Below are 72089 nucleotides of genomic sequence, written 5' to 3' on the forward strand. Positions count from 1 at the left end.
TCTTGTGTAGATGAAAATAAGGACATGCTTGCTAACTAGTAGTACTACTCTCCTTAATATCAATAATTATTGTGTAATCTTCCCCTTCTCTCACACACATTTCCATGAAATGCTTCTTTAGATGCAAAGCACTGAATTTATTTAGAACCCCTTAAATACAGCTACGTCCAACAGGTGCCAAACTCACATTTTACCCCTGTTTATTCTATCTTAACATTTGCACCAGTGATAGAGTAACTGCAGCTCTAACACATTCAGCAACATTTATTATATGTCTGGATTTGTATGTAGCCATTTCATTCATACTTCCATTTTAGGCATCCAAAGTACATTTCCAAAGAATTCAAAAAAGATCAAAACCTAAAAGGAATGTGCATTCATGTGCATGTATTTCCCAGTTGTGCAAGGGAGACATAATGCCTCTCTACACCAGCTGCCTCAAACTAGAGGAATTTATACCCCAATGCTCTGTTAGAGTGAGGATCCTGTCTGAACAGAGTCATGCTGCTGGTTTCCTGCCATCTTGCGTAGGACCGAGGGGGAGGAGAGAGGGAAAGAGAGGGAATGTTTTCCAGTCTTTGGCCCCCATCTGGCTGGCGCAAAGGGAAAAAGAGTCAGTGCTTGCGACCGAAAGAGGCTGGCCTTGTGACCAAAATAGTGCATATCTTTCATTACCACCATCCCATAATGACCCCAACAACTCAAGGCAATGATGGCAATGATTCAAACCTCCCTTGGGTCTCCATGGCAACCAGCCCCACAGGAGGTCTTTACTCCTTTTCCTCTTTTGTCAATGGAGGTTGTTTGTGTCACGAAAACTTCCTTTCTCAAGGACCAGGAGGGTGTCTGTCCTCAGCCTCTGCTACAGATTCCCCTCGCCATCTGTCACTGCCATTGATCCCAGCCTGACCTTCCTCGTCACCCAGGCCACCAACAGCAGCCCCTATGCTTGTCCTTCTGGATACTGAATGTACGGCAAACACCCCCCTCCCATATTTGGAATGGCTCTTGTCCGTAAGTGGGGCTAAGCAAGAGGCAGCTTCCCATTTTCTTATCCACTGTCTTTGTCCAAGTATTCCTTGCCCATCCACATAGCTATCTTACAAACACAGTGCTTCTCTTCCCTGGTGCAGTGCCTCTGAAACAAAGCTTCCCCAAGCTGCAAGAGATTGTGGTAATTGTTAAAGCCCTTCGATGCCTATTGGGAGGGAAAGGCTGAAATTTCATGCAGTCGGGCTACAAAGTGCCTTGAAGATGCCCAAAATCATTAGTGGCAAGCTTGTAAAATGCCACGTAACGGACATTTACACTTAACAGCACTTAAAGTAACAGGAAGTGGGGAAAACATTTCAGCAAGCAAGCTTCAACATCTACTACTCTTAATGAAAATCAGTATGGAGAAAGAGTAAAGAGGCAAGAAAGCACTTCGAGTCACGGATTGCAAGTTCAAATTGTACTTCTCTAGATTTAATATTTGGTATTTGAAGAAAGCTTTTTATTTATTTAATTTATTTATTTATTTTGTCAAACAATTATTAGATAACAGGTATAAGTATAAACATGAAAATTATAAATACATGAAATGGATACGAATGACAAAAAAAAAAAGAAACAATAGGACAGGGACGGTAGGCACGTTTTGGTGCACTTTTCTACAGTGGGAACTCAGCAATCTATTCTAAAACTACAAATTGATTGTCATTTTGCCCAGAACTCTTTCAAATGTTGCATTTTTCATAGTTCATTCATGCATAAAGGTAAAGGCAAAGGTTCATCTGCGCATGCATGCTAGTTGTTTCCGGCTCTAGGGGGCAGTGTTCATCTCCATTTCTAAGCCTAGGAGCCAGTGCTATTTGAAGATGTCTCTGTGGTCATATGGCCAGCATGACTAAACAGAGAAGGCGCATGGAGCACTGTTACCTTCCCACCAAAGTGGTCCCTATTTTTCTACTTGCATCTTTTACGTGCTTTCGAACTGCTAAGTTGGCAGAAGCTGGGACAAGTAATGGGAGCTCACTCCGTTATGCGGCACTAGGGATTCGAACCCCTGATCTTCTGACCTTCTGATCGACAAGCTCAGTGTTTTAGCCTCTGAGCCACCACATCATTCATGCATAGTGGAATATAAATCATTTATTGTAATTATTGACTACGATGGGAGAATGCACAAAGGGAGGCCTGTTGTCTTAGACTCTCCAGTCTGGAAATTTTAGATTAGTGCCAGGCACCTACTTCTACGTCTAACTTGCAGCTCAGTGAAATAAAGTGATATGTCGAAGCTGTGAAAAGTCTAATCAACCTGATGACAAGTTTAGTTAAGACCTGGGCTCCACTGCACGCGTGTCTTCTTTTTATGTTTATATATTATCACTGAATTTCACACCAGATCAAAGATTTATGGTATCATTAAAAAATATGCTGTCACCACTGTGAACCAAGAGCAAAAGCAAATCATTTCCTACAGTGCGTGTGTAGTAAAAATAGGGGGGAATCATTGGCACCCATTGGACCTATTTAAAAATCTGTCTGCATAAGTGTGTGTGTGTGTGAGAGAGGGGGGAGAGAGAGAGAGAGAGACAGATGGACAGACAGACAGACAGACACACACACACACAGACAAACCTTTCAGAATTGTCTCATGTAAGATTTCAACATCTGGGCTGCAGAAATCTAGATGATCACTGGTGGCAGCACAGAAACCTATAAAGTAACATTTCTGCCATCTGGTGTTCATTTTGATTTCTGCACCCAGACAGATAAGCTGTCTGAAAAAGCTTTAACTTGGCAATTTAAAATAAAACATAATTTTGCCCAGATATTTATTAAGCATGACCAAAGGAGTTTTAATTAAATGTCACTGAATTTTAATTTATCTCTCGGCATTGCCTTGTTACAGCTTGACCTGCCTAGTCTCCACAGTCACTCAAGTCACTTAAACTGCATGATTTAAATTTTGTTTACAGCACTGTGTCTTACTTGATCACATTTCTATTTGAGCTAATAAAATCCAAAGCTTAATTCCCACAATTGCCCCTGGCAATTAAAATAAAATGGGTCCTTTTTTCTAAGAAGTGAGTAGTGAAAACAAGCACTTCGGAAGACAATTCATTCCTTGAAAATTAATTACCAGGACGTGTACATAACCCAAAAAAGACAACTTACAAATTTCTAGAAAGTGTAAGTCTTCCTAATACATTTATTTAATTATTTAAATAATTAAAATGTACATGACCATCCATCTTATACAATATAATTTTGGGCAGCTAATTGGAAAATTTACATAACGGATCTCCAACAGTAATCTCTGAATATGAATATTATATATCACATACCCATATATGAAGACAGATGTAGATATACCCATATCCATATATGGGTGTATATGGGTATACATGGATATGTGGTATATAATATACACGCACATAATTCTTTTAACAGTTTGACAATATATAGATTATAAAAGTCTCCCCTTTTTTATTTCAGGATTAATAATGAATTTAAACAAAATGAATATTTCTTCAAATAATCTGCAACTACTTTAGAAGAGAAACGGTCATTGAATGTCATTGCTCTTGTGATTGAGTATAAAAAAAAATAGTGAAAGACCCAATCACCAAATGGATCTTTTGGGTTTGCATGTGATACATCTCCAAATACCATTCTGGGAAAGAACAATCTCTCCAACATCTGTCTGGCTGCCATGGGAGGCAAAATATCCAGCCAGGCACTTCTTTGGGGAGCTGTGCATAAAGAAAGAAAATGCAAGCTAAGAAAAAGTAAATGCAAAGAGGTATTGGTTATGTAATTTATGCTTTTTAAAGATTAACACTGGTGTTTTAATATGCAAAGATATCCAGCTTTGGTAGGGGATAGCACCACTGGCTGCATTCTGTAATGAACTTATTTACTATATTTATTTCCGAACTTTGAAGTTGCACACTCTGCTAAACTAAAGTTAAGCTTAGTGCACACACCACATAGCCTAAAATGTGGCTTGTCAGTATGTAGCTGAATGTGTTGCACAAGCTAGACAATTGGGTCAATTTGGTGAACCATAGTTCGCTAAATCAACAGGAATTAGTATGTTCTGCAGTGATGGTGTAAACTTTGGTTAGTACATTGTGTGAACCCAGACACTTGCAGTTTGCATACTATAATTAAGGCTTAACATATTGTGTAAATCTGACCAATTGTGTGCTATTCAACAAACCATGGTTAAGCATATTCATATAATATGTGAACCCAACCATAGCTTTCTTTAATTTAGTAGATATTGCTTTAGATTACTTATAAGAGTCTTACTTGACATATGTTTAATGCATCGGAGCTAATTAAAATATTGCTATTTTTATCACATATCATTCTAAGACTCTGCTGTGGTCCATGGGAATTTATTAGACAATAAGACAGTCCTTCCAATACACTCCATCCATTCATCACAACTGGTCAGTCTATATACAACGTGGATCACTTATAGTCTTTTGGGCAATTTAGACTGGCAAACCTGGAAGTAAGTTATTAGTTTCCACAACCTGGAGATACTAACAAGAACAGCTGAATTTTGAGCCCATTTTTGCTCTCTAATTCTTAGAAATTGTTAAAAGAGGATGGGTGTTTGTCCACATAGCTGCCAGCTTTGAAATGGTTGGAACAACAACTGAACTGATCCAGATGACCAACTAGGGAACCCCAAACAAGTTGACCAAGTATTATTCCATTACTACAAGTAGTTTTGTGTTTGTCATTTAGTGTGTTAAAAAAAAAAAAACTCCATAAAGAGGATTGCCATAGGGCTCCTCTTCTGCTAAGCACTGGGACACTTCCCATTGGGATAACAACATTATGAAACTATCTTGGCAGAGAGTGGAAAAGAATCAAGAGTTTACAGATAACAGATAATCAGAGTTGGAAGGGACCTTGTAGGTCATCTAGTCCAACCCCCTGCCCAAGCAGGAGATCCTACACCATTTTTTTACAAATGCAGTCCAATCTCTTCTTGAAAGTCTCAAGTGTTGATGCTCCCACAACTTCTGAAGGCAAACTGTTCCATTGGTGATAGTTCTCACTATCAAAAAGTTGAGGCCAGAATTCCTGGGAATGGAAAAATGCCCAGCGCCACAAACTCCATAGAAACTTCAACTTTGCTAATTAAAAAATGGCATCAAATTGGATTATCTTGAACCAGAATCAAGTTGGTTTGGTTGCCATAGAGACAACGGTAGAGTTCACCCCCATTGGGCCACAGATCCAATCCAAGAATGACGCACTTGCTGAGTGGGAAAGTGCTCTTTTTTTAAATAATGGTAGCTAGACACAAACACCGTTCTCCCTTCCTCAGAACTGGTTCTACCTGGCACTGCCTGTTCCCATCCCTGCAATGCACCAATGGCAGTTTCCGCTGCTTCACAGGTTCAAAGCACCACAGGATTACAAAAGGCACAAGATCCGTCTGGGATGCCTTTCTTCCTTCAGGCTAAATTGGGACTTCCTGGGACCATGAGAGAGTTGGGAGAAGATAACCAGGTAAGCCAGCCAACCCATGACAGCAACTGGTATGGTTGTCACCAACCGGATGCTAGTGCAGAGGTTCAGAAGGGACTAGAAGCAAAGTGGTTCTTCTCCCTTAGCACTTTCAATTCCCCTTGCACTCAAGGCAGGGCTTTCTGAGCAAGCATTTCAACCTGGTTTACAGAGGTAGCATGAGGTGCTCCTAGACTTTTGGTATTTTTTGCACTTGGGGATTTTAGCTTTTTGATGTCAGAGAATTGGTTGCTTTGCTACTTTAAAAGATCCTAGCACAAGCACCAGTTTTTGGTCTTTGCTTCTTTCAAATGAGGGAGACCCAGGCCACATAAATGCCCACAGACAAGCAACAGAAAAGCTCAGGAAGTATATGTGGGTTTCAAGTATGCTTTAACATTTAGTTTAGGAGAATATTCCCATGCCCATTTTTTGTATAGTCTTTATATAGGTTCTGCTATCCTTTTTTGCTATTGCTTCGGAGAGGCATCATAGTTACTGTTTAATCACGTAGGTTTAGCTTTTCCATTTTCTAGGAGTATTCAATTTTCTGTATGGACTACATATTTGTAACAGAAAGAACGAGTGTATAATAGGAATGCTTTCTTGATCTGTAATGATGAGATGAGAAGAATGAAAGGAAAGAAAGAAAGGAAAAAGAGAGAGAGAGAGGGCGAGGGAGGAAAAGAGAAGGAGAGAGAAGGAATCTGCTAATAATCTGGAATGGAAAATATAATTGATTACTGTAATTGTAATTGCATCAGCCAAACACAATACAGTGTTATTTATTTAGTAGAATTCGAAGCAGTTTTCTATTATTTTTCTATTATTTGAGGTAATGGTGCCACCTAGTGGAAAGTTAAAATATTTCTTGGTTAAATCAGACAAAATCGTATTATTTTAGAAAAGCTAATGCCCTTGACAAACTGAAAGAAAAATGATACAGAATATAAAAAAAACAGCTATATTATTTTTACACAATTTCATAAGGGAATAAATTTCAAAGTTTTGTTGAATGTTAATTACAAGGTAGGTTTAAAGTTTATAGCAAGGCATTTTTTTTTGCTTTAAATGAAAATGAATTCAGTTGGGCATCTTGAGTTTTCTCAAATGCTACCATATTGATATCTTAATACATATCATATGTATTGGGGAAAGGTCAACATTTAATTATCAATTGCCCTTAAGAAAGAATCTTTCAGGAAGTAAGACTCCTGCCCCACAGACAATCTCATTTCTCTGATTGATGAGGAAAGCAACCCCCCCCCACCCACTTCACCCCCCCCCTTTTTTTTTTGTGATACCAGTAACAGTCCTTTGGGAATTCCTTGCTAAATACTGGCACCTCACTGTAAAGAAATTAGAACATAATGTTATCTTCATTTTATCAGCCAGGTTCTTGGCTGTTAAGCAATCAAACAGCCTGTCTTCTGACCACCGCAGTATTGCTGTCTCTATTCTAGAAGATATTTTGAAGCCCAATGTAACTGCCAAGTATATGTAAGTTCATGATTCCTAAATCATAACATATCAGAATGGATTTGTGTTGTGTTGGGAACATTGTGGTTCAAGATAGGAACTAAATTTTTTCCTCCTGAACTCAACTCAAAGATTAAATTTGTCAATATTGATGAAAGGCTGCTTCAGGAAAACAACACATTTTCTTTTTGAGAACACACAGACGTTTAATAGATAAAGTTGCTTTTGTGCATTCTGACCCAGATCTGAGGTAGCAAATGTTACTGACAGTTGGGTCTTCAGCCTCTGCTTAAACACAATTAGTAAAATACAGGTACCCACTTCCTTGGATAAATTGCTCTTCTTAGTGCAATTTCCATCATCTGTTCTTCTTTGCAATTTCTCCCCATTAGTTCTAATTCTCCAGTCTGATGCAAGAGAGAACTAGTAGCTGCATCATGTGGTATCTGAGCAGCTATTTCAAAAGTCCCTGTGAGAGGTAATCTTTCAATTTTTTTTTAGACTCTGTTCCTGAGATCCTTCAGTTGTTTCTCATAAGCAACTTGCTTGTCTTTCTCCGCTCAGGGGAGTATAGGTAAGTCTCAAAAGACGAACAGCAGTCTAATCCAATTGCTGGGGAATATTCCAAAGCCAGAGATTGACAATCCAAGATTTAGGTAGAGACTAATTACCTAAAAAAAATTGTTATGCTCCACAGGTTCCATAGACTCCTCTGTATTCCTAACCAATTTACATGTTTGCCATTCATGTAAAAAATGAACATGCAGTTTCTTACTATAAATCTAGTTAAGTTGGGCGAATAGGCGGCAATATAAATCAAATAAATAAATAAATAAATAAAATAAAATAAAACATCTGCTAGAAAACAACTAAACTTAGAGAGCCCCCCCCCCACTGAACTCCACAATACAGAAATTGTTTTGGATGCACAGTACTAAATATTTGTGTATATTCTGTTTTATGATAGCAATAGCACAGAAACTTATATGTCACTTCATAGTGCTTCACAGCAGTCTCTGAACAGATTACAGAATCGGCTTATTGAGCCCAGCCATCTGGGTCCTCATTTTACCAACCTTGGAAGTAGGGAAGGATGAGTCGACCTTGAACTGTGAGAATCGAACAGCTGGCGGTTGAAAGAATTAGCCTACAATATTTCATTTTAATCTCTGCGTCACTATATCTCCTGATATAAAAGTTAGAGCTTTCTTTGTTTAAAGCAATAAATAAAATTAGCATCTATATATTACCTATATTATCTTCCCCCCTCTCCCTATCTCTTATCTTTTATCTATCTAATTTTGTTAACCATTTCTTGAAGACCAACAGAAGGTTGGACCACCATGGTTTGTGGAGATGAATACCAAAGTCTGCTTTTAAATAAGGAATAAGTGGAATAAGCTGCTGACATAAATTGACATATACTTTTCTATCTTCATGGAATGCTAGGTTTCATCAAATGCAAATGCAGGTATATGTTATAGGTATACAGTATTCTGTATTGGTTCAAGGGTGCACTTAATATATTACATCCAATTCTGGATACATTTTAGGAAGGATACTGAAAAACTGGAGCATTAGCAGTTGGGAGAACCAAGATAGTAAGATGCTTGGTGGTGACTTTAGGGAGACATGATATCTGTCCAAGTATCTGAAAGCTTGTCCTATGCAAAATGGGGCCAAATTGTTCCATACATCAGGACAAGAAAAAAGGGGATTTAAAGCACAAGGAAGAAAATGTCAACTGGACACCAAGGAAATTGCCCATATGTTAACAACCGTTCAGCAATGGAACAGATGGTTTTGGAAAGTGGTGAACTTTCTATTGGGGATATTTCAAAAGAGAACTGATGATGAAGAAATTTGCACATTGAATTACTTCAAAGTATTTTCCGATCTTTGCATTCTCTCTCTTTCTCAGAAATGCTAAACAGCATATGTATCAAAAGCAACTACTATGTATCCAATACATGTTTTATTTCTTCTGCAATCAGTGTTCAAATTCTTGTGTCTCTTTCTCCCACTCGCCCTATGTAGAGGGCTAAAAGTAATTCTTTTTAAGTGGGAGAGACATTTTCCATCTGTCTCTTGTTATAGAAACAGCTAGATATGATATCGGGCAGTTTTCTTTGGACCCTGTGAGAACAAATTCTCATGGCTGTGTCTTTTTAGATGCTAAATCTGAAAGAAAAAGTTTGTTTGAATTCATTATCTGTAAGCACAATAGATGTAACATCAGCTTAATGGCCAGGGAGAGGTATTTTAAGGAAAAAAAATATTCAGGGGTGAAACTATTTGTTATATCTTGCCAAGGAAATCTTCCTCTATTTTGTCACTTAAGATAAAATTCTATTAGGTCTAATACAAATCAACTTTTCTAAACTTCGTTGCTGTGTACATATACAAAACCTGTCCACAGTTAACACCTGTGTTTTTTAATCCAAGTTGAAAATTATGGTAGAAATATTTCATTTTTTCCCCCTTGCTTAATTAACATGGGAAAGAGGAGATTCCAGTAGAAGTGCATTTGACAGCTAAAGATTAATTCTCTGGACTGTAATTTACCAAGACACACTTTGCTGCAATTAAAACTGCTTTTATAGGAAGCATGAATCTTTTGGAGGACAACAAAATATTGGGAATGGATGAAGACTTCCCTAGATCAAACCTTGCCCCAGTCATGGTTCATCCAATCATGGCTTCTCAAAAGTATCACAGCTGGATTGGGTAACCCTGCACATTAATTTTTTTAAAAAAAACCAAACAAACTGCACAATAAGAGAAGTTGTGGTGTCTGGTTGTTTTTCGCTTAGTGCAAGGTATGCACTAGATCTGTATATTGTTCTCTGTGTAAACCTCCTCTCATGATTGATAAGAAGTACAGTATAATTAGACATTGCGTGTGCGTGCATGTGTATGCACGCACGCGCACACATACAGGTGTGCACGGCAGACAGGTGCATTTTACGCATACTCAGAAAAATACTGCCTGGAAAGCCAGTGGTTTTGGGAACAAAAATGACAAGCTTATTCTTCCAGTTGCAAGCAATGGAAAGTGTGGGTGTGTGTACATACAATGCACTTACTGCCCATCAATGTTAGCAAAGCAGAAATGGGAAAAGGGGTCAGGAAGTGCTGAACAATGTTAAAAATCTGCTCCAAAATGAAAGGTGCAAAAGTTGGGTGTTGAAGATCAGAAAAGGCCTGAGCATCTCACCTTATAAGTCCCTTTGAACATTTATGTGAAATATACATGCTTGACATAAATAAAGCACTTAGTCCTGCTAGGGAGAAACTTCTGAAAACATTAAGGCCATGTTGCCTGCAAGCGGTCTTCTGATTGTAAAGTTTTCCTATGTCTGATCCATTTACAGGCCAATAAAAAGCACTGGTTTCTCTTCCAAACTTTTGGAAATAGATCCCAAAAGTGCCCCAGGCTGGAATAAACTCAGTGTGGATTCATTTAATTCAAAATTAGATTCCTATAAGGAAGAGGAAAGAAGCAGAAAAAAGGTTGCTCCCAAAGGTGAAGGAATGGATAAATACTGATCATCAGGTTACATATTGATTTACCATAGCATCGAAACTTGAAGGAGGATGGTTTGGGATTTATGCAAAACAAGATCTGTAGCATGATAAAATTTAGGTTTATAGACTGGTTTCATGTTGTCATTTCCACTTGAATGACACATGAAGGAATGGGCTACTAAATTTAAACTGCAGATATTCAGACACCCACTATATGGCAACAAAGAGAAAGACAAAGCCATAACTGCTACCAAGTGGTTTCCTGGAATTTTGCAGCCCAGATCTGATAGCCATGAGAATAGATAGATAGATAGGTAGATAGGTAGGTAGGTAGGTAGGTAGATAGATAGATAGATAGATAGAACATTCCTGATCCAAACAGTGATATGTCTATCTATGAGACATGTAGACACGAGTTTCTATATATTTTTCTTTCAGAAAAAAATAAATAAACTGGGGGTTTATTTCAAGTATTGCTTAATTTTGAATATCTTAGTGACCACCACCATTGTTTCTAACATAGGACCATTTTGTTCTTTAATCACATATGTTTTGACAGTCTAAGCATTTCTTTCACATGAGGCAAGTTGAACTACATTAATTTTAACAAACAAAGATCAGGATAGTATTGGCAAGGATGACATTGATGCTATTATTAATCTCTACAGAAATATTAGATTTTAGACTGAGCGTAAAAGCAAAATAAACGATACCTTATCTTTCTACCATTATCATTTATCTTTACTCTTCTTTGTTTTGTTTTTTTTTAATAAATAAGAATATTCAAAAAAATCTTGACCTATCTCTTTCTTAAGGATTTGTTTAAAAGTACTGCTATTTCTTTTTATTAAGCTACTATTTCAGCTCTAATAGTCTGCCAGCTGCAATTTCATTAGCATTTATGTGAAGTTCTGCAACATGCCTCATATTGAACATTTTCAAAAGAAAGAATTCAAAGAGACGGCTAAAAATGCAAGCAAGGAAAAAAGTAAATTAAAAAAACCAGAAAAGAAAGAAAAAAGATACAAAGAGGTAGCTTCCAATCTTTATAGCAATTTTAAATACAATTATGAATACACTTCTTCTTTGTTACTTCCAAAATGCTTCATTTCTTTTTTTATCAAATATATATTTTAAGGTAAATACCTCGCTTCTCACACCAAATGTTCTTTCATTGTTGACCCATAAACCTATTTTAGCCCACATGACCTGGGAGTAGAGATAGGACTTTTACCAATCTTAAATTTCTTAACACTTCCCTGGCCTCCAAATGAACAATTTCTGGTGAAGTGTATGTTGTAAAGTACAGATATCCAACTTCATTGGTATTGCCACTACTCTGAAAGCGCTAGAGATGATTCTGACAACTTCTGTGTGCAGACAACATCTGTGCCCAGAAATTCACTGTTAGAGAAAGGAGAATGCATTATACAATATACATATACATATATACATTATGGCCATTATAGTCACACAACACACTAAGAAAAACCAAAACAAAGATGTCATGTTTTACTATGATACATGAATCTAATCACAATGAGGGTTTTTTTTTGTAATGTTGGCATATTATGTGAACTCAGGTGCTATGGTATGTAAATCATATGTTATGCTCGGGGTGGGATTCTACCAGTTTGCACCTATTTGCTAGAACTGGTTGTTAACATTCTAAGCAATTTGGAGAACCGGTTGTTAGAAGAAATTACTGGTCTAATCCTGTAAGGAAGGCAGGAAGGAAACATTCTGGTGTTGCTTACAGAAACTGCCTCTCGGTTAACTCTTATTACATTCTTGGCAGGACTAGACTTCCTGTCTCAGGAACCTCTCTGGAGTTTTTCCCCCTACTTTGCTTGTGTGGAGTGACCATTCAAAGTTACAATGGCATTGAAAAAAGTGACTTATGACCATTTTTCGCACTTATGACTGTTGCAGCATCCCCACAGTCATGAGAGGCCAGGCGAGGAGATGCGTGCCTCGATGTGAGTGATATTGAGTTGGCCATGCCCAGTCAATGACCACCAAGCCAAGCCCACTAATTTAGCCACACTCACAGAACTGGTTGTTAAAAAATTTGAATCCCACCCCTGGTTATGCTTAGTGTAACATGTAATCCTAGCCAATTATGACATTCAATAAAATCCAGAAAACATAACTTAGTCCATCCTTGAATCCATATATCTTATACATTTGTAAATGTGACAGCAGTAATGAAGATACACATATTAAAATAAAAATGTAAAATATATTACATTATAATTTGTTATTTCGGGGTTTTTTCCACCCTTTATTCCTGAATATGCATCAGTTTTGAATAGTTCAAAAGAGTTTGCTTTTGAATGGACTCATCTTGCAAAAACACACAGAACTTTAACTAATGACATTCAGCCAACTAAATCCTAGCCTTTAGATTTTAATTAGGGATGCAAATGATCATGTAAATGAATACTATCAATTAAACTTCTGGCATGAAATAATATTATTTAAATATTTCCTTGTTCTCTGGATTAATTAGGCACAACTCCTGTAGAACTTGAAAGCCTTGTTATAACTGCTCAGGCTTCCAAAAAATTAAAAAAGAAAGAAAGAAAAGAAAAATAAAGAAAAAACATGCCCAACCAGGAGGACCTAAATAAGAAATAATAGCACCTTCGTAACTAGCTTCCTAACTGCCTAATCAATGTATATATTTTTTTCAAGTTGACCAGTTTCATACGTATGGAATTTATGAATCTTGTTTAATATTTCTTTATTGTTCTCCAGGTGGCCTCAGATGTTCATATTTATGAGAAAAGGAGGAAATATTTTCCTTAACCTTGAAATCTCCAAAAACTTGATATCTTAATAACTTTGTTTAGAAAAGTTTTATTGTCAGGTAGCTTAGAAACAATTTAAGCCATACATTCTTATTATACTATTTTTTATTTTTCTAAGAAATGAGTGCCTTAAATTCACAAAGCCAGATTGCCCTAATGTGGGTTACCCAAATGGACTCTCTGCGTCCCACCAACAAATGTTCTGAATTTCCATGCTCAATGATGCTTTGGACAATGCTCTTATTCGGTCCCAATGCTTCCACATACTATGTATTTTTACACTTTTTCTAATAGTGCTTGTGTGAACAAACCTAGATTATAATACTTGCTTAAGTTGCGATCATATCAAAGGTGGTATTCAGCAGGTTCTGACCAGTTCTGGAGAACCGGTAGTGGAAATTTTGAGTAGTTTGGAGAACTGGCAAATGCCACCTCTGACTGGAGATTTTACAGGATCCTTCCCCTGCCACGCCCACCAAGCCACACCCACAGAACCATTAGTATCTTAACTTGGAGCTTTCAGATTTATTGTGTTTCAAGCAGTGGTGGTATTCGACTGGTTCTGCCCGGTTCTGGAGAGCTGGTAGCAGCGATGAGCAGTGGGGACTGAACCGCTTCTCTTTGCTGCTCTGTGTTTGGCCCACCCGCCGGCCTGGGCTCCCGTACTCATTTTTATGGTCAGAATTCATGCTTTGCGTGGTGCAGAATAGTGCTGTGCAGCAGCTGCTGCAGTGACCAGCATCGTGCAGGCTTGCAGGAGGCAAGTTAGAACGCCTCTGCGCCTGCGCAAAGTGCGTGTTCGGCACGCACGTGCATGCAAAGTGTGCATATGCGCAAAGCGCGGCCGCCAAGCCACGCCCACCAAACCAGTGGCAACTTTATTTGAATACCACCACTGATCTCAAGCCTTATAATTCCCAAATAGAATAACCCATGACCATTGGAAATGAAGTTATATTCCCTGCAGAGTTTCAACTTGGGGAATGCTACTTACAAAATTAGGAAATGGGGAGTAAAATTATTCATACTTCCTGCAATTGAATCCCACCACTGGATCATATCTGCCACAGCTCTCCTACATTTGCTGCTTCTCAAGCGGATTTTGTCTACAAGATCCCGAATGCCCAACAGCCAGACTATGCTGGTGTACCTATTTATTAGGGCATAAGCTGTACTGAAAATAGATCTTTTCAAATAGGTAGGAACAGGATTATAAATCAAACATCTTCAAAATTGCCACGGTGTTTGTAGCCATGACAGTCACTTAACTGCCAAATTCATCAATTTTAGTCAAGGTGTTTAATTAGATCACTAGTGTCTAAAAATGCTTACTGGTGGAAATTGGGTTTTTTTTATGAGCAACTGTTTCAAAAGTCCCTATGAGAGAATAAATACACAGCTAATCCTTGAGTTATGACCATTCATAAAGCGATCATTCAAAGTTATGACAATGCTGAATGAATATATGACCTGTGCTCGATCTTATGACTGTTGCACTTCCTCCACAATTATGTAATCAAAATTTGGGTACTCCTATGGTCACGGGGGGCACTACCATCAGCTGATCACCTCCCACCCATCTATGCCCTTTTGACCCCCTGCCACTCCGTACTCCGCCATCCCAGTGACCTTTTGGCATTTTTTGTTTCCAGTTCTTTTCCACCCTTGATCCTTCACACCGAGAAGCCCCTTGGCAGCATGCTTGCTTGCTTCCCCAGTCTGGAATTGGGCTTCCTGGGGCACTGCAGATCTGGGACTGCTGCTTGCTGGTCACTGCTTCTTGCAACATTCTAGGAAGCCCAACCTAGCCTGGGTCGCCACATAAGAGACAAGCAAACAACAGCCCCAGGTCCATAGCATTCAAATGCCTCTTCATGCCATGGGGGAAAAAAGTGAACCCCCTCCCGCCACACAAAATGGCCTTTGGCTGCTTTTGACTTTTTCTCCCCCAAAGCGCAAGGGGGATTTTTGATGCCATGCCTTTTTTAGCCTTTTTCCCACAACAGCCAACACCCAGCCCAAACACACTTTATCAACAGTGGAAGTAAGAATCCGTTGATGTGGTGGAGCCCAGGGTGGTAGGAGTTTCAGAGTTGAGAGTGGCAAGGATAAAATAGGACTGGGCTGGGGTGCCGCAGCTTCCTGGGGGAATGGCTAGCAATCCTAGAGCTGTGTGGTTCCGGGGTTATTCCTTGCCTTGTGGGGTACCAAATAGCCCCAGAACCATGCAGTTCTGGGATTGCTTGCCATACACTAGGAGGCCACTCAAAAGGGAAGATATGGGGCAAGGGAGATAGATAAGTGGGTGGATGGAGTTGAAAACAGCAGCCAGAAGGTTGGCTCCCCATTTTACTGAGGGCTGGGAAGTCATATGATATCTTACTTTATGATTGCTTGGCCATGGAAATTCTACTCCCATTTGTGGGAGTTTTAAAAATGAAGGACAGTTTTTCTCCACTGTTCCATTGAAGATTATTTTGATATTCGATATCTCTGGTAAGACGGCACAATGGCAAGGATAAGACAATACGTAAGTAAACAGGCAGATGCTATACTGGGAGCCATACATTCTAGTACTGAAGGTGGACAAAGTCTCATTTGCTCAACAACCCAACTGCGATTGGCATAAAACAAAAATACAGTAGGATGTACTGGTAGGATTAGAGTACAAATGGCATGCTGCAACACAGTATCTATACACATAACCCATGTGCCACAAATCTTTCCAAGCAAGATCCATGGTTCTTTTTCCCCTGCTTTTTCAACAACGTTGCAGTGCTGTATTGTACACTCCACCTTCATAAATGAATCAGAAGACCAACTTCTGCACCGATAAAAAAGTGTCTTTGCTCAGGTCTACCAGCTAGTGAGAAAAATCTAGTTTCGTCTTCTCTGTGAGGTGGAGGTGTGTTAAACAACGCTGGGAAAATATGGAAGGTTAAAATGGAAAAGTAAGAGGAGGGTGTAGTGTAAAGTTCTGTCTGGTGCATCTTGTTCAGTGGATAGGTCAAGTGAGCAAATAGGGGCTTGGAGGGGCTTATGCCCTCCTAATGAACTAGGATCCTGGGTGGCCCAGTCACCCTAATGTCCTGGATTCTCACAACAAACTGAACGAGAATCTGGCCTTCCTGACTGGGTTTGAACAAGAAGTTAAAACGAGGCTGGCTAATTGGCACAAATACCCCCGATGACCGAGGGTGCATCTCCTTTCTTGTCTCCTCCTGGACTGTAGCTTAACAGCCACCCTCTTGAGCCCAACTGCGGCCACGGGCCAGGACGATTTTCGGGACCGGCCTGAGGTTCCACGAGGGATCCGCGCACCTCTCAGCCCCTGAGGCGAGCCGCACCTTCAGCGGCCCTTTGCTCTCGCCCTCCAGCTCGGAGGCGGGACCGAGAGAGGGCGTCCCTCGCCCGCCCAGGTGCCTTTTTAAAGTGATCCGGGAGCGCCGGGCGCCGAGAGCGCAGCGCCATGCCGAGCCAGGGAAGCGGCGGATCGCGACGCAGCAGCAGAAGCTGGCACCATGCGCCTGCCACCGGGGGAGACCGCGCTGCTGCCTCTGCGCGCTTCTCTGATCGTCACAGCCGCCACTTACTGCCTGCTGCTCTTGCAAGTGGACGCCTATTTCGGGTCAGCGGCGTTTTCTCCTTTTGACGCGGCTTCGGACATGGGACCTTCTGCTCTAAGTTTAGATTACATCTTTTCTATTCAGGTGTTCTCTTCCTCTCCCCCCCCCACCCCATTTTTTTTTAAAAATCCGTTTTTATACGAATTTGGTTTTGAATAGCTTTTCTATTTTCTTTCCTGTTCTCTAAACCTAACTCTTTGCTTTCAGATGGCGAAGCTAAGCCGGCTTAACAGGTGTCCGTCCGACTGACTTCCGACGCGACAGTGGACACGCCTAAAGTTGTCCTGTCCCCTTCTGTCCTGTTGATTTTAAATGACACACATCCCTTTCTCCGTTATCTCTTTCTCTTTCGCTTTCTTCCGTCAAACAATCCATTCTGAATGGTTGGATACATAGTTGCAATCCTAAACGTTGCCTGGGATTATACGGTTCTTTCTTTTCAGCGATTTACGCTTTGAAGAAAGTTGCTGTATCTCCGTTGCTAGCCAGGCGCGATACCGGTTTTACAGTTATCCTGCGAATACATCACAAACTCAACTCAACCTTCGGGCGAACCTGACAAGAGACGACGGCATCAGTTAGACCTGCTGGAGGTGATCCTTCAGGTCCTCTCCCCGCCTCTCCTCTGCTGGCTCTAGATGTTCTTTGCAGCAGATCCATCGCCAGCTCAAAGATTACATTTGCTAGGCTGAAGCGCTTAGTCGATAGAAAACGGACGGGGCTTTATGAAAGACACGGGGCCAGATCTGAACCATCTAAACATTGCAATATTTTGTGTGATGGTGGTGGGCGGGATAAGTAAAGTATTCCATATTAATTTCTCGATATAGTTATGCTTACCTCTTTCAAGATTCTGACACGTTCTGGGTTTCATTCTATGATTGGAAGGTGGCTTTTAAATTGCCCTCTCCCTCAAGAAGTTCAGAAAACTCTTCCATGCCCTCCAGGCTTTGGAATTTTTGCTGAACTCGCTCACTGCAATATGGGCGAATTTGGTCCCTTGTGAAGTCTTATCATTTGGGTTGATCTGCATGTATATTTGCTAGGAGTTCCAAGCCCTGGAAGGGAGGACCAGAAGCCTCGTGATTTATTATACAATTAGTATCTTTTACAAGGTGATACGGTCTCAGCCCTGTTTAGTTCTATTGAAATGATTGAAATGAACTCCTTATAATTTCAGAGGATCCCTAAACATGTTAAAATCGGATCTACTCCTACATTTTTACATCTTTTTATTCTTCATTACAAGCTGGAGGCCATGACATAATACAATCTCAAGAGTTTGGGATTGTACATAAATTGCACAGTACTGTAGGTAGTCTGAGGATGCATATATGTGTGCCTTGTGATGCAGGTATTTGAAATTCTCTTAAGATTTGAATTTCAAGATATTGTATTTGCATAAAAACTTGCATTCTGGCTCAAGCCTGCAATCATACAAATGCTTACCTAAAGATAAACACTGTTTTAATTATTGAGACCTATTTATGAAGGATTAAGATTGTATTATATTATTTCAAAACTTCTCAAGAGATACATCAGTAAAATACTGTATGCATCAAATTTGTCTTGATAAGCAAGGGAAAGATATTAATCTGTAAGATTCTTGTATAATACCTGGGATTGCGTATCCAGGTACAGTTTTAGTTTTCAAACCTCAACCCTTATTTTTCCAAAACATAGGCATGTTTTCCCCATTGGTTTTAATGTCTAATTCTGCTTCACTACTTAGTTTCAACAATGGAAGTCTTTTTATATCTTTAGTAAACTAGGAAGCAGAATTCAGTTTGCTAATCATAAATTTGAGAGCAGCTCATGATGTAATCTGTGTTTTTGTCTGCTTACAAAATTTCCCCCCCAAATTCAGTATTTTTACAAATACTGAAAAGTGACTTTGCCTACAGAAGCAATAGTGTCAAGGTAGTTTTCTGACCTTATTGCAGCATGCTAAACTATGATTTGTTTAATTACAGTTTCCTAAATAAACCACAGTTTGTTGAGTTCTAGTTATACATTAAGGCATAAACGGTTATATACAAACCATGTTGGATGTGTTAGCATAATGCCAAAAATTAAGCCTCATTGTGGTTTCCTACATTGTATAAATACATAGGTCAGTGGTTTCATATAAATATAGTTTGAGTTCTAGAAGTCTTTATTTTGTACTTACTTTCTTCCATAAGGTTTAAATTATTCAAATGTAGATATTTTCCACATATCTTTTCCCAGTATTTCTTCCATCCCTCCCACAAAAAAGTCTGTTAAAGAGGGGAAAATGGAAAGTACAATGCTGCCTGATTAGATTAGGACTTTAGATATGACAAACTGGTGCTTTTAAATGTTACAAAATACAGGCCCCATCCTCCCTGACAATTGACCATTTTAATGGCAATTGTAGTCTAAAAGATATGCAGAATACAGATTGCCTACTTCTAGACTAAAGCACTTCAGGGCTCTTTCTTAGTAGTTATTCTTATTCTTCATTATTAAGGATTACAGAAACCAATACATATACTCTTATAAGGCTTTGATTTTTTTAAAAAAGTACTGAGTCTTGAATTCTAAAAGTTCAGAATAGGGCTTTGAGATTTGAATTGTTTTCAGCACCTGTTTTGGAGAAAGATGGGAATAATAAAATGTTTTTGAACTTGTGCATATATTTTTCCTTACAGCAAAGATCTACTAAGCCTCTTAATGTGAATTTGTGGCAGGTTTGAAATGCTGTGTTCAATTTTGTACACTGCATCCAACAATATACAAAAAATACTGTTGGAATCCAAGACCAGGAAGCAGATTAAATGTATTTGAAATCACTAGCAATGTATCTACATTCTACGGATATTGATGGGTGAACTAGGATCAAACCTGGATCTGATCTAAGGATACAAGCATTAATTATCTTACAGAGTTTTATAGAGGTAGCTGCTTAGCTTCTCCCAAGAGATGATAATTACAATCTTAGTCAAAACGTATAGCAACCTAGATACTCTCTATATCAGTGGTTTCAAATCTTGGCATCTTAAAGATTTGTGAACTAATTCTGAGAATTCCTCAGCCAGCAGGCCGGCCATCTTTTTAGGATTTTGGTATGTTGGGACTGCACACTTTGAAATACTGGCTGGGAATGCCAAGAATTATAACAGTATCTCTCATCTGGGATGCTGTGTCTATTTCTGCCTGCATTTCAGAATGAGATCTCTGTCAGCCTTTTCTCCTTTCAGGAAGTGCATGCTGATATCCCAAGCAAGAGGTAATATTCTTTTTTCCCCAGCTATCACTTCCTTAATGCAAAACAAATATTGATTATTGCTTTAAGTGGATTTGGTTGTTTAAGCAACTTAAGGGAACCGCAATCTTGAAACAGCTGTGTTCCTTTAGTTGATAAAACATTTTATTCCAATTCTTTATGGGAACTGTTGCATATTTTGAGTGAGTTTCCTGTTTGTTATTACCAGCCTTCCAATGTAGGGACCAGCCACAGATAAATGCTGGAATTTCTAGATTCTACTTTCTGTTTCTGAAAGCTAATGAGTGAGCTTGTTGATGCTCTTTGTCAACAACACTAGCCAGGTTGGATAGTTTTAAGAGCAAACCTGTAGATTCAAGGAAGGTTAGGCTGTTTGTGAGTAATAATACTACCTGTAAAATCATAGGCACTTTGCTTTAAATAATAGTTGCCAGGAAATGACAGAAGTAAGCTTCAGAAACACATCCAGTTGGGCACCATGTAACAGAGGATAGATGTTGTTAAGCCAGGGGAGATATCTAACATGGGGCCTGCAGGTACTTAGCATCCCAAGTCCTTCCTTGCCCTTCAAGAAACTTGGTTGTGCTGAGCTCCAATAGGAACTGCTGTGGACAGCAGGGGTAATGGAGAAAGGAGTCATTTTCTCCTCCTCTGATGCTCCAAAGCTGCCATTGCTTGGTCATTAGCATTAGCACCAGTTTCCCCTTTCTTCTCTAATCTTTATCAGTTGGATGGTCTGGAAGGGCAAGGAGGCTGACCACACAATGGAATTGAAACCCCCAGGGTCTCTGCCAACTTTCCCAGGAGCAATTGATTGCTGTTTTGTTCCCCAGGTCTGCTTGGGGTGGTGGGGGAGGAAATGCAATTTTATGACCCTTCTCATCCTCTGGTAGACAGACAACCTCTCTTTAGCCCTGTTGTAATCATTGCTGGGTGAAGGGAGCTGCAATTGAAAGAGCTTGCTTTCAGCCCAGGGATCTCTCCTGATGTTCTGATCTCAGTGCATGGCTGAATTACAGGGCTTAGATGATCTGGAGGAGTTGGCAGCAGAGGAGGAGGGGGGGGGGCAGCATTTTATTCTATAACCTTGACTTTTCTGGACATAAAGCGGGGCAGGAACCAAGGCTGAGATGGGAGGTGATGTAGACAGATATGCAAGATCTATTACTAGAGTGATGATGAATGAAAACTATTTTAAGTCTACAAGTAACAACCTACATAAGTGCTTCAGTGAACTGGGGAGTGATCCCTTATTCACTTTATTCGTTATAAGAAGGGAAGTGGTTGTATAAGCACACTTGCAAGATTCTGTTATAACCAATCTCAATAAAAATTTAAGTCATCCTGTGGACTTGATCTAGTCTATCTAGAGGCCTGGTCTGGTCTACCTACATGTGTTGACCTACAATTCCTTTCATCCATTCCTTTAGTTTCCCATAGGATGCTAAACTAGAATGAATCTGATATGTTATGTGGAACACTGTTGCTTGAGGATGAAGGGAGTTGTTGTTCAACACATCTGGAAGTATTAGAATTGATCCCAGAAAAATCAGCTAAGGCCTCTGAGCCATGTATGAATGGGTCTCCCAACAGAGAAGTGGAGAATAGATAGCAAATTGACAGTGATTGATGCAAAGACTCTGCAGATAGCTAGAAAGCAGTTTTAGAGTAAGGAATTTGGGGCAAGGTGTTGGATGCTAGATTTAAATAACAGGACCCAATGGACAGAATTCTATGTATTGCAGGGGGCTATAAATTTATATGTCAGTCCCATTTCATCAAATACAACTGAGACAGACCAACTAGGACCAACATTCTATTAACAATGATTTCTACTATTTCCAAAAAGCACTTCCATGGTAACTATTTTCAATGTATTTTATGCTGAAAACATTCAATTTCATTTTAATATTATCCCAATTTGTTCAATTATGTCTTTACAATTATGTTTCCATCTTTGTCTTGGCTTGCTCACTAGTCATTATTCATCCTGCTTTGGTTCCAATCTTTGCATGCTGTTGCTTTGTTACACTCTAGAGTGACATAGCTGCTATCCTAGTCACTTGTGCAATGGGTCCCTATTTTGTTTGCATAGCAAATCTACATAGCTGCCCGTATCAAAAAGTGACTCTTGCCAGCTTACAAGAAGAAATAATGATTAAATCATATCACAATATAAAGAAGATCAAACAGAAATAACAATAAATGTAAAATATAAAAACATAGAAGAACCTTAGGAGAGCAGAAGGATAATCATCATTCAGACATCTTGCAGGCTCACCATTTGATCCCCAAGGTAGATGGAAGAACCATAGCTCCAAAACTTTCCAAAAGGCTAACATAGATGGGGCTAACCTTATCTCAGAGGGAAGGTGGAAGCTACAGCAGAAAAAAACGTTGCGTCTTGGGACCCACCATGAGGATTTCCTTAGCAGTCTGAGCCTGGATCATATCTCTTTTGCAGGACCTGATGGGATGGATAGATGCAACAACAGCAACTGGAATTGTACCTGGAAGCAAATCAGCAACTAATGTAGTTTATGGAGCAAAGATATAAGGTGTGTCATCCAAGAGGCACACATAACTGCCCATGTAACCACATTCGGCTGCTAAAGCTTCCAGATGCTCTTCAAGGGCAGCTCCAGGTAGACTGCATAATAGTAATCCATTCTTGAAGTAACCAGGGCATGAATGAAAATGTATAGATTCTCATAGTGCAAGAAGAGGTGCAGGTCATGCACAACGCAAATCAGTACAAATATTTAATGCAGAAACCAGTGATTAATATCCAAATCAGTTGTCCCTACTTCCTACAGCTATGTTGAACTATATTTCTCATAATTTACAACAAGCATTAAGAACATAACTTCTTGGAAATTCAGCCAATACCAATAACTTGTGATTTTGGACTGTTTTTGTCTAGTCCAAGAACTACTATTATCCAAATAATTCTATAAATTGATAGTTATAGAAAATTTATATTGTATAGTAGCATTATTAATCCTCAAGCGATTTGGAAATTGCTGTCTTCTGTTGGGTACAACAGCAATTTCCAAATCGTTTGAGGATCCATCTAGTTCACTTCCAAACTGATTGGAGCTCCAAGTGCTCAGAGGAAATTAGAACAGGGTAAGTGTTCAGCTGGTATGTGGGTGCTGCATAGACACAGCTTGTATCTTGATGAACCTGCGGCCATTTTGTTCTCAGTTGGTTATTTGGAAATTTTACTTACTTAATCATTAACCGACATCATGCATTGGCTGGAAGAAGACCTCTGGGTGGGTGAGAGGGTTTGAGCATTCCACCCTTGGTAGGTGATAAGCATCTCTTCCTTTGCGTGCTCTCTCAAGACTGAAGGTTTTTTGGCTGCCTGGCGCTAGGCGTATGCATGCTTGATAGATCACAGGTTCCGATGTACAACCTGTCCTGTAAATGAACTCAGGTCAGGTCCAGGAAATGCCCAATCTCAGCACTGGGTTATATACAGGCAGCAGAGGCAAAATCTTGAGGGCAATAGCCAGCAGAGGTATGAGTAATATTGGGAGAGATTGGTTTGGAATGATGATGGTCAGGATGGTAGATGAATTATAAAATAAAAATTAAAAACCAAGAGACTTATGTTCAACTTCCTGGCAGTTTTCCTCTTTTTTTTTTCTTCTACTTAGGGAATGGGGTTGAATGAGAAGATGCTTGACTCTTTCCTCACATTTTTAGAGTCAGAATCAATCCACCTGCTCTTAAAGTGTTTTCTACCCATTAAAACAAAACTGTTGGAAGAAAAATGTATAACGATAAAATCATTAGACCTAAGGATGCATTTCAGGGTTATTTTTGGTGAGGGGCAATTAAAGGGCAGAGGATAGGAGGAGGAAATGGCTCAGAAGTATGTAACATAATTTAGAGTTTGGCTCCAACTTATAAGTTGTATTCTCAATTGCATTCTCCTGGCTGTGATTTTTCAACTAAACTCTGATATAATTTCTTAGAGATATAGAAAGAGTAGCATGTTCCAAAGACATTTTAATACTATCCAAGTTTGTTGTTTCTAAGAACAAAATGGCCATTTTTATTTCATTGGGCAATTTATTACAATAACTTTCCTTCTGAACGTAGGCTATGAACACTTGGTCTTGTATGAAACACTGAGTGATTCTTAACTTGACAATCTTTCCTTCTACAATATATTAATTTGTGTGCGGTAACAGGTGGAAAAATAATAGAGTCATAATGAAATATGATATCAAGAATGCTAGAAAAATGCATTGTAAATAAATGAGCCTAGATATTCAAAGATCTATCTTCCCAAACTTGGTAAGACTACAAAATCCCAGTCAGTTTAAGATTTAATTCATAATTTGCTTTCAACCCTAAAATCTGGCCGATAAAATGAAACTATGGTATAATCTCAATATAACATTCCACTTTGTAAATAGCATCTAACTATTTTTATGCTACTTTTATATTATTGTTCTTAGATAGTATGCATATGATGTAGCTAATGTGTCAGCAAGTTAGCTGATTTGGAAACAAAGTTAAGAGTAAATCCCTGACTAGTAGGAAAGATTTAAATGCCATGTTAAAAAAAAAACCTCATCAAAAGAAAAAAAAATATAGCAAGTTATCTTTAATAGTTCTTTCTGGTGATACCTAAATTCTGAAGACAAATTCTGAGAATACTAATTTCATATGAAGTGTGTATTTACATATAAAATTGCCGTAGTTACTGTATAGCAAAGGGGCAGCCTTTGAAACGATTAACTTATTCTAATTTAGGCTAAATGTGTCGATTTTGGAACAATCACATGAAATCTTCCAGTGCAATGAAATCCAGTTAAAGAATGTGGTTTCGGCTACTTCTGACTAAGCTTAGTTTAATGGAAGTAAATCAAAGTGTAGTTTTGGTAATTCATCCAAATCAGTGTTTTTCTACCTTAGCAGCTTTAAATTATGTACACTAACTCCCAGAATTATGCCTCTGTGAAAGAGACACCTCTACAATATATAGTTTAGTTTTAGTTTTAGGTTTCCTTTTTTCTTTTTTACAAGTAGTGCAAATACTAGGCATAATTCCTATCACCTTCCATCATTGTTCTAATGGAGAATAATTTGAGACTTTGTCTAATAGCTGTAGAGGGCACTAGCTAAATGAAAACAGTTCTAAAATCCTTCCCAACATTTGTTCACTGTTCAAAGTTTTCTTTTACTGAAACCTGTTCCTAAGGCAAACCTTCCTTAAAGATATTTGAATTTTGACCACAAAGGGAAATCATATTCTCTGCATCAAAATGTAGGTAGTAGATTATTTGCATTTCAGCAAGTAAAAAATTAAAAACTAAGTAAAGTAAATAATTTTTTTTTAAAGGCATATCTACTGGATGTTGATTATCTGTCCTCCTCTTTTAATGTGCTTTGCATCCCTAGGGACCCAAGATGCTATATTGTGATTCATGTCTTCCTACAGCTTAGTGTGGCATTAGGAAATACCTTTAACTGTAGACTTGACTTAAGTTTCTAATAGAGTTTAGAATCTCCATTAGAATGTAGCCATCTGGTTCCTTTTTATATTCCTTATATTGCGGCAAATTGTTTTAATGGAAAAATAGATTGAGTGAAACATTCAGCCTCCAAATTGTCTGTTCACCTCACTTAAAAACTTGCCAAGCTGTTTTTTTTTTCTTATTGGTGAGTGCCCCAAAGTGCATCTCTATCAATCCATATCTTTTCTGCTTCTTTTGCTTTGTCTGAGATGTGGGATTTTTAGTAGAAGTGCTTCGCACTTTCTCTCACCACTTTCAATTCTGTAACCTCTTCATTTCTCTACATCTAAGTCAGCCCAAAGCTTACATGGGGATGGGTAACTGAGATGGCCATCATACTGCTTATCTGTTAATGCCTAGTGGCAATAATGCTTTCTCTGGTTTATCAAGCCAAGCTAAACTTACTTCTGTTTCTCTTAGCCTGACCGGAAAAGAAACCTTGATTCAGTTTCCACTGCTGGGATCTTCAACAAATCCTGCACATTGGAAGGCTCACTTGAAGCAATGTGATCTGCTAAGGCTTTCCCAGAAGCAAAAGAGGCTCTGTCGTCGGGAGCCAGGGCTGGCTGAGACTTTACGGGAAGCCGTTCAGCTTGGAGTCCTTGAGTGCCAGTACCAGTTTCGCAATGAGCGTTGGAACTGCAGCCTCGATGGGAGGGCGAACTTGTTGAAGAGAGGTAAATAGGAACATCTGTTTTGTTAGGTTTATGAAAAAAGTGCCCAAAATCAAAAGCTTTTCCTCCTTGCTTTGGGATTCTGTCCAATTCCTTCAATCATAATTAGAAGCTAGGCGAAAAGGGCATCACAGGAGAGATAATTTAATCTTGTCAACAAATCACAACATTTATAGGCTGCCATTTTTAATTAACTTGGTTACCTCTTTTTCAATGTTGAATGCAGATAAGAAGACGCCTTCTTCTCTAGACCACAAAATATAAGCACTAGGCTATTAGAGTTTTAGTAGGCTGGATAGCAGTGATCTTTTATTCTCCTCTAGTTTGTGATATTCTCTAGCTTTTACAAAAGTGTTCTTCTTCCTGTGTGCAATTATTATAGGAATTAGTTCCCTGATGGGGAAGGAATAGAACAAACTATTCTCTTCTCTTCTACTAGCCTGTTGTCTGCATGGAATTCTCGCTCACTTCTTTTTCATGTCATTTGTTAAATATAAAGATGTGATATTCCAATGTTTGCCACTCAGGCTTTGATCCTAAAAGTGTGCTGGAACCCAAGCTCGTTATATTTGTATTAAACCTTTTATAGCAGTTTCCATTGTTCAAGATTGTTTGCAAAACAATAGGATGTGATTTTAAAAACTCTTTCACAATAGCTGGTAGTCTAAGACTCCAATACTGTACCATGGGTCCCCAAACTTAGCAACTTTAAGACTTCAACTCCCAGAATTCTCCAGCCAGCATGATTTAAAAAAAAAGATGATAACAAAGCAATACTTCAAACAAACTACTAATAAAAGAATGTGCCTTATCAAAAAAATTAAGGAAAAACATTTCCAATATTCACTTTAGTTTCAAGATATTAATCAAAAGTAAGATTCTTCTTAGAATGTCAGTCTGGTGTACTGTATAAAGCGTTAGACTAGAAGTGAGGAAATCAGAATTGTACACTTGCCTTAGACCATGGGCAACTTTAAGACTTGTGGGCTTCAACTCTCATAAATATTAATGTTGCCAAGGCTGGGCACCTGCCTTAGACACAGACACTATGACTTTAGGCCAGGCACTTTAGTATACCATTAGGATAGGACAGGGGTGGGATTCAAATTTTTTAACAACCAGTTCTGTGGATGTGGCTTAGGTGGTGGGTGTGGCTTGGTGGTCATGTGACTGGGTGGACATGGCTTGGTGGTCATGTTATTGACTGGATGTGGCCAACTCAATATCACTCACATCGAGATATATGTCTCCTTGCCTGGCCTCTCATGACTGTGGGGATGCTGCAACAGTCGTAAGTGTGAAAAATGGTCATAAGTCACTTTTTTCAGTGCCACTGTAACTTTGAATGGTCACTCCACACAAGCAAAGTACCAGCAAAGGAGAGGAAAAAAACTCCAGAGAGGTTCCTGAGACAGGAAGTCTAGTCCTGCCAAGAATGTAATAAAGGGTTAATGGAGAGGCAGTTTATATAAGCAACACCAGAATGTTTCCTTCCTGCCTTCCTTACAGGATTAGGCCAGTAATTTCTTCTAACAACCAGTTCTCCAAACTGCTCAGAATGTTAACAACTGGTCCTAGCGAATAGGTGCGAACTGGTAGAATCCCACCCCTGGGATAGGGGTGTCAAACTCGCAGCATCATGTTGCCATCACATCATGTATCACAATTTTTCCCCTTTTGCTAAACTGGGGTGGGTGTGGCCAGTGCATGATGCATCTGTCCTGTGGGCCACAAGTTTGACACCCTTGCTTTAGGAGGAAGGGAATGAGAAGCACTTCTGAAAAATGTTGCCAAGAGTATTGTAGAGACTTACTTATGTAGTGTCAGGAGTCAAGACTAACTCAAAGGCATGAAGAAAGGCTTCAGTTTATCTTGTTGGCAGGCATTTAATTAAGCAACTTTCTAGTGGAGAAAACAACAAATTAGTTTCAAGAGCTAAGGACCACAGCAGGATTTACTTTTCTTATAGGAGGGATCCCAATCAAAGGTTAAAGCCACAGAGAAGCAAAACTTCAGAACTTCCACCAGTTGCCTGTTGAGGGATGCAAACAGGCTTCTTGTCTGCATCCCCACTTTCAGCTTAGATTTATTCAGTTCTTTCTTATGATGTGTTCTCCTCACTCGTGCTTGGCTTTGTTTTCCTAGGTTTCAAAGAAACAGCATTTCTCTATGCAGTGTCTTCAGCAGCATTAACTCATTCCCTTGCTCGAGCATGCAGCGCTGGGCGAATGGAGCGCTGTACCTGTGACGATTCACCTGGCCTAGAGAACCGCAAAGCCTGGCAGTGGGGTGTGTGTGGTGACAACCTCAAGTATAGCATCAGGTTCCTGAAGAACTTCTTGGGTCAGAAGAAGGTTGGGAAAGATTTGAGGGCCAAGGTGGACATCCATAACACCAACGTAGGCATCAAGGTAAGGGTGAATTTGCTGCAGGACCAGTTCAGGAGAGAGAGAAAGAGGTGGAAAATAAAAATCTGGTATTTCAGAGTTCAGTTAATTCCCCAGTGGGAGTGGAATGGTGATAGAGATTACTATCACCATTCCACTCCCACTGGGGAATTAACTGAACTCTGAAATACCAGATCTGTATCTTTCCTGGAAGCATATGGTCAAAACAGTGGTTCCCACAGTGACATTATAAAAAATGTTTATGTAACAGGGGAGAATAAAGCAAGCATTTTTAATGAGATGGGTCATTTCTGTTGATTCAGAGGCTACCGTCTGACCACATCTTTACAAAATCTTAAATTGACAACCCTAATGCAAAGGTTGGGTCAGAAATGCACAAACAATATTTGGAAATGCTTAAAAGCTTGCATGGATTGCGCTTAAGAAGTAGAGAGAATAAATGCTCTTGTGTACAGGTTACAGCAGATTTTTGTCAGCGGGCATCCTTCAGATAAATTATGGAACACCTCACTGTATCTTGATGTTTAAATTTGACTTAAACTGGACGGGCATTCAGAGACAATGTAAAACATTTCTAAAAAGCTGTAGCTCTGCAATATGCAAGATTTTCCTTGGGTTTTTTTTCCCTAAGGGATGCTGTTTTCTACATCTATACATGCCACCTAAAAGCAGGAAACACACTACATTGTTCAGAAATATTGTCTTCAGATACAAAGTTGATTCTCTGATAAATTACTTGCTTAAATACCACAATCAGTACAGCCTCTGTGTGTCAACTCAGAAATCAGAGGCACTGATTCAGTGGGCTATCATATCATCTCTGTGTGGTAGTGTAACCTAAAACAATGAGGAAGCAATTAGTCCCAACTATGTGGATATAAGTAGTTCTCACCTATGACCACAACTGAGTTCCAAATTTTGGTTGTTAAGAGAAACAGTTAACTGAATTTTGCCCCAAATTTTGCTTTTCTACAAAACTACCAAGGAGGATAAAATGACCCTTCATGTTGCCCACATTTGCAACATAAATTTGAAGTAGATTAATGCATTCTAGATAATCTTTCTGGAGTCAAGCACCAAAGGTACATCATTTTATAAAAAGTCCCTTTTAGATGATTACAAAATTTGAATTTTCCGTCCTTTCAATCACATGCTTTCTCACTGTTTCACCAATATATTATGTCTAAAATTCTTAGCCCATTTTTGTCATACATTTTTTATTTGTTCATTTCCATGAATTTCAGCAAGAGTTTGTATATTTTAGGCAATTACATATTTATCATTTGTACATAATTCAATTTCAAATATGGTCTTCTGTTACTCAATTCTAAATGTCCTGTTATCTACCTTAATCCATTTCTCTTAACGGTGCATACAAAAAAACTATTGAAAACTAAATCCTTCAACAGCCAGTTCCCTGATTTCATCTTATATTTTATAACAATTATTGATAAATGTAATCATTTCACTTTCCCTGCTCCTTCTTTCTCTAAAATGGTTCTTGTGCTGAGACCCATAAAAATATTTTTCAGGCACAGTCTGGGTTTATGTCTGTTTGACATTCTAGATTTCAATAATGTCCAAAAGAAGATTCCAACATGAAATTGCTGAACTGTTTTGGGGTTAATTAGGATTATATAATTCTTATGCTTGCCGAAGTTAAATTTGAGCAATAGAGTCGGTACAATTGCATATATGAACAGCAGACATTAATCTACAAAAGCTTAGTTGGTAATAACTGCTTGGTCTTTGTGTACTGTAATTTGATTTCCTTTGCCTTTATGAATTAAAGTTTGGTTATTAAAGTGTTAGATTTCCTTTATATTGTTTCCTCTAGGGCTCAAGATATCTTATGGGGAGGGATGGGGTCCTCTCTTCAGTTTATACACTTAGTAACAGACAGTTCTGTGAGGCAAGTAGGATTGAGAAAGCATCAGCCAAAGTTGCCAAGTGAATAAGGTAACTGACTGAAATGCACTTAAACAAAGATTGTTCCTGGATTCATTGGTGAGTTATCTGGAGAGATCATTACTTGAATGGTCAAATCTATTTGAATGGATGATCCTACTTTACACATTTTCTGATTTCCTTCCTTCTTTCTTCTAATTACTCACTGATAACTCTGTAACATGGCTAATAATTTTTTCTTTTCTCTTCCACAGGCTGTGAAAAATGGCCTGAAGACCACTTGCAAGTGCCATGGTGTGTCTGGCTCATGTGCTGTGAGAACTTGCTGGAAACAGTTGTCTCCTTTCCACGAGACAGGAAAGCTCCTGAAGCTACGCTATGATGGTGCTGTCAAAGTCTTCAGTGTCACCAATGATGCTATGGGACAATCAGAGCTGGTGAGCCCCCAACATCATGGCCACTTAGCTAAAGGTCCTACTACTCCACGCCCCACTGATCTGGTTTATATGGAAGATTCTCCTAGCTTCTGCCGATCTAGCAGGTATTCAGTCGGCACGGCTGGAAGGACGTGTTCCCGTGAGGCCAACTGTGACAGTATGTGCTGTGGCCGGGGTTACAATATCCAGACACACATTGTTACCTTCTCTTGCCATTGCCAAGTGCAATGGTGCTGCTATGTGGAATGTCAGCAGTGCATGCAGGAAGAAGTGGTTTACAGCTGCAAGCAATAAGACATTGAACCAGGGAGTCGGAGAACAATGGCTAGTTCCCCTTAAGATTGCATCTAGATCTAAATATCACGATGACTTGGACTTCTTTGATATAGCAATTTCCACGTTGATATTGGATCTAAAACCTAAAATAGGGGTAATTTGTGCCAGGTCCTAGTGCTGAAATTATTGATTTGGGGTCCAGCAGGCAAGGAAAAAGCATAAAATAAGAACAAACCGACCCTCAGGACTGACTGGACAGAGTTGGAGAACTCTGCCTAGAAGATGACTATCTTATATTGCCAGGACCTTTGGTTCACCTGTCTTAGGGCTGTTTATTCTGATCGAAGTAAGATGTCTTTCTTTACCTGAAACCTCTTCCAAGTGGAGGAGTCCGGAACTGAAAATTGAAACCTTAATTGCGAGAAGTATGAATAATTTTACTCTCCATTTCCTAATTTTGTAAGTAGCATTCCCCAAGTTGAAACTCTGCAGGTAATATAACCATTTCCAATGGTCATGGGTTATTCTATTTGGGAATTATAAGGCTTGAAATACAATAAATCTGAAAGCTCCAAGTTAGAATATTGTCAAGCGCAGGAAATCAGGAGTCCAGGCAATTCAAATGAATTTTGTATCCAAGGGCCAAGGCTCTCTAAAATAATCTGAACTTCTAGTGGTCAAAGCAAATTGGCAATAAAGGCCAACAGAATTCAAGGCGGACTGGACTTTGATCTCTTGTAGGTGTGAAAGGACTTGAGACTGAGGATGCATTTGACTCCTCCCTTGGGCTCAGCCTGGTCATCTCCTACAGACATGCTGTGATACACTAAGCAAAATACTTTGTTTAAATCAAAGATCTGAGTAGCAACTAATAATAAATAACAAAATGGTAAGAACAGTTCTGAATAGAAGACAAACAAATCAAACCTTCCCAATTGTTCTTAGGTCCAATATTATTCTAATGCATCTTTAGTCGGTAGCAATTATTCTAAAAAGGCTACATTTACTGAATCCTCCCCTGGGTCTTCTGAAAAAAAATAGCTGGATGACTCTGGGCAGCTGGTATCTATCTATAGGTAGTCCTCGATTTATGGTCATAATTGAGCCCATAATTTTGGTTGCTAAGCAAAACATTTATTAGGTGAGTTTTGCACCATTTTATGACCTTTCTTGCCACACTTGTTAAGTCAATCACTACAATTATTAAGTAGTAACTCAGCTGTGAATCTGGCTTCCCCATTGACTTCACTTGTCAGAAGGTCACAAAAGGTGATCATTTGGGACACTGCAACTGTTATAAATATGGACCAGTTTGCCAAGCATCTGAATTTTGATCACATGACCACAGGGATGCTGCAATGGTCCGAAGTATGAAAAACGGTCATAAGTCACTTTCAATGCTGTTGTAACTTCAGGCAGTCACCAAATGAAAGGCTATACGTTGAGGACTACCTTTACTTGTTGTTTAATCACTGCTGACCATTGCTACCATTTTTACTGAAATAGAAATAATGCTACTGGGGAAATTTGGGTGAAAGTTCTCCCAAAACTGGTCAACCAAAACTTGCATGCCGATCATGTTTGTCTTTGATTAGAGAGCTCCAGGGGATGTACTTAGTGGTAGGATCTGTGCTGAAGGCTACATTCTTCAAAGCTGAGAAAGAATAAAGTGTGAGCAATACGGCAAGCTTGAGAAAGGCTACCAATATTTGTTAAGCCTTTGGGGAATTGAGAGTTGGAGGTAAACTGTATAATTTTAGTTCATAATGAAATATCCTAGTTAATAGTTATTGAGAGTAGGCGTGGAAGATTTAAAGGGGCAAGTTTGGAAACATAAGCACACTCAGAATAGTAATTTTGGTACTTGAGAGGGTGGGAAAAGATAACTAATTTGCAATAGTTTGAATAAAATATGAACACCTGGAACACCAAATTTGTAAAAGCCAAACAAACATCTAGGACTAGAATGGGGAATGCCAATCAATGGATCCAACTCTACTTGCTAAGTGGTCTGCCTGCTCTGCAGTACCGCAAGCAGTGAAGCTTCTCCAAAATGCTATTCCTTCCTTTGTTATTGTCACTCTCTGTTTCACTTGTGTCTCTTTTTTTTCCCCCATTAAAAAATGGAAGATGTAAATAAAGCTGGCAGATACAGATTTTATTAGGCCTACTGCCAAGAGGGTCCCTGTTTGTCCCTGTTAAGAGACATGGATATTGTCAATATTTTTTCAGTTAAATCCTCTCTGTAATATCACCTGATCTATTAGACAAGGTATTAGATTAGGAATTGATTAAGGCCTAGAAAAGATCCATTCTCTAGTTGAGAGGAACAAAAGGATGGCAGGCAGCTTCAATATGAAATGAATGTTTGGTATAGTGCACAGTGGTTTAGGTACTTCTTTGCTTTATTTCATTATGTCTGATTATTTTTAGCAAGTATTAAAATTAGATAATAGCTTAGTTCTAGTTTATGTATTCTCCTGAATTGAAGGACTTATTAGCATTCTTTCTATTTAAGAACCTTTATGGCATACTTTGTGATTAGTTTTCTTTGTGGAATATAGATTTTTGTGTGTGGAAATCATCAATATTAATGTTAATCTAGTATATGACCTGGATATAAAGAGAGCTAAAATAGAATATAAAATATTTGGACTTAGAGCTGACGAAATAGTAATTGAAAGCATATATTTCATAATCCATGAGAATTTATTTTTCAGAGGATATTTCTCTATTTCAGTCTCCCAGTTTAAATGTGTCTTTAAAAAAAAAATGGAGATTATTATAGCCTTTGGAGTTGCCATCCACAATTAACATCTGGGCAACTGACTGAGCAGATCCACAACTTAACTATTGCTGAGTTTAAATTAGCACATGTACAACTAGAAACTAATACAAACAGAACTAGATACAAGTTTATACATACACATATAGAAATAGAAAGAAAATAAACTGCATTTTCTTTTTGGCAACACATTACATAACTACTTTGGTTAGATACTTGAGAACAAATGGTGGCTGAACTGACCTATTTAAGCCTTTGTAAGCCATTAAAGGGGCTTTGATAGATGGTGATTTTGGTAGATTACAAGCTGGGTGAGCCTGTACAAATCATTGTTCAATATAAACCTTAAAAAAATGCAAAAAAATGATGTGATATTATTATCCCATTAATGATAATGTGCGAAAGTTGTAATAATACAAGATGACCAATTAATAGACCAAGAGAATACTGATAAAGATTAATGTGTTGCAGTGAAAGAAATGGATAAAGACCTTATGTAGAATACTATAGATAATTTTTGGTTTACCTCCCAAGTTTTCTATGAGTAAAAAATAAAGATATTCCCTTGGAGTAAAAAAAACAAAACAAAATGAAGAAACTGATCTTCACCATAAATTTTAAATGCATAGAATTAATGCAGGATTAGATTTCCATCTCAAAGGGTAGCCATCGCATGCTTTTTTCTGATTGCTGTAGGTACTTGACTGCCAACTTCAGAATGGTAGCCAAATACCACATCCTGTCACATGAGGTGTCCTAAGCCTAGAAACATTGCAGGATATTTCAGTTTTGTTCTGTGGTACTGCAGATACAATGGGAAAGCAGATTGCCTTCTACTGCGGTTTGTCTGCCTCTCTTTCTGTCTGCTTCAGAAACCCCATACATACAACAGGCTCTATGCTTTACAACAGCGGTAGACCCTGATTTTTCACTCCAGGATGTCTTGCTCTGAAGCAAGGTGTTAATTTGCAAGATAATCTATCTTGATGCAACAAAAGGAAAAAAAAGATCATTCTTGCTGCAGTCAGTACAATATCTTGCATCAGTCCTGTACTTGTATATTTGTGAAGTAATTTTTCATCTAAAATATGGATGTCTAAACTTTTGGCTTGCCTGGGCTGCACTGAGTGAAGAGGAATTATCTTGGGCTGCATATAACATATACGATATCATTTTATAATGTAAAATTCACATGAAATATTAAAAAGTTTATGATCTTGTGGGGCCATGGGTTGGACACATCTGATCTGTATTTTTAATGCATGCAATGATGAATGGAATTTGGCACAGAGAACACAAGAATATTCATCTGATCTTGTATTAACCACGTATGAAGTTAATGATATAACAGGCTAGATAATTTACTCTTGTTTCTAGTACTAGGAAGCTGCTATTGGTGCTATGATACTTAGTGTAAAAGAATTCCAAGTTTTCATGCTACATTACATATTTGAACTATTATTCAAACGTCTGCCATGTTCACAACAAGCATATCTTGAATACTTCTCTTGCAAACACAATATGACTTTGCCTTATCAGAGTCCTGGTTCATGGGCAAGCCGTTCCTTCCGCAGATAGTCATATTGAATGTGCAAATATTTCCAGGAGACTGATGTCCCACAAAAGATATTGGAAAGGAGGGGACCAGACCTCTTTGAAGTGCAGACATGGTGAGCACTGAATTTTAGAATATCTGAATGTGGCAGATTGAAACCTGCCATCCTCTACATGTATTTAAACCATAGCTTGCTAAATGCTACTAGAATTGTCATTTTTTGTTTTTTTGTTTTTAAAAACTGGAGGGTACTATGTTGGGTAAGACTGATGTAGCATTGTGAATATTAGCACCTGAGTTTGTTTTATTTTTGCTACTCTTTTCTTCTGACCATATATGCTTGGCAATTCTTTAAATCTTTTATCCACTTGTAAATAAATATTGCAGCTTAATTTTCATTCATGTAGTTCTAATCTGCACAGGATTACCAGTTAGACTCTAATTGATCTTGATTCCCAAACAATCTTCATGCTTATTAAGCATGACTTGAGCCAAGATTTATGTACTAACATTAATCTGTAAGGAAAATATTTCTTGGATGATTCCCGTGGGATTTGATGAAATTTAGCTGGTTTATTAAAGCAAAACTGGGAGAGAAAAGCATCTATTTGTTTTCCTCCTCACTGACTTCACAAACAGCACAGCTATATGTAGGAGATGGAATAAAATGGATTTATCACAATGTGAGGCTTTCAGTTCTGAATAATATGACTCTGCAAGTTAGTTATGCTAAATCCTTAAGCAGGCCTATACAAGTTTGGGACTAACAACATGCAAATAATGTTGAGTGTGGTCTATTTTATCAAGTCTTCATCCAATACTTTTGCCTTTTGAATATAATAGCAAAAATGAGAAATTTGTATATGTGATAAGGATCATCCATATAAGTGTCAAAATAGCATGTTGACAGTTCTATCAATACTCCATAATAATGGATATGAAGAATAGAATCCACAATCATGGGTAGAAACTAATGACAGAAAAGAATCAGTGGTGAGGAAAACAATCCATACAGTAGTATTTCACAAATAGTTTTTAAAGAATACATTTTGGGTTTCCAGCCAGCTTGCAGTTTAGTACTAGCCATCTTGTCATAAGGAAATGCTTCCTGGAGTTTATTGTTCGCACTTTGCTGCTACATGTGGGAATTGGGGATGAGGAGAAATACTATTTGATAGATGTCCCAAGCAGGGTGGGACTCAATTTTTTTAACAACTGTTTCTGTGGGCATGGCTTAGTTGGTGGGCGTGGCTTGGTGGTCATGTGTCTGGGTGGACACGGCTTGGTGGTCATGTTATTGGTCAACTCAATATCACTCATATTGAGGTACCATCTCCTTGCCTGGCCTCTCATGACTGTGGGGATGCTGCAACAGCTGTAAGTGTGAAAAACGGTCATAAGTCACTTTTTTCAGTGCCATTGTAACTTTGAATGGTCACTCCACACAAGCAAAGTGTGGAGGAAAAAAAACTTAAGAGAAATTCCAGAGACAGGAAGTCTAGTCCTGCCAAGAATATAATAAGGGTTAACGGAGAGACAGTTTCTGTAAGAAACACCAGAATGTTTCCTTCCTGCCTTCCTTACAGGATTAGGCCAGTCATTTCTTCTATTAACCGAAACTGCTTAGAATATTAACAACCAGTTCTAGCGAATAGGTGCAAACTGGTAGAATCCCACCCCTGGTCCCAAGCCATATAGAGATTATTTGGCATTTGTGTTTTCAACTTTTGTGTAAACCCACACTGCTTTTGACTATCAAATAGAGGGGAAGAACAAAGTTCCACCCGGTGTTTCTCAACCTCAGAAACCTTAAGATGTGTGTGGACTTAAGTTCCCAGAATTCTGCTGGCTGGGTAATTCCAGGTTGTTGAAGTTCATACATCTTAAAATTGCTAAGGATGAGAAACACTTCTCCAACCCATCCAAAGTATCTCCCTGTTGTCTTCCCACACCAGGTACTTTAAGCTGTTTATCCTCAACCCGGTTCCTATCCTAACAGGACAATGAATACTTAGTACAGGTAGCATCCACTCCTGTATTTTAGTAGATGCTTAAAGGAAATTAGTTAAACAGTTATCACCTTATAACATTTGAATGCAAATATGATTCTGTTGAATGAAGCAGCTCTTTTTGCCAAGGCTCTTCCCTTGCATTTTAGGCTTTTCCTTTTAAGCAGTTATTACATTTCTTGAATGTAAAGGCAGCAGCTGTTTAGCAATGAAGATATTCCTCTTTTTATTTTCTCTGATTGAAAATGGATTCTGGATCTCAGCCAGCAGCAAAAACCTTGATGCAGATTTCAATCAGCTCCAGTGTCTGACTTGAAAAGGAGCATGTTCACTTCTCACTCAAATGTTGGAATGAGATGCATCCTTGAATGGAAACAAATCCATTATGTGAAATTTTCCAGGTGAGAGTAAGCTATGACACTATTGCTACCATTCCCCAATATGAGTAACACCTTAATTCTCTGAGGGTCATTCAAACGTTCAAGTGAAGAGTAAGATATCAACAAGCTTTCACAGCATATGTGGGTCACAAATCCTTCATAAATGCTGATTGGAGAATAGCCCACATTCCATAAAGTAGAATCAATAAGATGACTGACTTTCTATGATACAACCTTGAAATGTCCAAAATTACTATACTGAATCAACAGCTTAAATAGCAACCAACTGGCATCCTATAAAAATCTATAGAACCAGCATTCATGCAACATTTTAAGCAAAGTCAGAAACAAGCAGATACCTGAACCTGAAAAGAGGTCATTTACCTGCCCAATACTTAACTTTTATCATTGGCTAAAACCACTATCTATGGTTCCTCATGAACAGACTCAGATGGCATAGTTATGTGGATTTTAGCTCTCTCATCCAGCTTTTGGCACAGAAACAGGAAGATATGGTATCCATAAAAATAGATGTCCTCCAGTTGCTTTGTCTCTCTTCTTTCATTTTCTACCACAGAATCAAAAGTAAGCTGAGAAATGGGTTGGGCAAGTTGAGTTTTCCCTAATCTTGTCCACAGCAGTTCTGACTCTAATCAGGGTACTAGAGACTATTTTTAAAAAATAACTATTGCAAAATTGTTTCAGACACCAGCCCAGATTATTGCTACCAGAATAACCAAGGAAATCCTCTGTTTAGCCTGGATCACCTGATAAGTAACTTAAACCAGACTTGTTTAGAACTGTCCCAAATTTTCATTTAAGTTTCATTTCAGCTCTTGAGGATTCAATTGTAAGGATTTGAGTGGCGGTAGAAGGTGGTGTGAGGTACTGAAGTGCAGAGATGACTATATGTCCACCTCACCCTTGTTAGGCTAAGCAAATCTTTCTGAGCAATGGGTATGTCTTATTCTAAAGGTAAAGTTTAACATTCAGTTCCAAAGTGGTAAGTTTTGGGTGCAGGCAGAGAACCGTCTGATTCTCTGCTTCAAATAGTACAATGTAAAGCTGGCCTTACTCTTCAATAAATTCTCGTCCTTTTATGGGAGGGATGGGGCAGAGGGGAACCTTTTTATGAGCACTAGAAACAGATTTTAAAATTTGGATGGCTGCACAGCAAAGTAGAAAATTTGGTAAGAAGACAATAATTGAAAACAATTTCAGAGCATCACATAGTGGCTACTCCATGGTATTTTGATCACACTGACAGGGAAAGCTCAGTACATCTTTGTTATTTCTAACAAATTATTATGATTGCAAAAGAGATTCTGTGCTTTTAGGAGAAGGAGCTTTATTTCCTACCTCAAAATGTATAACGTTTGAGCATATTTATATTATTTATGCGTCTTGTACATTTTTCATAACATTTGTGTATTGGGTTGTTGAAATGTAACACTACAATATAAGACTTTTAAATAATACACAACTACAGCCTTTCATTTTTAATGGGAATATATTGCTGTAATCATTGTCCAGATGTTCAGATGTTGCAATGCTTATATCCTATTATCTGATTAATATCTTTTATATTGTATTTTAAGGTACTCTGCTTTTTAATCTTGAGTTTCCATTTTAAAAGTAGAAACTAGCATAAGGACCATGATCAGTAATATAAGGAAGAAAATGTGAGTTTTATACACCATTATAGCTACTTTCTCTAGAAGGGAAATGTAGATATTCAGTTTAATGATCTCTTGAAAACCATTTGTTTTGATTGGAAAAGATTTGTTTTTATTAGAATTAGGATTGTTAATCTATTTAAATAGCTTTGATCTAATAACATACTACTGTTATAAAAATATGGAATAGCTGTTAGAGTTGTAGACCAAGAGTGTGGAGCCAAGATTTCAATTCCATAGTCTGCCATGTAAAATTCATGAGAATCTTGAATTTGTCTTGCTTTCAGCTGCACATATCCCAGCCTTGTGAGGATAAAGAAAGGGGAAAGAACCCAATGTTAGCTGCATTATGTTCCTTGGAAGAAGAGTGGGATAAAAATATCACTGAAGCCTTAGTAGCGACATACTATGGAGTTGTTGAATTTGTATTTTAATGAATAAATAACAATGTCACTCACTATGGTAAGGCTAAATACCTTAGTTTCATTTGTAAAGGTTCCAAGCGCCTTTAAAACTGAAACAAGCATGCATTTTGATCTGCAGAACCAAAATGGTCTTACTAGTTTATAGGCTGAAGCTTGAATCAGCTGACTAATACATTGATCCAGTCTCATGGGTATATTTACATATTGAAGAAGCTGCTACTGGATTCCAAGATGAATGAAAATGCCTTTATGCTCTTTTCTTGGACTGCTACATTATTGAATCTAAAGAATAAGGATGGTTTGAATTTATTTCAGCTCAATTAGCTTTTCTTCTGTGAGTTTTTAAAGTCGGGCCTAAAGCCAACTCCCACCGCCACCAGCAAAGAATTGCTTCAAGGTTTCTGAACGTTTGTGGTAGGAATAAAACACGCAGCGAGAGGATTTTCAGCATGGCTGAACAAAATTTTGCTCTTTGCCAAGGGGCCATTTCCCATGACATTTTAATCCCAGTTGTGATTGGAGCAGAGAACACGAGAGACCTCCAGCCCCTTTTTCACAGCCCAGTTCAGAGATCTAACTCTATGGCAGTGGATTATTTTAGGCTGGATATTGCAAAGTATGAGCACTGTGAAACTCTAACCAGACCATATAAAGCTGAGTTGAATTTTTCAGTACATGGACCAACAATCCCCTTAATGACTAGGAAGCGGCTATCAAAACTAAATTTTCAGTGCTTCTTTGGCAGTCACTGAATTCCATTTCTAGGTAGCTCTTCTGAATACCCTTTTCCCCTGCCTTTATGAATGTTGGGAAAATTGGAGGGATGTTTTATACTTTGCAAGAATGTTTAATGAATTGTGTTCTTATTGTTCTATATGATGTGATGTCAATATATCAGTGTATGTTTAAATCTTTAAATCTTGATATTTAATCAAGAATGTGTTTGAGTCATTTTTGGTGAGATAAAATGCTGTATACATTTATTAATAAAACATTTTTTAAAGGGGAGGTAGCAGTGGTTAAAATAATTGCATTAAAAATGTATCACTTCCCTGAAACACAAGTGCTTTTCAGTGGAGAACATTCACATATTCATGTGTCATTTAGTGACATAATGACAAGCCAGTCCCATTGCTTCCCATTTCACCTGATCCAACCATCTCTCTGCCTAATCCATTCTCCATAAATGAAAATTAATAAGGCATGAATTGACAATTGTCTTGCTTACCAACAAAAATTCTGGTTCCAGTTTTGATTGTAAGTCAAGAAATATCTGTGTGCCTGAAGGAATATCATCTGCTCTCCCCAACATTGCAAAGTTTCATGGAAATGCTGATATAAGGTTAGCTACTGATGGTTCTGTGTCTAAATTTAATTCCAGGAGAGATATTTCCTTTTTTGAAATCTGGCAGGCAATTTTTTAATTGCAACATCAGTGGCAATTCAGTTTAAAGGCCTAGAAAGCTAACTGCAATCCTACCGTTGCTCTTTGCTCTCTGTTAAAAAACAGATGCTTTATGAAAAATGCAGTGCTGAACCTTATAGGAAGTAGATTTCTCAGACAATATATTTCTCAGGATCCATAACCCGCACCCCTCACTTTTAAACAGTCCAGTCACATTTCAATATATGAATAAAACATTTCATTTCTCATTGTATTGTTTTGGCCTTCTGCCCTATATACACATGCATATCCAAAATGCTGCTTCCTTCAAGTTCAGCACCATCAGACAAATCAAATAAGTAAGAAATACTAAGGTAAGAAAAATACAGCTATTCATACCCTACTGCTCCCTACCTTTGTATCCTTGCAAACCATTCTTGCTTTCAATATATCCATATATACTTGCATTTATTATTTAAGCTTGTCAAACTCCCTTCTGTGGAATTCATCAATTCCATCCTATCATATCTCCCTAGATTTTATCCTTCTCAGTTCTTTTACTTTTTAGTCATATACTTTGCAAATTATTCTCATTCATTCATTGTTTCTACAATATCAAACTTCTTCAATGTATTTCTCATTCTCTTGCTGTAGCCAAGCAACCTCCATTCATTCTTGATGCTATCTTTCCTTGTTTTACATACTTCTTAAGGTATCCCATTCCCGTTGCATTCTACCTTTTATGGCTTTCTTGATATACAGTAGTTAGGTCTTGCTTCCAGATAACAAAATGGGTGGAAGAATGCCCTTATGTTTTCATTTATTCATCAAACATTCATACCAGTGCACTGCCAACACATTTGCATGGCTTAGTACTTCTCCATCCATTTCCCCATTTTTAGTAAAAATTCTACCAAGGTAAACCAATTCATCTCATTAAAATGTTTCACTATTTATTTATAATGTATATTTATTCATTCAATTTTCCCTATCAAACACAACTATCTTGGTGGACTTGTAATTTCAATTGTTTATTATTTATTTCTTTATAATTTATATATTAATATTGGTGATATCATCTAGCTGGGAAATAGAGCACAAAAGATTCCACATATATTATATTGTGACAGAACATCAAACATATTTACATAGTCCTTGCTCCTTCTCTTCATTCACTGACCTGTTCATATATATACTTTACTTCCATCCTGTATTGCTCGTTTTACATTCAGTGAACAGTCTTCTTGTTCATATAAAACATTAAGCTCATTCACCTATCATAGGAACTTTCTTTACAACAATGAAGGAACTTTTATTTCTCATATTTCAGATATTTTTCATATTTCACATGTCTCATGATTTACTGAAGAACACTCAACCGCACACAAACTTCTCAATGCTTGCTTAAGATTATTTCTTGTGTATTTTTACTAGAATACTGTGAAAAATACTTCTAGATGGGCTTAACAAACCTAATTCCTTGTAATTTTGCATTTTTTGTTGTCTTTCCTATTGTATATAGAAATAACAATACTCCTCTAGGAATTAAGCATGGACCCAATCTTTATACATATCTTGAACAAATTACCCAACCGTTCCATAAAGCAAACAACATTAATAGTTTAGCATTTCTCCAATTATATCATTTATTCCTGCAGTGGCATCATTTTTGAATTTTCTTATAACACTTGTGATTTTTCCATCACATTTTGCCTTGCACACACTTAGAGCATTTGTTTGAGTTCCACTCTTCAGTGTAAAAATATCACTCCCATACAAATTTCTAAATTACTCTTTTTTGCTTTCACATATTTTAGTTTCACCCAAATAAGCTCATCATTTTTCATTTTTAATTCTACTCACTCTGCTGTAGGCTTCTTGTTCAGCTTTTTTTTATCCCGTTCTGAAACTTCTTTCTGTAAAATCTGCTCTGCATTTTCTCTGCTTCTTTTCATTGTAACCATTTCTTGTTCTCTTTAGCGATGTACCATGAATCTATATTTTTCTTATATTTTCCATGCATCATGCAAAACTTTTTTCTCCATAAAATATTTTTCTCTTAGCCTCACTAGTTTTATGGCATCCTATCATAATTATCATAATTATTTTCATTTTCTGTGAAGAAGCAGTAGGCTTTCTTCCAAGCAGATATGCAACTGTCACAATTACAATCCTTGTTTTTTGAATAACCCAGTAAATCACTCTTCCTACATTTTCTTTTCTTGTTTCATGTACTTTTTCATGTTATCTAAAGAATAATTGTTTCCCATGAATTACAATCAGGATGTCATGCAATTTTTCTTCAGAATCTATTCCCCAGTTTTTTCATTATCACCACAATATAATGATGCAAGGAGTGATTAAGTTTAACATCCACATTAACACCTATAGGACTATCACAGATCTCCACAGCATCAACTAAGATTAGATGTACTTTCACATCTCTTCCTCCAACAATGTGATATATGCTACCGCTTGCCAGCAATTCCACTCTAGATTCTATGTTAGATGTTTATCTAGAGATCAAACTTCGTAGAAAATATTTAATGGACATAAATTTGATATTGGGATTCAACTAAGGATAAAGACTATCTTAATTTTCAAATCACTTGCAGATAGATTTCAAAATTATCATAGGACAATAAACGATGGCAACAGAGACTGTTGAACTGCAAGCTGTTCCCCTGGTTAATTGTTCTCATTGTTAGAAAGTTTATTCTCAAATCCAGGTTGCTTCTCTCCTTGATTAATTTCCATCCATTTCTCTTGTCTTACCTTTTGGTGTTTTGGAAAATAAGTTAACTTCTTCTTTGTGGCAGTCCCTCAAATACTGAATACTGCTATCAAGTCACCTCTATCCTACTTTTCTCTAGACTAGCCATACCCAAATCCTGCAACCATTCTTCCAATTTTAAGTCCCCAGGCCTTAAATCAGCTTAGTTAATCAGTCTCTGTATTTTTTTCCAAAGTCATTTGTTAGTTGGGAAAGATGTTACCAGTCTTCTGATATTTAGTTAACACTCAGCATGACTTGACAGGAAGGAGCTAGAGCCTTCAATTTAGAGCTGCTCCAAATTATCTGCTTTATCTTTCTACAAAGATCTTCACCATCAAATTAACTAGGTTCATATAATATGCTAAGCTATAAACTACAATTTACAAACCACAATGGCTGTGTTTGTGCATCACACTCTCAGAATAAAAAGCTTCATATCCTGGTTGATACAGGTATCCAGGCATATTTACCAATCTTGATCAAGTAAATTCATGCACTTTGAAGGGATTACTGCTTTACATATGAATACATCTCAATTTGATAGCTTATGGACATACTCAGTTTACAGAATGCAAACATTGTTAGAAGTATGCATTCCTGAAATATAATCATTATGAGCCAGATTACAGAAGAATGCTTACTATGGATTAATGAAAAGGAGACTCTGCTCTTAAAGAGGCTCAAAAATGTTATGGCTTCACTTGAGAGTTATTTGGTTCTGTCTGTGCCACAGACAAACCAGGATTGCAGTACAATGCAGACGATCCTTCTTTCTAGCAAGAATTGGGAAGCATTACATGGCTCCAACTGACCCACCAATTTCAGATATAGAATTTCTAGTTCTCCTGGAGTAATAACTGATATCAGATCACATACATATTTTGCAAATACATACATGTTTCCCCCTTATCCTAGGAGCCAGGTGTGACTTTATTCATAAAGGCAAGTGTGGAGGCTTCTTGGATTTCAAGAACTTCTTAATTTTGCAAACCTCTGGCAATCCTTGCTGTGCTATTGCAGGTTTTAAGGCTATTTTCCAAAATGCACTTAACAAAGCAACCACATTCCATATTACTCTGCTAAAGACTTGGGGGTGGTGGTAAATGTCTGGGAATTTCTCACAGTACCTCTTGAGGTAGAGTATTCCTGGTGTTTATACAGTTTAAGTTTGTTGGCAAAGAATCACTTTGGGACATGTATGCTTTGGGACATACCATAAAAAGGGAGAAAGTATCACCACAGGATCTTGAGATCTCCCGCTTATTTTTCCTACATCCTATTTTGACTCTTAAGTTGTTGATAGTGACACAGATAAGGTCATCAACTCTGACTTGAAATTTGAGGGATGGTGACTAGGAAGGAAGCCTCTGAGTATGACTGGCCTAATTTTCGTGCAGGACAGTTTCCTGTTGAGAGAAATTACAAGCAAAGAAAAGAAGACAGTGAGAAATAGCCCAAATCTCAGGGTTCTAGAAAATCCAATTAGCGTGAAAGCTTCTGCTATTACAGGTAGTCCTTGACTTATGATCACAATGTACAACATTTATGTTACTAAGCAAGATGTTATTAAGTGAGTTTTACTCTATTTTACAACCTTTCTTGCCACTGTTGTTAAGTGAATCACTGCAGTTGTTAAGTTACTATCATGGTTGTTAAGTAAATCTGCCTCCTCCATTGACTTTGCTTGACAAAATGTTGCAACAGGTGATCATGTGACCCTGGGACACTGCAACCATAATAAACATTTTCCATTTGTCCAGTATCCAAATTTTTATCACATGCCTACGTGGATGCTGCAACAGTCATAAGTGTGAGAACTATCTTAAGTTATTTTTAGTACCATTGTAATTTTGAATGATCACTAAACAAATGATTGTAAGTTGAGGACTACCTTCCATACATCCAACAGCTCTTTTATGATTAAGCCAAAGATCAACTCCATCTGGCTCTTCTGGTGCACCATCATACTATATATCAAGAGTCTTCAAACTTGGCAAGTTTAAGGCTTGTGGACTTCAACTCCCAGGATTCCTTAGCTAACATGACTGCAGGAGGAATTCTGGGAGTTGAAGTCCACAAGTCTTAAAGCTGTCAGGTTTGAAGACCCTTGCTGTATATAATCAATGCATCAGAATCCACCATGTATTCTGTGATACAAAATCCCTTTAGCTACTAAATTCTACCACCTGGGAAAACCTATGGTATTAACTCAGAGAAGAATAGGTTAGTTACCTGAAATGGAAATCCAGCCCACTGATTCTGTGCTGCATAGGACCCCATTTTTGGTGGTTTATTCTCCACTTTGTTACAAGGATGGGCAACTTTGCTCAGGCTGAAACCTGCACTTGTCCTTTTAGAATGGGATAGGACTGGCACTTCAGAACAATTGGGGCCAGGATGCAACCATGTAAATCTAAACTAAAAGAGAGTGAGTATTGTGAAATTACCTAATGGTAATAGAAAAAAATTGATGTTTTCTTTCTTTCTTTCTTTCTTTCTTTCTTTCTTTCTTTCTTTCTTTCTTTCTTTCTTTCTTTCTTTCTTTCTTTCTTTCTTCTCCTCCTCCTTCGTCCTCCTCGTCCTCCTCCTCGTCCTCCTCTGATTTTTACACGACGTCTGGAGAGGAACAGCAGCAGTACCCAAGATGACTAAAGAAGGCAGTCGACCAGGATCTTTCTAAGATGGCCACCCTATCGGTTAGGCATAGAAATAAATGTCCTAAGAGCCATGGTGGTGCAGTGGTTTGAAGCAATATTGCAGGTTAACTCTGTCAACTGACAGGAGTTCAATCTTGAGGGGCTCAAGGTTGATTCAGCTTTCCATACTTCTGAGGTTGGTAAAATGAGGACCCAAATTGTTGGGGGCAATATGTTGACTCTGTGAACCACTTAGAGAGGGCTGTAAAGCACTGTGAAGTGGTATGTTAGTCTAAGTGTTAAGTTAGTAAGTGTTGCTAATGTATTTATTTCTATGGTAAGATTCTCCCTTATAATTTAGAGTTGATTCATCCAACAATTGTGCCAATGTAAACAGTAATGATTCTGTCATGCTATAATATTTGTATATTACAAATGGGAAGTGCTCTGGCGTATATGAATGTGAATTATGTCAAAGATGAACATTTATCTTTACTCTGTGTAAATGAAAATAAATAAGTTGAACTGTAAACTTTAGTTCCCAACTTTCTTGTTTGGTAGTTGTGCATTAATGTAGATAGAGCTCTGTTCCAGTTAATATTATGGATCTCTCATAGTTCTCATTGGTCTCACTTCCTGAATTATGATAATAAGAGCAAATAAGAATAATTGCCATGTTTGGTGGTCAGTTAGACAAGCCTACATTGTTTCCTGGAACTTTACCAATGTAGTTTGCTATTACTACCTTTCAGGGTGATTTTTTTTTAACTTCTCAGTTTAGTGCACATATTTTTTTAACTTCTCAGTTTAGTTCACAGGCATTCCACACACACCCCTTGTTGTATATAGACATTTGCATACTCGTAATACTATGTTCTGATTGGACAATCACTACCGCCTAGCGATTGGTGGTTAACAACAGATTATGATTGGCCGCCTAAACGGCTGCCGCGGCTCGAGTTTAGTTGAAGTTACTGACAGTTAAATAAAGAGCTGAACTCAACTCCGGTCTCGAGTCTATCTTGTTCTGGCAATAGAAAACCCCTCATAGTCTCTCATCTTCATCTTAACTAGTTATCACCCTGCTTAGTTTTCCTGAGATCATCCAAAATCAGCCAGGGACTCCCTTCAGCTGATTAGCAGTTTACCTAATTTAAAATTACAAAGTGAAAAAATACTTTAAAGTTCCAAATTATTCAACAGCTATACATTTAATGTTGAAAAAGTACAATTCAGAAATCTTATGGCTCTTTTTAAAAGCAAGTATATAAATACATCCACAAACATAGAAAGAGAGTTTGGATCTCAAATTTCTTGGCAAACAGATTGTTTCTACGGATGTATTGGATCATAAACCAGCAAAGGTGTCAAAAACTATAATACTTTTTACTGTACCCCGTGGATACTCCTGTAAAACAGACATTTTCTACCATGTTATCTATGTAATAAGCCTGAAGCCTAACAAATTGGAATAATGCTAACTGATACAACCTTCAGCTTTGGTGATACAACCTTGAGCTTGCCTGTGCAGTGATTTAGAATCTGCAAGGTTGCTCATATTTCAGAGGTTTAAAATATTAAAGTGCTCATTTCAAGTTTCAGAACCTTTCATATCATCTGGGTTATCGGTTTACCACAGCTCTCCAAAGATAGACTGGTATGATTATTTATGTATGTCAAGAGCAAAGATAAGGAAAAGTCTTGTAGTTAAGGACTATTTACTTCAGGGGGAATAGAAGCAAAAGGAGATGTGAGACATCTGGAAACTTACATGTTGTTTGGGGTGAGTGCAGATAAATTTATTTATTTAGTGTAGGGCAAATACATGGACTTATAGTAGTTCAAATATTAATGTCCAGTCTACCCAGCCAAGAACAGGGTGATCTATGTTGAAAAAAATTCAGATATTGGGCCAGTGTAAGCTCTTACTGGGCATTCAGACACAATGTGATGAATATTTTGTTGAGGAACACCACAGTCAAACTGAGGGGTAGAGACAAGACCCCACTTAAACAATGAGTCCTGGCAGGCACCATGTTGGGTACAGATCCTGTTCAGAGTTGACCAATGCTGGCGAGAAGGTCAAAACCTGGCACCTTTTGTGTAGGGTCATCTACATAACTGCCTGTATCTGGGCATTCAGCAGCCCATTTGGCTTTCCACTGTGAGTTGATGTCAAAGTTGTTAGACAGTTGATGAGCGAGTGCCAGAAAGGTCTTCCTGGATTTAAGCCTGCCAGTTGATAGATGAGGAAGATCAGCATGCACAGGAAGAAGTGGGTTTCTCATAATTTTGTTGTATTCCTTCATTAAGGCTTCCTGTCTTCGTAGGGCTGGTGATGCTATGTGGGTCAAGATGGGGAGCCAGCAAGTAGGAGTAGATTTTATGCAACTGCTTATGATCCTCATTGTATCATTTAGTTTAGCATCGATCTTGCTAGTGTGGCAAGATAAATATTTTTCACTTACCAATGTTCAAACCTACAGCATAGAAGGTGAGCAGTCTGTAGCTCCAACGTTTTGTTGTACATTGCCAACCAGAGTCACTGGATTGATGGGCAGCTACATAAATACGACGAATAAATAAATGTCTCAATAAATAAGAAAATAAATAAATATCCTATGTGCCCAGACTAATTTTTAAATTCAGCAAGCAATTTACTAACCCATATCCCCAGGGGGATTTCTCTCTTATAAAATTTTTATTTGGGTTTTCACAAAACATAATACAAGTAAAATTTCTTTTTTTGAGAATAGCATGGTCCCGGGTTATCACTTCTCCATACAGACACAAATTCAATTTCATATTCATCTTTATGTTCTATTCTATATCTTATTACTATTTTAACATTTTCTCAATAATTTTTCCCCTCCCTTAGTTTCCTCAATCTTACTTTTAATTATCTCATTCCTTTCTAAATTCAATTAGATATATCTTTTTCTAAGTTTCAATACCTTTCTAATCATTATATTTATACTTTTGTCTGTCCTGTTTCAATTTCATATTTTCTTTTCTCATGAAACAAAATTTTCCCCTGTAGTTACTAATTGGAGTATGACACTTTTGTATCTTTTAATTTTTATCCATTCAACTCTTTTTTAAACTTCAATTTATGCCTTTGCAATTATAACATTCAATATAACACATAATTTCCAGTCATTTTCTGCTTGGTACATTCTTAAAATATGCACTAAGTTCTTAAAGAGAATATATATATAATAATAATAAAATAAAATAAAATACTTATTCTATTCCAATTCAGCTCTATCATTAATGTTAGTCATAATCTTTGACATCTTTAAGCATTTCTTTTCAGTAGGGTATCATACTTCTAGGAACACTTATAATATTTCCATAATTTTTCCATGTTTCTTTCATATTCCTCTTCATTTAAATTTTTATAACACATTTATAATAATTAAAATGTTCCCCTCCTTTCCTAATTTCATTCTCTCATTCTCTTTGTTTCATTTATTTATTCAACATTCCATTACATTACAATGAGTATTTTATCTATCATTTTAATCACACTTGTTTCATATTTTCAAAATTCATTTCTATTTCTAATATAACAATACTATCTTATGTACCCTTGCAGAATCCCCCTTTCAATTAAGTTTTCACCCATTACCTCTGTGTCTTCTAAATAGGCTTATAACCTTAATCCTTGTATGTTTTCCCTGTTTCTCTATATCCTGTTTCTGTCCTTTATACTTTCTTTTCCTTTCCCTCTTCCCCCCTTCTTCTCCCTTCCCTTTTTGACCCCTTCTCTCTCTAATTCTGATTCTCTCTTCTGTAATCCTCTCTTCTGTTTCTTCTAATGTTGTAATTACTTTTCAAACTATTCTTTTTTGGTGGTTTTTTTTTCAAATCTTAAATTTTTCACTCTCTTTCCCCCCTTTCCTTTCTTTTCCCAGCGTAGAAATACTTGGTCATTGAAGATGGCTTCTTCTTTGTCCCACCCTTCTTGTTCTACATGCATTTCTTGTTGTTTCTCATAGTTCAGGATCTCCATTTCTAAAAATTGAAATATGAAGCCAAAAGAACCTCTTCCTTCTTGTGCATCTTCTTTCTGTTTTTTAAGTTCCATTCTCAATTCTTCCAAGAGTGATACCATTTTGAAAACTTTTAAACAACCACCCGATTAATTTTAGTCCTTTAGATCCAATAGCCAAAAATCCAAAAATCACCAAGTAATCCAAATAATCCAAAGCTGTTTCTTCTTGCTTCTTTTTTCCACTTTCTCTTCCTGGGGTTCTCTTATCTTGTTGCAAAGTTTCAGTTAAAACGTATCTTTTAGGATTCTTGTTAAAGTTTCACTGTTAATTCCTTTCACTTCTGGGTGGTCTCCCCCATTTTTCCAGATCCCACCCTTTTGTTTTTTTCCTTCTTTTAACAGTTTTTGAGAATCAAGAAATCTTTATTAACCCTTTGACATTTTATTTTCAGCTTAAATATCTGTTAATGTCAAAGTGGATTTTTGCCAGTTTCTTGCTTAAATCTCTTAGTTATCAATATAGGGAAGAAAAGAAAAAAAACCAAATCCTTTCCCTTCCCACTCTCCCGCTTCAAAGTCTTATTTGGGAACAATGCTGTTCTTTATAATTCAAATTCCAGGGTACCTTATATTGTTGCTTTTTCAGTTCGACCCAGTCAGCCAAAAACTTTCTCTTCTTATCTTCCTCCTGCACATTCTTTTCCGGTCAAGTTCTTCTTTGAGGTGGCCATTTCTGACCACCACTGCAACCACCTTTGGGAAAGGGAGTAATGGCCAGCTGGGGAGGAGATATGCGACTCTTCTTGACCCTGCTGGCAGTCTCCCCCCTCTTCACCACCTCTACGGGGTGGCTTAGCTCCGAAACCAGCCAGCTCAGGGTGCTCCAGCAGCAAGCACAGATCAAAACTGTGCACGATCGCAGATTTCGGTCTGTCACTGAAGAGACTCAAACCAGAACATCCTAAGGGGATTTCTGAGCAGGAAAGAAAAGGAAAAAATAGCTGCAACTGGGGTAGGTGGGAACCAAATAGAACATATACAAAATGGGTTCAAATGAGCAATTGCAATTACCCTCCTTCATTTTCCTTCTCTTCACTAGCTACAGCAAATCTCCTTCCCAGGCAGAAGGAAATCAACAACTAGCAGATGACCTGAATGTGTTTTACTGCAGGTTTGAAAGGAAACTACAGCCACCTATCTCCACAACCCCAATCTCAAACACACCAACAACAGCCAAGCCTCCTACAGCTGGCCCCAACCCATTGGGTTCACCCTGGTGATCACAGAAAAAGAAGTACAAGATCTATTTCACAGACAAAAGCCAGGAAAAGCACCAGGGCTAGACAAGATAACTCCTTCTTGCTTAAAGGTCTGTGCTGACCAATTGGCCCCCATCTTCACCCAAATCTTCAATAGAGATGTGCTATGTTCCTTCCTGCTTCAAACTCTCTACTATCATCCCAGTGCCAAAGAAGCCCTCCATCAAGGAACTGAATGATTACAGACCAGTTGCTCTAACATATGTAGTTATGAAAATCTTTGAAAGGCTTGTGCTGTCCCAGCTGAAAACCATCGCGGATCCACTGTTAGATCCAGGGGTGGGATTCTACCGGTTCTATCCAGTTCTATAGAACCCCTTGTTAACTTTCTAAGCAGTTCGGAGGACCGGTAGTTAGAAGCAATCTCCTTCTGCTTTTTTCCACCCTTTTTACATTCTTGGCAGACAGCCTAGACTTACTATCTTCGGAGCTTTTCGGGCTTGACTTTCTTAAAGGGGAAAGGTTGTTTTAAGATTTTTTTTGCTGTTGGGAGGAAATACTTCCCTGGACAATCAGCACTTTGAAGAAATAATTGAATAATGAAGCAAAGCTTTTAGTGACAGGGAACCAAGATGAGTGACATTCAGCAAGGCTTCTTGGTTAGCTAGAAAAATTGACATTCAAATGTCAATCTCCTTATGCTGCGTCACCTGTAAAGTCATGGAATCAATTATTAACCAATACATCATCCTCCACTTAGAGACAAACAACCTACTCTCCAATAAACAATTTGGTTTCAGAAAAAAACTATCCTGTAATCTGCAACTCTTACACTGCAAAAACATATGGACTACACAACTTGATCAGGGCAAAACAATAGATGCAATCTACATAGACTTCTGTAAAGCCTTTGATTCAGTGGTACACAACAAACTACTACTAAAAATAAAATCCTATGGTATCTCTGGACAACTGCATAACTGGATAGAAGCATTCTTGTCAAACAGACAACAAATGGTCAAAATTGGGAGCGTCCTATCAAATTCTGTACCTGTCAATAGTGGTGTCCCCCAAGGCAGTGTTCTAGGACCAACTCTCTTCATACTCTACATAAATGACCTCTGTGATCATATTAAGAGCAACTGCGTTCTTTTCGCTGATGATGTAAAGCTGTTCAATACCACAGACAATACTGCTACCCTTCAAAAAGATCTTGACTACGTATTAGAATGGTCAAACAAATGGCAACTTCAAATCTCAACAAATAAATGCTCTGTCTTACATATTGGCAAAAAAAATCAGAAAATAAAATACAAGCTGAATAGTCAAGATCTTGTTGATGATCCAAGCTCTGTAAAGGACCTTGGAATACTCACCTCTAATGATCTAAGTGCTAGAGCCCACTGCAACTACATAGCCAAAAAGGCATTAAGAGTTGTTAACCTAATCCTACGTAGCTTTTTCTCTGGTAATATCACACTACTAACTAGAGCATGCAAAACATTTGCTAGACCAATACTCGAATACAGCTCATCAGTCTGGAACCCACATTACGTATCTGATATTAGCACAATTGAGAAAATCCAGAAATATTTCACAAGAAGAGTTCTCCACTCCTCTACTCGTTGTAGAATACCTTATGCCACCAGACTTGAAATTCTAGAACTAGAAAACCTTGAATTACGCCGTCTTCGGTCTGATTTAAGCATGGTATATAAAATCATACATTGCAATGTCCTACCTGTCAATGAATACTTCAGCTTCAACCATAACAACACAAGAGCACACAACAGATACAAACTCAAGGTTAACCGCACCAAGCTTGATTGCAGGAAATACGACTTCAGCAACAGAGTGATCAATGTCTGGAATACTCTACCCGACTCTGTAGTTTCTTCCGCAAACCCCAAAAACTTTAACCTTAGACTGTCTACTATTGACCTCACCCCTTTCCTAAGAGGTCTCTAGGGGCATGCATAAGTGCACCAACGTGCCTACCGTCCCTGTCCTATTGTTTCTTTTATTTTTCTTTTATTTTTCTTATATGTACCCATTTTATGTATTCATAACTATGTATACACTTATACTTATTATCTTGTAAACAATTGACAAATCAAATCAAATAAAAATAAATAAAATAAATAAATGTGAGTCTTTCTGAGTTTTGGTCTAAAACTGGTTTTTGGTGAAGGTTAATTCTGTGCTTGGTGAAGTTTAATTCTGCATTTATTGATGGGATAATTTTCCCTATTCAGCTTCAACAAGCAACAGCTACTGTTGTGATTTAATTATTTGTATTGTGTTTGAATTTTTTCCTGTCTCATGGTTTCTTTTTCTATCTGGGGAGGGGGTCTTCCTTCACTGCTTTAGTACTATCTGGCACTGTCCTTTTGGGGTATACTTCCAAGAGGCAGGATGCAAGCTTGGCACTGATTTTTTTAATTGCCTTTCTGAGGGGCATGTGACCTTTCCTTAAATCTGGATGATTTCCTTAGGATATCTTGTGAGGTAAGTGAGACCAGCTTTAAGTGGTGCAAATGGATCTAAGGATTGCTTTTCCTGGGTGTGCTTTTTCTGGAGAGCTTAATAACCTCTCTGCTAAAGGGTTTCACTTTATGAGCAAGAGTTGGCTACTTGATAGTTATCACTGCATTTTAACTATTTTCATTCCTCAAGGTGCTCTGGCACCCTGCCTGATTTGTAACTCTGGCTTGCCGGTATTTTTAATCTAATGATTGGTATTTAGAGCAGCTTTTTGCAAGCAAAGAATCTTTTTGTATTTTTGTACATGTAATCATTGACAACAGTTCATTTAGTGACCATTCAAAGTTATAATGGCACTGAAAAATGACTAAGTTATGACCATTTTTCACACTTATGACTGTTGCAGCATCCCCACTGTCATTAGAGGCCAGGTGAGGAGAAGCACCCCTTGACATGAGTGCCGTCAAGTTGGCCATGCCCATCCAGTCACATGACCACCAAGCCACACCCACCAACTAAGCCATGCCCATAGAACTGGTTGTTAAAAAAACTGAATCCCACCCCTGGTTAGATCCCATGCAGTTTGCATACCGAGCAAATAGATTGACAGATGATGCTGTTAATGTGGCTCTGCATTACATCCTACAACACCTTGAATCTCCAAGTACCTATGCAAGAGTTCTCTTTGCAGACTTCAGTTCAGCATTCAATACTATCATTCCAGACATTCTTCTAAGAAAATTAAACCAACTAGTGGTACCCAAACACACTTGTAAGTAGATAATAAGCTTCCTAACAGACAGGAAGCAGCAGGTGAAACTAGGAATCACATCTGATACCTGTACAATTAGCACAGGGTCCCCCCAAGGCTGTGTGCTTTCTCCACTTCTCTTCTCCCTATATACCAATGACTGCATCTCAAACTATCCATCTGTTAAAATTATGAAGTTTTCTGATGACATAACAGTGATTGGTCTCATTTGAGACAATGATGAATCCGCATACAGGTAGGAGGTTATACAACTTGCCTCGTGGTGTAACCAGAACAATCTGGAACTGAACACACTCAAAACCGTAGAAATGGTGGTAGACTTTAGAAGAAACCCTCCCATACTACCACCTCTTACAATACCAGACAACACAGTATCAATAGTAGAGACCTTCACATTTCTAGGTTCTACTATATCACAGACTTAAAATGAACACCTAACATCAAAAACATCATCAAAAAAGCACAACAAAGAATGTTTTTTCTGCGCCAACTCAGAAAGCTCAAATTGCCCAAGGAGCTGCTGATACAGTTCTACAGAGGAATTATTGAGTCTGTCATCTGCACCTCTATAACTGTCTGGTTTGGTTCTGCAACCCGACAGGACAGACACAGACTTCAGAGGATAATTAGGACTGCAGACAAAAAAATTACTACCAACCTGCCTTCCATTGAGGACCTGTATACTGCATGAGTCAAAAAGAGGGCTGTGAAAATATTTACAGACGCCTCACATCCCGGACATAAACTGTTTCAACTCCTACCCTGAAAATGATGCTATAGAGCACTGCACACCAGAACAACTAGACACAAGAACAGTTTTTCCCCAAAAGCCATCACTCTGCTAAACAAATAATTCCCTCAACACTGTTCAACTATTACAAAGTCTGCACTACTATTATTGTTTATCTTCTCATCACTCCTTATCACCCATCCCCTCCCTCTTGTGACTGTGTGACTGTGTGTCTGTAACTTTGTCACTTGTATCCTTACAATTTATATTGACTGTTCCCTAGTATGATTTGATTGCTTATTGTGCCCTATGACTATCATTAAGTGTTGTATCTTATGATTCTCGACTCTTGATGAATGTATTTTTTCTTTTATGTACAATGAGAGTATTTGCACCAAGACAAATTCCTTGTGTGTCCAATCACACTTGGCCAATAAAGAATTTTATTCTATTCTATTCTCTTCCCCACCAACATCCCTGGTATAAAAAGAGAAGAAAGCAGCTGAAACTGTCCTCCCACTTTCCTTCTTCTCTGCTTCTACCTGGTTGTGCTCCTGCCTATGCAGAAGCCACCTTCTGCAGTGAAAGTGGTTCAAACATCAGAGGCCACAATGGTTGGGAAATGAGAGCAAAAGCCAGCATATATGGATGGCATTAGCGGGGAGGTTTCTGCTCTTGCCGGCTGCAGTGACTCACTAGAGTAAAGTTCTACAGATGTGAGTGACTCAGGCATTTGCAGGAAATTCCACCAGGAAGGAATGCCATTTACCAGCAATTTACTGTCCTTCTGCCTAGACTAGCCCAGCGATTGAGTAGTGAACCATTTTCAGTGCTCTTGGCTTCCATTCAGCCTCAACCCCTGACATGCCTCATTCTGAATAAGGGAATGAAACCAAATCAGGGGAGGGTCACCTGAAACCAGTATGTTTCAGATTTTAAACAAGAAGAAACTTAACTTCTCCCCACCCTCCTCCCCTTCGGTACCATGTCATTTCGAGGCCTGGAGGCCTCCAACAGCACAGGTGCACAGGTGTGCGCTTGGCTTGCTCCAAGAAGGGATCAAGGAATTGCTGATGGGGAAAGTATGTGTGAAAGAGACATGCAAGTGACATTCTCTCTCTCTTACGCACATGCACACACACTGCAATCCCAGTCCTGCCAGCCTTACTTCTCATGTTTCCTCCTGCTCAAAGTGTAGAGGATGGCGGGTCAGGTTTAAACATGAGAAATCTTCTGTGACTATTAGCCCCAAGGGGACCAGGTAGAATTCTTTCAGGACAGACAACAACTTGTCCCAAGAAATAATAATGGCTTGTGGTGCTCAACTTTGAACTCTTTGGTGTAACTAAAACCAAGGGGTGTGCCTTCAGGAATGTACAAGATGGGATAACAGAATCATGCATTATACAAGGGAGCCTATACCCAAATGTCTCTGGAGAAAAAGGCTACGTTATATGACCTCATTACAGTTACCATTAAGTAAAGTGTAAAAGCACAACTTTCCTTCTTGTTGCCTGTCCAAAAATAAAGGCAATCTAGAGACACAGATCAAATGCAAGAACAATATTTCTAAGTCTGGGCCACATTGAGCATAGTCACTAATCATAAGCAGGAGAATTTTAAAATAAATTCACAACAGCATTTCCAACATATAAGAAATGTGCCATGTATTATTTTAAAAAGAAAACTAAAGACAAATCTCTATTGCATTTGAAAAGGCTTATTTTTTATAGGAGGAAGGTGCAAAAATCAAATAAGGAGGTCATATTAAAATGTCTGTTCTCTCTTCTGAGGATCAGCTCAGCACTGACGCACTAGAGAGCCTCTATGGAGATAACTAGAGCCTGGAAAGCCTTCTTTATATCCTATAGATTCACTGCTGGGTCCCTATGGATGAGAGTAGTCAATCTGGCATTTCCCAAGTGTTTTGGATTAAGTTCTCATGCTAATTATCGTTATTTTTCTGCTTGCTAGGGCTCACTGGGAGCTGTAGACCCAAATAACTAAAAAGCATGAATATACTAATTCCTTACATACTGCTATGTATTATATTTAATTAAATACCTTCATAAATGTCACTTAGTAGTCTAAAGACTTGGTGAAAACTCTTTAGTCTCAGAACACATGGACAGACTCAACCATACACTCAACCGAAAAACTTTGAGCATGAATCTACAGCAATCTAAATTTTAAAAAATCCAAGAGAATTCCTGGAAATTTGGCAGTATGGCATATTGGCCATCAATAGAAATAAACTATATTTACATGCCATCCAAAGTAGACAATTAAAAAAAAAACTAAGAAGGAAATGAACAAACAAACAAAACTTCCAGAACATATCCTGTTCAGGAACCTACATTCAGATAAGCAGGGATTAATACGAGACAAACAATAACGCAAAAAACTAACATAATAAAGAACTACAATACCCCACCAATATTGGCAGGGCAAGCTACTGTATATACTGTAGGTACTAACCCTACACTCACTAAGGCTGATAATATTATCTAACTGGATTTTAAAATGTCTGCAAGCAAGCAACTGAGTTCAGAGAGCACCGAAGACTCCAGAGATACCAATATTAAAAATCTTTAAAAGAGGATGAATACTTTTTCTTGGAATTGGCAATACAATCTCATCTCATCTATTATTGCATGAAGGGAAGAATAATTGAACAGAGTTCTATAGTTTAATGATTAGGGTAGCTTCAGATTCAATTAAAATTGGATTTAGATTCATTGTCAATGTATATTTTCTTTTGTTCAGATCAGATTTTCTCAATCTCATCCACGTTAAGATGTATGTGGATTTCAACTCCCAACATACTGCTTGAAGAATTCTGGGAGTTACATCTTAAAGTGGCTGAGGCTGAGAAACAACAATTTAGTCACAAAGCATTCTCTTTCATTTCCTTATTTTAGAGCAATACATTTTCCAAATAAAATTTGGGCAGCTCTGACTGAGAGTGTCATAAGGCTTAACCTCACATATTGTAAATACAATGGGGCCCAGGAACTTTTTTTTTTCTGCTACCGCATTGCCTTCTAATTAGGTAGTTTTAGTCTTACTTGTTTCAGTTTTAAATAGTGTTTTCTCTTTTATTCCAGCATAACTTTTGGATGTGTTCTGGCACACTTGATGTAAAATACAGTTTCCGACATAATTAGGAATTGAAATTACCCAAATCCTATGGCCATGTTAGACTCCTTGTAGACATGCTCACTCCCCTCTATTCTCTCTTCCATGGTGATCATCCTGGCCATTTTGCTTTGGGCAAACAGGAGACTGTTGACTGAGTGCCTGTAGAGGCAGCATCACATTATGACTGACCGGTACTTTCCCAAACCTATCTTAAAAGTGTTTTTTTTCCTAAAGGCAACTAGAACTTTCTTGGTTTTTTCTTTGAAAATGTTTTGCTTTTCATTCAAGAAATTCTTCTTAAACTATTAAAAAACTTCTTGGATGACAAGCAAAACATTTTCAAAGAAAAAAAACCTCAAGAATATCCAGTTGCCTTTTGGAAAAAGCACCTTTGGGACAACCTTGGCCTGGATGATTGAGAATCTTCCTTAATTTATTTTCAAAGCAGTTCTCATGTCTTTATGTAAGCCCCTATATATGTACCATTCAACCCTCTGAAGCTTCTAGAAAATACATTATTCCTGTGCTGCTCAGAAGGTCAACCTAATTTGGAAAGAGAGCCAGCTATTTTCCTGTGCTGCCCAGGAGGTCAATTTAATTTGGAAAGAGAGTCAGTTTTGCCAACTGCGTGTCAATGTCACTATTGACAGTATTACAGATTTGCTGCTGCTCTGCAACCAAGTGTTTCATGTGGCTCTACTCTTTACTGCTTTTATTAGTTTGCTGTTCTGTTTTGGCTTTATTGGCACTGGGAGTCATGGTGATGCCAGCTCTTCTTATGTGCAAACCAATCTTGACCAGAGTAAGTCTTAAATACATACCATATATATCTTGTTCCCAGAGGCAAGCAGTTCATCTATGCCCATCACCTCCTAGTCTCAACACCTCCTCTTACTCTACCCACCGCACCTGCCACAAACAATTATTTTTGTTATTCAAAAAGTCTTTTTCCTTTCTGTTCCTCCCCTCACCCACTGCCCTTTGGGTTACTTGTCAGTTTGGATTACAGACCACTGTCATCCCTTTTACTCAGCTTAAAATACTTGTGGTTTCATAATGTGTCAGAAGACTTACCTAAGGAAAGAGCTTTGCTTGGATGAGAGAGATTGTCAGGGAAAGAATGTATTGCTAGGAGTTCCTTGGGGCAATTCTTTGTAGATTCTTCATGGACCATCAGGGCAGACATATTTAGGAAGAATGGAGATGGGAGTGGGAGTTTGTATCCCACATTTGCTTGGTATGAAGAGAACCAGGCTGCACCATGGAAGGAAATGTATTTATTTTATTTATTTGAGTTGTCAATTGCTTACAAGATAATAAGTATAAGTGTAAGCATAGTTATGAATACATGAAATGGATACATATAAGAAAAATATAAAGAAACAATAGGACAGGGATGGTAGGCATGTTGGTGCACTTATGCATGCCCCCTACAGGCCTCTTAGGAAAGGGGTGAAGTCAATAGTAGAAAGTCTAAGGTTAAAGTTTTTGGGGTTGGGGAAGAAACCACAGAGTCAGGTAGAGTATTCCAGACATTGACCACTCTGTTGCTGAAGTCGTATTTCCTGAACCTTGAGTTTGTATCTATTGTGTGCTCTTGTATTGTTATGGTTGAAGCTGAAGTATTCATTGACAGGTAGAACATTGCAATATATAATTTTATATACTATACTTAGATAGGACTGAAGGTAGCGTAGTTCTAGATTTTCTAGGTCTAGAATTTCAAGTCTGGTGGCATAAGGTATTCTGCAATGAGTGAGAGGAGTGGAGACCTCTTCTTGTGAAATATTTCTGGATTTTGTCATTTTGGACTTTGACATTTCTGGACTGAAATGGCCAATGTTTTATCAATTTAGTAATAATATAATCATTACTTTCATTTTTTATTTTATTTATTTTATTTGGTTTGTCAATTGCTTACAAGATAAAACATAGCTATGAATACATGGGTACATATAAGAAAAATAAAAGAAAAATAAAAGAAACAATAAGATAGGTACGGTAGGCACATTGGTGTGCTTATGCATGCCCCCTACAGGCCTCTTAGGAAAGGGGTGAAGTCAATAGTAGAAAGTGTAAGGTTAAAGTTTTGGGGGTTTGGGGAAGAAACCACAGAGTCAGGTAGAGTATTCCAGACATTGATCACTTTGTTGCTGAAGTCGTATTTCCTGAACCTTGAGTTTGTATCTATTGTATGCTCTTGTATTGTTATGGTTGAAGCTGAAGTGTTCATTGACAGGTAGGACATTGCAATGTATGATTTTATATATTATACTTAGATCGGATTGAAGGCGGCGTAATTCTAGGTTTTCTAGGTTGAGAATTTCAAGTCTGGTGGCATAAGGTATTCTGCAACAAGTAGAGGAGTGGAGAACTCTTCTTGTGAAATATTTCTGGACTTTCTCAACTGTGTTACTATCAGATATGTAATGTGGGTTACAGACTGATGAGCTGTGTTCAAGTATTGGTCTAGCAAATGTTTTGTATACTCTAGGTTGTAGTGTAATATTACCAGAGAAAAAGCTACATAAGATTAGGTTAACAATTCTTAACGTCTTTTTGGCTATGTAGTTACAGTGGGCTCTAGCACTTAGATCATTAGAGATGAGTACTCCAAGATCCTTGACAGAGTTTGGATAATCAACAAGGTCTTGACTATTCAGCCTGTATTTTATTTTTTGATTTTTTTTACCAATATGTAAGACAGAGCATTTATTTGTTGAGATTTGAAGTTGCCATTTGTTTGACCATTCTGATACATAGTCAAGGTCTTTTTGAAGGGTAAGAGGATTGTCTGTGGAGTTGAATAGCTTTACATCATCAGCGAAGAGAACGCAGTTGCTCTTAATATGATCACAGAGGTCATTTATGTAGAGAATGAAGAGAGTTGGTCCTAGAACACTGCCTTGGGGGACACCACTGTTAACAGGTACAGAATTTGATAGGACCCTCCCAATTTTGACCATTTGTTGTCTGTTTGACAGGAATGCTTCTATCCAGTTATGCAGATGTCCAGAGATACCATAAGATTTTAGTTTTAGGAGTAGTTTGTCATATACCAGTGAATCAAAGGCTTTACAGAAGTCTATGTAGATTGCGTCTATTGCTTTGCCCTGATCGAGTTGTATATGTTTTTGCAGTGTAAGAGTTGCAGTTTGCAGGATATATTTTTTCTGAAATCAAAATGTTTATTAGAGAGTAGGTTGTTGTCTCTAAGTGGAGGATAATGGATTGGTTAATAATTGATTCCATGACTTGATTCCAATAATTGATTCCATGACAGGTGACGCAGCATAAAGAGATGGTCTGTAATTTTCAACTAGGCTGGGGTCTCCCTTTTTGAAGATGGGGATGACTGTGACTTGTGACCATAGTTTTGGCAAGGAGCTTGTCCTGAAAGATTTTTCAAAAATTATGCTTAGAGGTTCAGGTATGGCAGTGGATAGCTTTTTAAAGAAGTAGGCACATATTCTGTCCAGTCCAATAGATTGAGATGGGTTTAGATTGTGTAGTGCTTTTTCAACATTGTCTACTGTAAAATCGATATGTTTTAGATCATTGTAGTTATCTGTGGTTTGACTAGGAAATATTGGGCATGATCCATTGCTGTTTACAAATACTCAGCCAAAGAATGTGTTAAAGAGGTTATACATTATCATACATATCATATTATATCATACATTACAGTACATGGGATAACCAACAATGGAATCTTCAATGTCTAGGTGGATTCTGTGTCAAGATCTGGCCACAGCCTACCAAGCTCTGTTCATAATCTCTCTATTCTGGTTTCTTTCTTAACTTATTAAATTCAGCCCTTGTTCCAGTGCATTCCAGATCCCCCTCTGATTCTGCTAGGGAGCCAAGCAATAAGCTGGCCATTTTGGATAATTACAAACTAAGGTAAAAAGAAGAGCTCCAGAAATATTTTTTTAAACTGGTGAATGGTTAACAAATGACGAACTGGTTCAATGTAAGTTAATATAAATAACATAAACAACATTTTGAAGAAAATTGTATGAAACAAAATGTTGCACTAAAATGAGCAGCAGGACTATTTATATATTATTAGACCTGATTTGTCTCTATAAACCAAAAGCTTTTAAAAAATAAAATGCTGAACACTTCTCTCTCTCTCTGTGTGTGTATCTCTGTCACTGTCTCCATGTCTCTCCCTCTCTCCCTCCCCCCATTTCTTTCTCCATATTGAACCAGGTTCTGCAATTTTTAACCCCCTGTACATATGCTGGGATTATATGTCCCTAAATTACTAGTATAAGTAATTGAAAAGAGGTGAAGAAAATAATCACTGAATGGTATCTTTTTCCTCTCTAAGAGGTAAGAATCATAGAAGAAAAGCTTCCTTGTCAGTCATAATACATATTTTTTCTTACCTTATGTTATAGACTATTTTATTGTGGTTGTTTGGACTCTTTAGTTTTTGTAGGATATTTTGAGTTGCTAGCTTCATGAATTTTGAAGGACAGATGAACCTTAAAGGACCAAGGAACCATTTACTCCATGGATGTGAGAAAATTGCTGTTCTTCTTAAGATGAAGCAAGGAGACAGAAAAGTGCATGTTAGAAAGAAAATTGAATTAAATCCAGTAAATATAGTTTGGTTTTTCATAAGGTTTCTTGGTCAAGCTAAGTAGAAATCATATTGGAAACAACAAACAAGCTGATATTCAGCCAAAACTGACAAGCTTAGGAGTCCTGTGTGTTTTATGCAGCACACCTTTCCTGGCTACCTTAGTGTAGGTAGGGCATATGGCAAGCAGTTAATGAGAGAGGCAGTCCATTAGTGGCACTACCTATTACAGGCCAGAGAAGGTCAGTCTGGCTACCTCTATGACAGCTCAGCCACATGGAAGGGTCCGGCCTGGGGCAATTGGAGAGATGTTAAAGGTTTAAAAAAAGCTTCGAAGAAAGGGGCTGAAGGCTAAACACAGGGGATTGTCCAAGGAAAGCCCTAAAGCAATTCCAGAATGGCCCAGTCTTTGTCTTCACCAAGAGGCTGGTCTCCAACTTAGCTTCAGATAAGCACTGTAGATTGCTGAGCTGAATCATATCAAGGCTGAGATGCCTGCAGCAAAAATTCCAGCACCTAACTTCAACAAGCTTTTTCCCACCAATGTAGCAATCAAAAACCAGGGAGGAAAGAACAGGAAGGTGTCTAGGCTTATATCCTCTTGGGCCTTCTATTTCTGCCCTCAATATATTCTGGGGCCCCTGAAGATTTTGTGCTAAAAATATAAGAACATCTCCTGGATGTAGAGACTGGGCACAAATGGCCTTTCAAAATTCTTTCAAATTTTCCCAAGGGCAATTTTTGTCTTATTGGTAACAGCAACACTTCTATTTGAAAAAGATAAGAAGAGAAATTCCTATGTAATTTTTCTTGTTATGGAAGTGAGAAAATCCCATGAAACTACAGACCATCTTAAAGATAAGCATACAATGAAATAAATTTCTTATATACCCTTCGGCTAGCTTGTATCTAAATCTACACCCATAAGAAACCATTTTTTTCTTTGAACAAATGTGTATAGCCAAATCTCTTTCTTCAGATTGAAAGAGAAGTGGCAGACAAAAATGCAGACTGATTTATCTGCCAGAATTAACATGTGCTGCTTTGCAAAATACATATTTGATGGCTTTGTTTGCATAATCACAGTCATCCCTGCAGGCAAGTGATTGTGGACCAACAACACACAAGCAGCCAGGGTCATCCGCAGAGAAGATTTTAAAAAGTAAAGATAATGGTTGCAAATGCCCGATGAAACTCTTGCTTCTTAGGCTTTGATCATGTTGTTGGGCTGCCATCTTGACTTCTTTGACTTACCACATAGGCTGCTGGAAATCAGCAATGCCATAATCACACATTAAACCATATTTTCTGTGTTATTTTTTGTTCATTATAAAGAAAATGTTTGAAATCAGTGGTGGGTTGGCTGGACAGATAGGGAAGGAGGCTTACCCGAACAACTCTTTTCGGATCCTGGAGTGGAGAAAGTTAAAGTAAAATTGAGACAGAACCATCAAGAGGTCCCTAAATTTTGGTGTTACATAAGGACCACTTTTGTTTTGATAGTCTGATGGAAATATGGATCATCCCTAACTCTCTCATGCATACAGGTAGTTTTCAACTTATATGCATTCATTTAGTGACTGTTCAGAGTTTACAACCTCACCCCAAAAAAGTGACTCATTACTGTTATTCACACTTACAACATCCCCACGATCATGTGATCAAAATTTGGATGTTTAGAAACTGTTCTGAGGTCATGTGATCAGGTTTTGCAAACTTCTGACAACTGAAGTCAATGGGGAAGTCAGATTTACTCAACAACTGCATTAGCATTAACAATTGCAGGGTGTCACTTTACAGCTGTGGAAAGGACACTCATAAAGAGGGGCAAAGCTCACTGCTTTTTTGCTTAGCAACGGCAATTTTGGGCTCAATTGTGGACTACTGGCAACTTTTTTTAACATTTATTTATTCTTTTTTTCACCAAAGACAAAATACAAAACAAAAAGAAGGAAAAAACAGACTGAGGAACATTCAACATTAATAACAAAAATAAAAGCCATGTGTACAAAAAAAGAAAAAAAAACCCCAAATACATCTATACGAAGCACTAAAAAAATCCACCCCAGCTGAAGAGCAATAGCAATAGCACCAGTTGTGGGATTCAAATATTTTACTACTGGTTCTGTGGGCGTGGCTTGGTGGGCATGGCAGGGAAAGGATACTGTAAAATCTCCAGTCAGAGGTGGCATTTGCTGGTTCTCTGAACTTCTCAAAATTTCTGCTATCAGTTCTCCAGAACTGGTCAGAACTGGCTGAATACTACCTCTGAATAGCACTTAGAGTTATACACCACTTCATAGTGCTTTACAACCCTCTCTAAGTGGTTTACAAATGTCAGCAAATTGCCCCCAACAATCTTGCTCCTCATTTTACTGACCTCGGAAGAAATGAAGGCTGAAAAAGATGCATCAGAAAGTTAATATGTTCTCCTCTTACATAACATGTCTATAAATAGTTATAAACTTTTCCATCTATATTTAACTAAATGTTATATTACATAAACAAATATCCCTGATGTGGAAATCCATTTCTCTAATAATCAAATGGACACAACATTTGTTCACAATATACTGTATATGTAAAAAGAAATGATCAACAGGTTACCTGTGTTGAAAACTAATTAGTTTTAGCAGATAAAAACTAATCTTAACCTCTATTAATCACCTGTCACTATATTTACACATAGAAAGTCCACAAAGGGATTCCAGTCTTTCCTAAACTTGTCTAATCCATTGGCTCTAATCAAGATAGTTAATTTCGACATGCTAATTCAGTCAATTTTAAAAATTTTGACAGTTGGCAACCTTTTTTCCTTCCAATGGTTAGTATATACAATCCTCTCAGTGATCACCTTGTAAAGAAATAGCTTATCAAATTGTTTTTTGATTGGTTTGTCCATAATACCTAGAAGAAGTGCTTTACGTTTTATTGATATTGATATTTTAAATATTTTCTGCATTGTCATTATATTTAGCCAATATGATTAAGCACACTGACAAGACCACCACATATGATTCCTGTATTTTGGTTATATTTCCAATACTTGTTGCAGATCCCTCTGTACATTTTCGCTAATCTATCTGGAGTTGAATATAAACTTTTTCTTTCAGACCGTAATTCAAAGTGAATTTTAAACCATTGATTCATACATTTGTGAGGACTATTTTTATTCAACAATATTGAGAATGGCAGTAAAATTTTATTCATACTGGCCCCAAATTATTTGGAATTAACACTAACCCACTTTCTTGCTTTTTTATGATTGTCTCCCTCACTTTTCACTAACAGATTAGTATGGTAGTACACAGTCTCCTTTTAGTATCCTATGTTACATTACTACAGTAAACCCAGTGAATTTTATTTCTAATTGCTTCTTTCCTTCCACTTTGCCATTGGATTGTCTGCTATTTCTTCTAGTAGCCAATGATTAGGAAAAATTCAATTGGATTAGCCTCAAATACCTAGTCCCCCTTGGTATTCTGAATACTATAGGTACTTCCAGCTGAAGCTATAATTGTATAATCATCTTTATTCATTTTAGAACATTAAGAGAAGTACCATTTTTATCTTTTCTATCATCTTTCCCTTATTCTTTCTCCCATGGAAAATTCTTATTAAATGGGAAAAGATTGAATAGTTGCCTAACATATATTTTATTAAAAGCATCAAGAGATCTTAGAAACAATGCACAGAGAGGTATTTTTCTCCACAATGGCAGAAGAATAATATGAAAATAAGATATTAAGAATAATATTAAAATACATGATGTAGCTACTTTGAACATTGGGCAAAAAATTTACTTTCATTTCTTTCACTCTAGGAGCACAAAAATAGGTGAAGAAGTAGTCCATATTACTAACAGTCAACCATTAGGTAAAACTGATCAATTAGATGATTGTTTTAAAATGTAAAGCCTTTTAAAAACAACTGAACCAAAAATAAGTTGCAGAATTGATACCAGCAACAGCCCTTCCAAAATGAAAGGATTTATAGACTTCCTGCATTTCACGAACAATGTAATAACAGCAAAAATATACTACTTATTTTGCACTGAAGCATGCAAAACATTCCATAACCTTGGTAGGCTTTGAAGCAACAAACTGTGGTTTATTTTATAAGCCATGTTCAACAAAATGGTAGTTTGGTTCTTAGCAGATACAATTCAACTCCTACTCCATTCCAGCTAAGCTAATTAAATGATATAAAGATGTAAAAATGTGGAAGGAAATGGTTTTGTTTAAACATTGTTTTCTAATGCTACTAAGAGTAAAATAAATATTTAAGGATAAAGAGATATCTCTCAGTTAATAAATGTTTTGCATGGTTCAGTGCAAAATAAGCAGTCCATCATTAGTAAAAGCAGTTATAACCAGTTGTTGGAGTCTTAAATCTGTAGCAGCAGAATGAGCTAGAGATATCTAATTTTTAATACAATCTGAAAAGGAAAACAGAGATAGAACTTTTAAAAGATAATATAAACTAAAGTTGTAGAATTCTGCACTTAGCCACTGAACAGCAAGTGGAAGATTTTTGAATAAGTATAGCAACCCCTCTAATTTTTAACCCTTAATATCCATAAAATAACCTTGACCTGATGCCAAATAATCTGTTCTTTAGTCAAATTTGAAACTCTGGTAATAGCAGGGGACACCAGTGCTTCCTCAAGCTAACAATAGGAAAGAGTAATCAAAAATAGAATGCAGGGTCTATTAGTGTCCCTGCTTCCCATTCCAATAAGAGGGAAGGAAAAAATAGCTAGCATTCTCCCTCTATATTTTCGTACATGTTGCATACAGTTGTTGACTCCTTGCAAAACAAAACAAGTCCTTCCTCCCAAATCTGAATGATTGAAACAATTGGCTACATGGGACTCCAGTCCCATTTCTTCTGCTTGCATTACAAAAGCAATGGCAACTTATGGAATTGAACAACTAAACATGTCAACATTTGGGCAATCAGCTATTTCTCTGAATTTCTTTTAATTGTAAATTCAAACTGCTTTGGGCACTGGAATAGTAGAGATAAATTCTAAACAATGTAGGCAGCCTTCAAGATAAAGAAGCTTGTCCTTACAGCTCTTTGCTGTGCACAGTAGCAGACACAATTCACAGTAAAACTGATAAAACTTCTGTCCACTTCTCATTTATCTTTAGTTGGTGTCACCTGGATACTGTGAAAACTACAATAGACTGCTGCTTAATCTTTTTCTTTCTTCTCAGCAACCATCTTGATCCTGAGTTTCTGTGAAATATGTCCTTGATTTAAGCTCCAGGAGTGAGTGGAAATCAAGAGCTTGTTTGCAATGTTGCTTTAAAATTCTGGAGACGGGAGTCAGAGAAGCAAAAGTCCCCATCAATAAAGGAACTGGGCTGCCAACCAGCTGGGTATTTCAAAAGAAAAATTGGCTTTGCTGCAATTTCAGATGAACTTTATTTGAACTGGCAATAAATCAGCTTACCTTTCCAGCATTGCTGGTAAAGTGGGAGCAGAAAGACCCCCAGTTGTTTTTGAACTGGTGCAGGATCCTCAAGTGAAGGCATCAGAAAAGTCACACATCAAAGAGAGAGTTTGCTACTATCCAGGACAAGATAGTAGGCAAGGCTTCAGTCACAATAATGTGCCTGTCATCTTGCAGAGTTTGACTCTCTCCTGTGAATTTCTCTGCAATTTCCCTAATTTAATACCCACTTTTTCCTCCATTTGAAAGGTGCTGTTGAGGTTTCTGCCACTTTAAATTCTGAACTGTAGACCTAATCTTGCAGCTTTGCATTTAAAAAAAATGGTGATAACTAATTCAGTATTGGAGACAGCCTGGTCCCAAATGATACCCTTAAATTGTTAGACTTCACCCATAATCTCAGGCAGCATTAGATTGATCTGGAACCTTTCATCCCAATGTACTTGCTGTTTCTTTTTAATTTTAAAATGTTACCTCTGATCTTAACTCAGAAGTTCTACTTTTTGTTGCTTTGGACTAGTGTATCTGTAAAATTGTGCAGCCTGTAAATTTTGTTTAGTAAAAAATTTGCACTGAATGTATAGGTTATTATTTTGTTAATTAAGATGCTGATATTTTTTGTGACTTCTGTAGAAATATTTTTCAACAACATGCTCTCTCTTCTATTCCATCTTTGACCACTTCATTTTAGCTGCTGGGCACCTGTCAATACCTTCAGATAGATTTTCTTTAATCTTCCTTGTGAAACATTCTCAGTAATGAATCTGACAAGTTGGTCTCCTGAAGTATGCTTATGCTATTTTCTTTCCCTCCAGAAAAATAGCTCCCACCTCTCTTTCACACACACACACACACCCCTTGTAAATTATACACCTATCTGTTTTGGAATCGTTTTGCCTCAATGCTACTTGTGACACCAAAACAAGCAGCAGAATCTAATTGATGGCTGGTGATTATAACAAGACTTGGTGTGGTCAGCTTTGGCCATTAGTGCAAGGTCAAAGGTTTCTACAAACATTTAGCATTCACTGAAATCCAAAAACTTTAGTTTGCTTGTTGTGAGTTTACCTATAGCTTCAGGCTATCCATTGACATGGCAGTGGATGCGTATCATCAGATGTAAATCACCAGATATATGGAGTGATTTGGCTTTTGTTACCAGGTCACCAACTACGTCCTCAAATCAACAGAACATTTTCTATATCTCATGTTGAAGATTTTTAAAAAAACAGGCTGATAGAGCTTCCCAGAAAAATCTCATCATACGGTTTTCTTCTAAAGTGTAACCCCACTCTGTGAAGTTTAGTTACTGATTCAAGCCTTCTTTTAATTCAAGGGGATGGAAAACTGCATAGATATCTTATCCATAACAGAAGTGTGATTTGTAGAAAAGACTGTACTGATTGCATGGACTGATTATAGTCATGTCCCTTTCAGAAATATGTTTAGTGTAGACTATCTAACTGTCTCCAGTAGAAATCTCATTTTGAACTTTGACCCAAGTTTTTAAAAATGCCATGAACAAATATTTTCAATTTTTAAGATTTTAATTGTACATATTCAGCAGTTCTGTTCACAATATAGAAATTAAGCAAGAAAAACTGTTCTTGTTGCTTCTTCTCCATAGTAGTGGAAGCTTAATCTGCTTATTTGAATATTTTGGATTGCTGATACTGAAACAGAACTCTATGGTCAGTAAAGTGCCACATGAGCCCTAGTTTCCCAGGAGATGGTACTATGTCCCATCCTTGGATTCACCACCTGTTATGTCCTGAGGACTCTAGGAGTTCTCACTCAGGTCCACTCACTTTGTGTGGGCGTTATTCCCCCATTCCCATTGGTTGGTTCTCTCCAGCAGCCAGCTATAAAAGCAGGCTGCGGGGTCCAACCAGTTGCTGATTGCTGCAAGCCAGTTCCAGGCGTGGCAAGCACGGTCAGCCCTTTATTGTATAATAAAGTATTGTTGCACTCATGCTCTGGTTCAGCCTCTCATTGCTCAAACTTAACACTGGCGACGAGGATGGGATGGCTACCAGAAGCACCATGCAACCGCTGAGTCACTAGCCACCGATCCGCAGCCCAGAGAGAGCGATCGGCTGGCGATAAGGGAAACACTGATCCGCAGCCAGAGAGAGCGGTCAGCCAACAAAACGAGCGATCAAAAAGAGCAAACGCTGATCCGCAGCCAGAGAAAGCGGTCTGGTTCAAAAAAGTTAGAAGCGTCTGTAGCCGCTTGTTAGCCCCGCGCTACAGGAAAGTGAAGCGCTGCGAGCCGCAGCCGCTTATTGGCGCGAAATTCAAACGGGTGTCATTTGAATTTCGAGCCAGTATGAGACACAGCACAGCGCTGTAGGAAGTCACTAACGCCCACTTTGGCGCGAATCGAGACACCTCCAACGGCTAACAGCCAACGTGGTAACCCAGAGAGAAAGAGAGGGTAGCAAAAAACCTCTCCAGAGCTGATATCACTAGTAACCCACGAGCGCCCGTTGTCCCAGAGAGATTTTTTCCGCAGGTAGCCCAGCCGTTCCAGCACCATGAGTTCCAACCCAGTATTCCCGGCGTTCAAACCAGA

General features: G+C 37.9%; 1 protein-coding gene across 3 annotated transcripts; it reads left to right on the forward strand.

The window, feature by feature from the left end:
* The first annotated feature begins 16812 nt into the window (after positions 1–16812).
* WNT9B (Wnt family member 9B) lies at positions 16813–41287 on the forward strand. Of its 3 annotated transcripts, XR_015740464.1 has the most exons (6): positions 16813–16968; positions 26171–26427; positions 28570–28835; positions 30995–35908; positions 38066–38203; positions 40146–41287. XR_015740464.1 is itself a non-coding variant. In XM_026718285.2 (4 exons), the coding sequence occupies exons 1-4, from the start codon at positions 16862–16864 to the stop codon at positions 31469–31471; spliced, it is 1107 nt and encodes a 368-aa protein (XP_026574070.1). In that variant the 5' UTR covers positions 16813–16861; the 3' UTR covers positions 31472–36475. The 3 variants fall into 3 exon arrangements, 1 of the variants encoding a protein (XP_026574070.1); XR_015740463.1 differs by having other exon boundaries at positions 38066–41287; XM_026718285.2 differs by lacking the exons at positions 38066–38203; positions 40146–41287 and having other exon boundaries at positions 30995–36475.
* The last annotated feature ends 30802 nt before the right edge of the window (positions 41288–72089 follow it).

Source organism: Pseudonaja textilis, chromosome Z (genome assembly GCF_049901715.1).
Source record: "Pseudonaja textilis isolate UNSWEBS1 chromosome Z, rPseTex1.2, whole genome shotgun sequence".
Taxonomy (NCBI): domain Eukaryota; kingdom Metazoa; phylum Chordata; class Lepidosauria; order Squamata; family Elapidae; genus Pseudonaja; species Pseudonaja textilis.

Coding starts and splice junctions, on each gene's coding strand:
- WNT9B (XM_026718285.2), top strand. CDS start 16,862: ATGCGCCTGCCACCGGGGGAGACCGCGCTGCTGCCTCTGCGCGCTTCT. Junction 26,428..28,569: donor GGCGAACTTGTTGAAGAGAG/GTAAATAGGAAC, acceptor TTGTTTTCCTAG/GTTTCAAAGAAACAGCATTT. Junction 28,836..30,994: donor ACACCAACGTAGGCATCAAG/GTAAGGGTGAAT, acceptor TCTCTTCCACAG/GCTGTGAAAAATGGCCTGAA.